At 43.3% G+C, this 72,089-nt stretch overlaps 1 protein-coding gene across 1 annotated transcript; it reads left to right on the forward strand.

Moving 5' to 3' along the window:
• The first annotated feature begins 6,989 nt into the window (after window positions 1-6,989).
• On the forward strand, window positions 6,990-51,188 carry PTBP3 (polypyrimidine tract binding protein 3). The gene is made up of 15 exons (XM_064176369.1): window positions 6,990-7,008; window positions 7,737-7,825; window positions 22,013-22,088; window positions 25,984-26,150; window positions 27,988-28,212; window positions 32,503-32,658; window positions 35,683-35,793; window positions 38,425-38,602; window positions 42,825-42,893; window positions 43,524-43,663; window positions 46,164-46,197; window positions 46,796-46,885; window positions 47,982-48,198; window positions 50,055-50,132; window positions 50,807-51,188. The coding sequence occupies exons 1-15, from the start codon at window positions 7,005-7,007 to the stop codon at window positions 50,937-50,939; spliced, it is 1,767 nt and encodes a 588-aa protein (XP_064032439.1). The 5' UTR covers window positions 6,990-7,004; the 3' UTR covers window positions 50,940-51,188.
• Window positions 51,189-72,089: the final 20,901 nt, after the last annotated feature.

The following is a 72,089-nucleotide window of genomic DNA, read 5'->3' on the forward strand; positions in this document are numbered from 1 at the left end:
GGGTATTTCAGACTTAATAGCAAAGCAGCTATAAGTAAACTCCTAAGTAACAACCTAATATATGACTACTGCCACAGCACATGTATTTTAACACCATTCCTTGCTTACCAACTACAAAGAAACCAAGTTTGTCTCGGGAAAAACAGAAACCCAAAACCAGCTACTCTTAAAGTGTGACCACAAAAGTAACTTTGGTCTGAATTCAGCTTAGCATTTTGATAAGCACAGCTTTGGTAGCCTAAAACCAACCCATATATCTCCCTTTCCTTCACTGTTGGTAAAATTCTGCTGCGATTCTGCACCCAATTTCTGCAATGCATCCAGCTCTTTCACAAAAGCCGTGCAAAGGTAAATCACAGTATCTAATTGCTTTGAATGGTTCACTCAAAGGGATTGGTTTGCTAGGGTGAAATATTGTCCAGTTCCTTTCTTGAAGCAATCAGCAAAGTCAAAGACGCAACTTGCACTGGTAGCCATGGTGCCGTGGGTAGTCTAGTGGAGAGATCACACTCTACAAGGAGCTGCCAGCAGTACCAATACATGGTTAATCAGATAAGAGTTGGCACAGGGAGGTCTATGGCTGCTTTCTCCAGGTTTCTGCTCCACCTCACTACTGGAATTTGCTATTCCTACTTTGGTCAACTGGACTGAACTCAAAACAGCAGAGGAGGAGGTTACTTTTTAAAAATGCAGTTTAAGGAAGGGCTTTACAAGTTGCTGGGTCAGAACAGCTAAAGAGCTGGCAACTTACAGTGAACTGTCAGGTTTAATTAGGACTGTTACATCTTGAGCTACAGTTGTTAGTGAAAGCCTTGTGGTGTCAAGTAGGAGCAAGGTCGAATATCCTAATCAATGACTACTCTGGTAAGAGATCTTTTGTTATTTTTTCCAGGAATCTAGACAAAGAAGTGCCTAACAGAAGTTGTGTTGTATTGTATTCTCAGAACCATAGCACACTTGACTACATACATATAACATTTTAAATAGAAGCCACAAGATTTAATAGGAGAATTATATGAAAGGCAACAATGTACCAAATTATTCAGAGTAAATAGGAACTAAATAAAATGGAGAACAGGACATTTCCTCATCAAATAAAAAGCATCTTAGAAGACCTTCTATCTGCCAACTATTAATTAATGTTGAAAACATTAATTATTTAAAAACATATCATGATAAGTTTGCTCCAATGAATCACCACTCATACAAAAACTACTTAATAGATTTGAAGGACTGAAGGACAAAAAAAAAAAAAAACCCTCAGCAGATGTAACAAAGATGTCTGAAATACTGTTTTACTATGATGACCACATAGTTTGGAAGATAGTCATAAAGCCTGAAAATTCACAGTAATTCTACACTCCAGTACCGACTGAGCCTCCCTCCTCAGGTGCCTCTGCAAAATAGATTTCCTGCTCTAGGTGAACCTGATTTCAACAAAAACAACGTTCTGCAAAGGAAACTAAACCGTGGCAGATATGATATCTTGCCTAGCTTGCATGATTTACAAAGTCTAGGATGGAGTAAGACTAAAATCAAAATATCTGCAGTTAAGAATCAAAAACAAGAAGGAGTGCAATGTTGGACCCTGTATTAATGAACAAAAAAAAAAAAAATGTGGTCACAGAAGTGAAGTTTTGGACTACAACAAGGGGACACAGTCTCAAGTTGTGCCAGGGGAAGTATAGGCTGCATGTTAGGAGCAAGTTTTTCACAGAGAGAGTGATTGGCATTGGGATGGGCTGCCCAGGCAGGTGGTGGAGTCACCATCCCTGGAGGTGTTCAAGGAAAGCCTGGATGAGGCACTTAGTGCCATGGTCTAGTTGACTGGCTAGGGCTGGGTGCTAGGTTGGACTGGATGATCTTGGAGGCCTCTTCCAACCTGGTTGATTCTATGATTCTATTCTATGATTAAGGAATATGAAAATCTCTCCTATGAAGAAAGACTGAAAGAACTGGGACTGTTTAGTCTGGAAAAGGGAAGGCTAAGAGGGGAATATATCAATATCTGCAAATATCTGAGGGGTGGGTGTCAAGAGCAAGGGGACAGGCTTTTTTTCAGTGGCACCTTGTAACAGGACAAGGAATACTGGATATAAACTGGCATACAGAAGGTTTCACCACAACATGAGGGGAAATTTCTTTTCTGTGAGTGTGATAGAGCACTGGAACAGGCTGCCCAGAGAGGTTGTGGCTGTATAATCATATTTTTATGCTGAGCAGGCTTGTTATTATGCACTCAGAACCTGTAGCTATAATTCCATCTGTGCATAGACTGCCACTCTTGCTTGAAGTTCTACTAATGAAATCACAACACTACATCTTTAAATTAAACAAGACCATTGTTCATTTAATATGTCTGTATAAAAGAAGCAGGTGAAGCACAACATCCATCCAACACAATCACTCTCATCTGGTTTATAAACAGCACAACTCCCTAAAGCTGCAAGAAACAGCAATTCGACATGTAACAGGGAGAATGTCACTTAAACTGGACTAGAAGGAAAAGCAACAAATAAAGTGAATGAGGAAAGCAAGAAGTGAAAAAAGAATGAGTAAAATAAGTGGACCACTTGAGAACGCAACCCCCACGTTAAAAGTATCACACAGAAAGCAGGACCGCAAGTTCCAAAGGCCAAGTTTGCTTCATAGAAGTGTTTTCTCCCGTGTTATCTTTATCTCTCTCTGTTTTGTTCCTTCCCTCCCAGGAAGGGGACGTTTAATTTTCCGTTCCTTGCAAGTGTTAACAACCAGCTCGTAGCTTTTATCACAAAGGATTTACCTTCCTCTTTGACTAAAACAATCTACAAAGATTTGTATTGCTTTGTGAATCGCCGTGGGAAATGAATCTAAAAGCACCATTCAAAGGCAGCACAATCTGGAATATTCACGAAATACACTTCTGCTGTAGAGCATAGAGAAGGAATTGCAGAAGAACCCTCGTAGTATTTTAAAAGTACATTGTATGTCTAACTTCTAGCAAGAAACATGTGGCAGGGGATGAAACTGAAAAGGCATTTCTCACAATCTGATCTCTAAAGAAAAGGTCTTTGAAAGGATCAAAAACTGCCCAGTGTTGTATTTACATTAATGTATATAGTTTCTAAGATATATAATGTACATACTAACATAATGAAAATATTTAATACATTCATGTATTATGCATGTTTGTGTATTCTCAAATGCACATTCCCCTCTTTTCCTCATCATAACTGATGCATGTATCATCAGCTTGGAGTCTGCTGTTACAAATAAAACTGTTTTGAATTAATACTAACCAAAGCATTTCTAATCTTGTCTCAGCTGTCAGTATGCTGGGTGATTTTTTTTGATCATGCTGATTTGTCTTGCTCCTATGTTTCATGAAGGAATACCAAAGCAAACTTTTCATGGAGTCACAGACTTGTCAGTCTTCTAAGGGACCTCAAGGATTATCTAGTTCCAACCCCCTTGCCATGGGCAGGGATGTTTCCCACTAGATCAGGTTGCCTAGAGCCACATCCAGCCTGGCCTTAAAATTTTCCAGGGATGGGGCTTCCACCACCTCCCTGGGCAACCTGTTTCAGTGTCTCACCACCCTAACCTAAATCTACCCTTCTCTGGCTTGGATCCATTCATCCTAGTCCTATCACTATTCAACACCCTAAAAAGTCCCTCCCCAGCTTTCCTGTAGGCCTCCTTCAGATACTGGAAGGCCACAATAAGGTCTCCTTGGAGCCTTCTCTTCTCCAGACTGAACAGCCTCAACTTTCTGAGCCTGTCCTCATAGGAGAGGTGCTCCAGCCCTCTGATCATCCTTCTGGCGCTTCAGAGCCAGCCAGACTCCAGCACATCCATATAACTCTTGTAATAGGGGTTCCAGAACTGGACACAGTACTCCAGGATGGGTCTCATGAGAGTTGTGTAGAAAGGGAGGATCACCTCTCTCGACCTGTTGGCCACACTTCTCTTGATGCAGCCCAGGATACAACTGGCTGTAAGTGCCCACTGGTGACTCATATTGAGTTTCTCACTCACCAGCACTCCCAAGTTCTTTTACTCAGGACTGCTTTCAAGCCAGTCACTGCTCAGCCTATGTTGGTGCTTGGGATTGCCCCAACCCAGATGCAGGACCTTGCACCTGACCTTGTTGAACCTCATGAGGTTGGCTTGGGCCCCCCTTTCCAGCCTGTCAAGGTCCCTCTGGATGGATCCCTTCCCTCTGGCATGTCAGCCACACCACACAGCTTGGTGTTGTTGGTGAACCTGCTCTGAAACACTCTAGGCTCAGAAAGGGGACCTTATAACACTCTCTGAAATGAAGCTGGAAAGAGTTACCGATCTCTTTGCCCATGTAGCACCTGATAAGACAAGAGAAAATGGCCTCGAGTTGTGCCAGGGAAACTTTATTTTGGACATTAGGAAAAATTTTGTCACCAAAAGGGTTGGTAAGCCTCGGACCAGGCTGCTCAGGGAAGCAGAACCACCATGCCTCTAAGGATTTAAACAGGTGTAGATGTGGTGCTTAGGCACATGGTTTATTGGGGGATTTGGCAGCGACAGGTTATGGCTGAGCTCATGAGCTTTCCAAGCTGTTACCAACGATTCTATGATCAGGGCTAGAGTCCTGTAACAGCCTTCCCCCTTTCTGTGGCATATGTTTCATGAACTCCAAAGCACAGATTTTTCCCGGGTGCAAACTGATGCAGGCTGGGATCGGGCCAGTGTTGCTGAACTTGCTACCCAGGAGCGTTCTCTGCAGCCGCTGCACTTGCCGCCCCTCTGGCAGGACTCGGAAGCCGTCCGGCCGCATTCAGTACAAGTTCCCTGGAGGTGACAGCCGTCATCTGTCGGAAGCGTTCGCCGTTCACCTGTAAAATACATACTCATTTCCCGGCCCATGACCAAAAGGGCGGGAGGGAGGGCACTTGGACACCTGAGGGATGGTGAGCGCTAGGTACCCGTGGAACCGCAACCAACGAGTGAAGACGGGAAAAGGGGGGGGGGGGGGGGAGGGGGGGAGAGCAAGACGGGCGTAGGCCGCCCCTGTCCGCTTCTACCCCACCCCGGAGCGGGTGCGGCAATGCGCATGTGCGGGGGTGCAGCGAGAGGAGGCGGCAGAGTCCCCCCGGCCGGGGGCTGGTAACGCCGGGCCGGGTACGCGCCCCTTAGTGCGCCTGCGCCGCGGCTGGCGGAGGGGACGGGCGGGCAGGGGACGGGCGGGGAGGGGCGGGGGCTGCGGCTTCTCCCACAACCGCGCCCTGTCACCCGCGTCCCGGTGGGACCCCTGGGCTTCGGGGTCGCGCCTGCTGCCCCCTGTTCGGGCCATGCATGAGGCAGCATCTACTGTCGGTGCTCTGCCTCTGCTATGGCATTGAGGCGCGGGGCGGCGCTTTTCCTGGGGTCCGGCGGCCACCTGAGGGTTTAACCTCCCGCCGCCTGGGGCGGGGCCTCTGAGGGCGGGATCCGGCCCGGCTCGGCTCTACTCCGTCCTCCTCGGAGCAGCCGGGCTGCTGCGCCGGGGGTGGGCAGAGGGGACCGAAGGAGGTCCTTTCCGCCCCGCCCCCGGCGAGGAGGGCGAAGCGGGGGAAAGGTGGGTTTCGGAGGGGGCCGGGCTCCGGAGGGGCTGGGCCGAGAGTGGGGATGTTACCGCCGACAGCTCTTAACAGGTACTTCTGGAAGCAGCATCCAGAAGCTATCGCTGACGCGGGAACTGAGGTACCAGAGCGGGGATCTCTGTCGTATCCGGGGAGCGCGACTTTGTCTTCTTTTTGTCTTCTTTTTGCTTTCTTTTTGCTTTCTTTTTGTTTATTTTTCCCCTTCCGTATTAGGGCTGGGGGCTTGTTCTCTCCGCGGCTGGCGTTTCTCCGGCAGCGAAGGCATTCTTCGGACGCTCGAGGTGAGGGCGGGTGGCGAGCGCTCATGCCGTCTGCGGGTGCTAACGAGCCGGGTGGTGCCCTGCCAGGCTCTGGCTGACCTCCCGCAACGCCGCGGGGTGCTGGTGCCGTTCGCCTCTCGCACGCCGTTCGTAGGCGGTATTTTAACCATCTCACGCAGTTACCCCGGTTTTAACTTGCCGAAAAGCCTTTTGAGGCTGCTTTCTTACTGGTGAATGTGTGCCCTGACGAGATTTGTGGGAGACTGAGGTTTCGTGGGGCAGCCGAAGTTCTGTCGCTCGAACCCGGCGGTTTGCTGTCTGTAACGGGGAAAAAAAACTCGTGGATGTTTCTTTTTCTGTGTTGCTGCTGCCTGACAGAAGCGCGTATGTGGAAGTGATCTGATTGACGTGTGTTCTGAAAGGTTAATCAATAATCAGGCTATCCGTGTAGTCTTAAATGCAGCTCTATAGACCGCAGTGAAAGCCTTTAGTACATGGTCCTCGGAAAGTAAAATTACTTATAGGAAGTTTGAAGTACTGTGCGCGCTTTTTGCTAGCGTAGTGTGGTGTATGCATGGGCTACTGTCACACCTCTTGGTAAAGTTTCTGACTGGAAACTAAGTAATAAGTTCACGTGTGTATTGCTAACATCCCTTACCGCTTTTTATGTGCGAACGTGCTGCTGGATTTCCACACCGCCCCCCCCCCCCCCCCCCCCCCCCCCCCCCCCCCCCCCCCCCCCAGCTTTGCCCGTTGGTATTTCAAAATCCAGAACCTGCGAAGTTTGACCAGGGTGGGAAATTCAGCTGACGAGGGAGACTAACTTTGCCGGATCTCAGTGAAGTACTTTACTCTTTTTTTCCCCTCTTTCCCTCTTTCCCTCTTTCCCTCTTTCCCTCTTTCCCTCTTTCCCTCAAGCAGAACAGTTCACATAAATGAAGATGGAAATGATCAGTAAAGTTCTGTATTCATGCCAAGACTTAGTGTTAAAGTGTATACTCTACCTTGGTGACCTGTAAAATCTTAACTGCTCTTGAAATCTAGGAATTGCGAATTTTTGTTGTTGTTGTTTTGTTTTCTTTCTGGTACTGTGGATTAATGCAGTCCAGACTTAACAGTGTTGTGGTGGAAGCAGGCTGACAAGAGCATGTGTAAGTACTGATTAATCAAGAAGCAAATAGCGTTAGGAAGTATTTATTTTTGGCAACTTAATTAGAAAATGTAGTGAGCAATTTTGTTATACCCAGCAAGTTTTTTCACTTTTACTTTGAAGCTACAATTTGGTTAAATTTCAAAACAAAATTAAAGCAGTTGTCACTGTGTGCTTGTGAGAAACATGTAATTTTATTTTTCTATTCAAGTTGTGTTTGGTTGGTTGGTTGATTTTTATTTTTTTTTTTTAAATTTTCTCCTAAATTGTGGAATTGGTATCCATTCTGGGCATGTGGTCCTTTTGGGCTTCTATTCTCTTTCAACTATTATAAATTTATTTTGAAAATAGGGAGGGAAGGAAGTGTTTGGTTTTTGTTTGCGATTTTTAAAAATTACTTTTTCATAAAAGTTTTGTTATGCTGTCAGGAGCGAAAATAGGATCATACAATAGTTCATGTACTGCCCTGAAGTACTAATTTTAAGGAGAACTTCTGTGATAATTCATCATTTTGAGTAGAAACACTATAATCAAAACCTGGGAGTTCTTAAAACAGTACCCATCTAACATCACAAACTGTGATGTTTTGTGGTCTGTTGCACAGAACTGCACTTTGCACTTGCTTTTTTCTGCTTCTGAGTGTTGGATGTCACTTGTACTTTTATTTCGTGCTGCATAATCTTTATGGAAGACTACATGTGAAACGCATCTATTTTCTTCTTATTTCAGCATATGATAATAGAGGCTATCTTTTCAGCTCTCTGATTGTGACTTTGACGCGGGGAGGAAGAGGCAGCGGTTTTGACTCCCGCAGAGCGGTAAGTGAAAGAATATTTTGGCTGTTCGCGTTGATAGCTTTGTTCCCAGCTTCCTAGCTTTTTCTGTTTACCTGATAGCTACGCTCGTTTGAACTCGGGACGACTGCCGAAAGCGTAGCACCATCCTCGGCAGCGCGTTCTGTGCCGCCCCGGGCGGTTTAGCAACTGTGTGTACACAGCGTAGTAGATTGTTCTGGTACCTGTCTTGCAGTTAGTCACTGCAGGGGGCGCTGTGAAAACACAGGAGTGGGAAAACGACTGCCTCTGCTCAGAGTAGCCTTAGGTGAGCTTAAACTGACCAGGAAACTACACTCTCCATTGTCTGCGAAAAACTAATGAAATGAATTCTTGTGATTCAATCTAATCGTTATTTTTCAATCGACTTTCTTAATCATGTTGTAATTTAAATTGTTGCTGTTCTTATTTATTAAAGCTCCTGATATATTACAGTGGCACATAAGGTGAAGACAGATCATTTTTTCCCAGTAGCAAAAGAATCAAATTAATATTTGCATAATTGCACCCTACGCAAATGTACATGCTTCACTCCTGTGCACAGGTGTATGGTGGGGTCAGCACTCTCTACGAGAATCTTGCCATTTAAACGACATATGTCTCTTGCCAAGTGGATTGCAGTAATGATAGGAGTAAGGATAATCTAAAACCAGTTCAAGTATGAGCAGAAATTAATCTTAACCATGTCTTCTGCTTTGGGATCAAAGTGCATGGAGGAATTGTGGAACTGGCAACCCTTTTCTGGATTGGTAGTATGGTTAACTACATGTGCAGTGGCACATGGGAAGGCTCTTCATTACATGCATATAATGAAGAGCAGGCCTGTGGTGCGATTCTGTTCTACTGCATCTTGCACCAGTTTCCTTGTAAGTATTGCTCCAACTTCTGATTCTTGCTTACTAGGTGACTCCTAGACTGCAGTATTTCAGAAAAGGCCATCAACACTTGTAAAGGGAGGATAAAGCACATTTTCACACTTGTCCAGAGCAGTAGCATACTTAAGTGGATGCTTTTTAGTGTGTGAACTATAGTCCAACCTTGTATGAGATACAGGTATTTCCAACCAAAATTATTCTATGTTTTTATATGTCTTCAACCTTTTCAACAGTAATGTTTTCTAGACTATAAACAGTTACAATGCTGTTTGTCAGTGAGCAAAAAAGGCATGATGCAAAAGACTGCTGCAAATTAAGTGACTGTAGCACCTGAGTGTTTTATTGACTTGTAACATTGCCAAATGATTTGACTTTAATTTGTCAATTACAGATCATCCCTGTTGGTTTTTGTTAGCTTTGTTTAGCTTGGTTAGGATTTTTCTTTCCAGTTCCATTTCTGTGGGTCTTTTTGCTGTTTGTTTTCTTACTTTACTACCCACTACAGTGCATTTGTGTTTTTTACTCCTTTTTTTATTTGTCACTTCATCTGTTTCTGTTTTCTAGCCCCTAATTTCTTTTTCCAACTCTGCATATTCAGGTAAACTAATTGTTCTCATCTTGTGTTAATGATGAAAAGTTTTAGAATGGTGATGGTGAAACACTGCACACCTTGTCCAGAAAGGTAGCAGATGCCCCATCCCTGGAGACGTGCCAGGTCAGGTTGGACAGGGCTCTGAGCAACCTCATCTAGTTGAAGATGTCCCTGCTCAGTGCAGAGGTGAATGAACCAAAGCAAAACCATTCTGTGATTCTATGAAAATTAATCTAGCTTCACATCTGTTCTTTCTTTCTTGTTTTGGTTACTTGTTCTTTCCCAAAACAAAATTAACTTCAAGTCTCTTAAGGATTTTTTTTGTAAAGTTATGCAGTGCACGTTTTAAGACCTTGCATATGGTGTCAGTGAAACCTAGGTTCTGTGGAGGAAGTTCTTAAAAGCAGGTGATCTATTAATTTTTATTTTGGTTTCTGTCAGTGCCAGCAAACTTGTTTCTAGAAGTTCAATAAAGACAGAGGTGTAGAAAAACTTGTTCTCATTTAAAAAAAATCATTTTCAGAAGAAGTGTGTGAAGTGTGACATCCACAGCCTCTTGAACTGCTTGGAGTTTTTTAATTTATACATGTATTGTGGGCTCTTTGGTGGTGGAGGTGTGTTTTTTTTTCCCTCGCTCCTTTTCCTCCAGACAATCAAATGTTGATTAGGATGGGTTAGCATAAATGCAAGGGAAGGTATAGGTGGAAAAATTACATTGTCCAGACTTTAGGTCAACTTGATACATGAGCAAAAGCTAAAGGAAAGGCTAGTGAGTATAGGCATCACTTTCTGATGAATGAAATAAATTAGTGTCTGTAACTCTATGAAGTTCTAAGCATTTTATCCCCCTAGAATAAAAGCAGTCATCTGTTGCTTCAGAAGCTGAGTTTTCTTAAGTAGTTGCCATTAGTCTGCGAGTGTTAGTCTGTCACTAAAAAGGACTGTTTATATATGATTTCCTTTTATTCTGCATAACTTTGCTTTATCCACTAATGCATGACTTTCCATTTATTGAAACAGCTTTGGTATGTACAATGGCTTTGCTTTCTAAACCAGAAACTGAATGTATAGAAGTAAAATGAAGTGCTTCAAAAATGTAAAAGTGACTTGAAAGTAACTCTTCAGGGTTCCATAACATACTTCCTGTAGGGAAATTGGTTTGCTTATGGCAGGTTTTTTGTGTTGCTGTCATGTAAAATAAGCCTCAAGTGTATGCCTGTAGATTTATATATATAATGGGACTTCCATGTAAATGCAAAGATCATGCAGTCTATGCTGTGTTCCACTCTTGCCACTGCTCCTTGTTGGTTGTTGTTCTCTGTAATGGTTGCTTTCTGTAGAGCTGAAGACTGGACAGTAACAATGTAAATGCTTTCTTTGGTGTAGAAGCATCAAGGAGTAAGATTAAAACTTTCTAGGATTTATAATTTTTTTTTGTGAACTTTATTTTGGAGCCAGAGTGTTTATCTGTTTTGGGTACAAAATGAACATATTTAGTACAGGCAAGCATAGCCTAGTGTTTTGGGAACAGTGTTCTCTTGGAGAAGCTCTTTATTATGGTATTAGTTACTGTTTCAGTGTGTACCCTAAAGGCTGAGAGAGAAACTCATAACACAGGACAGAAAAAGAGCCAAGTATCAACAGGATGAAGTTCTCAAAGTAGGCAATCCAAACATTAGATTAAAACTATGGCTTTATCTTACTGTTAGCCTGTTGTTTAGCCAAAGCAATTCAACTGAAAATCGTTGCTTTCCCAGAGGTGGCAGTTTGGTTACCAGTATTTCATAAAATACATGGACTTACTATATTAATAGAATTCAGCAGTTGCATTTGCTTCATAGGTTTTCTTCTCACAGCCATGTTTATCCACTGTTTGTATGTTTGTAAGCAGAAGGGTAAGGTTAAAACTAAATAAGTCATGCTTAACAGTAAAATAATTTTAGTGTAACTGTGTATTTGTTTCAGGGAAAAATATTCTTTTAGCAGCAAACTCGTGCATTCTGTTGAGAACCAGAAGACATAACTGATAGAAGATGTAGTATTGTACTTTTCCCGTCAGTTTTACTTGAAATTTGTTCTTACAAAGGCTTTTTTTCAGTGGGACCTGGTAGTAGGACAAGGAATAATGGATATAAGCTGGAATACAGGAGGTTCCACCTCAACACAAGGAGACACTTCTTAACAGTAAGGGTGATGGAGCATTGAAATAGGCTGCCCAGGCAAGCTGTTGAGTAACCTTCTCTGGAGACTTTCAAAACCCACTTGGATGTGTTCCTGTGCAGTCTGCCCTAGGTGATCCTCCTTTGTCAGGGAGGTTAGACTTGATGATCTCTGGAGGTCCCTTCCAACCCCTGATGTTCTATGATTCTATCATTCTGTATAGTGTTTATTTACAGTCATGTTCAGACATTCAGTTCCTTAGTGAGAATTAAGATAAAGATTTTTAGTAAGGAATGTATTGATTGTCATAGTGATTCTTAGAAAAACAAATGTATCTGGACAGAACATATTAAAGTAACTTTCTCTTGAAACAAAGCCTATATTAACTCATGAAAAACTTAAATTTTGATATTTAAGGGCTAAATAATCTAGGAAATGTAGGTGTTAATTTTTAATGCTAGAAAAGTTTGTATGAAAACTGTCAGGAAAAACACATTATAGGAAATAATAAATCAGTGGAGGTGCTACAAAGAAAAGCAGTCCTTTTTTAATGCACAGTTTCAAAGGAAGCTCTGCTTCTGTGTCATGACTGCTTGGTCTCTGGAGCATTAGAAGTTTCTTGTCCCTTAGCCTGGATTTCAAGCCTTCATAGGAAGTAAGGATTTCATACGTTAAGAAAAAGGGTAGAGAATTTGGTGTTTGTTTTGTGATACAAGCAGAAATGTGTGTTATATGGTACTACCAGCTTTACAGAGTCAAACTTTCAATTTAAGATGTCAGATTCTGACAATGAGTATCAGGAATTGAAATTCTATGTGTTGGTAGTCTGTGTAGAGCTTTCCTCATCCGAGGTCAAGCCAACATGCTCAATCTGTTTGAGCTGATACTTTAACTTACCAGGATAACTGTGCAGTTCACTCTTAGGGATCTGCTAAGTCACTTGGATCCTCACAAGTCCATGGGACCGGATGGGATCCACCCTAGGGTGCTGAGAGAGCTGGCAGCTGAGCTGGCCAAGCCACTCTCCATCATTTATCAGCAGTCCTGGCTCACTGGAGAGGTCCCTGAAGACTGGAAGCTGGCCAATGTGATTCCCATACACAAGAAGGGTCGTAAGGAGGAGCCAGAAAACTACAGACCTGTGAGCCTGACCTCAGTGCCAGGCAAGGTCATGGAACAGGTCATCTTGGGTGCCATCACAAAGCACCTACAGGATAGCCAAGGGATCAGGCCCAGCCAGCATGGGTTTAGGAAGGGCAGGTCCTGCCTCACCAACCTGATCTCCTTTTATGATCAGGTTACCCGCCTGGTGAATGTGGGGAAGGCTGTGGATGTAGTCTACTTGGACTTCAGCAAAGCCTTTGACACTGTCTGCCACAAGAAGCTCCTAGCCAAGCTGGCAGCTCATGGTTTGGACAGATTCACTCTGTGCTGGATCAAGAACTGGCTGGATGGCAGAGCTCAGAGAGTGGTGGTGAATGGTGCCACGTCCAGTTGGCAGCCAGTCACAAGTGGTGTTCCCCAAGGATCAGTGCTGGGCCCAGTCCTGTTCAATATCTTTATTGATGATCTGGACGAGGGCATTGAGTCCAGCATCAGTAAGTTTGCAGATGACACCAAGCTAGGAGCAGGTGTTGATCTGTTGGAAGGTAGGAGAGCCCTGCAGAGGGACCTGGACAGGCTGGATGGGTGGGCAGAGGCCAATGAGATGAGATTTAACAAGGCCAAGTGCAGGGTTCTGCACTTTGGCCACAATAACCCCAAGCAGCGCTATAGGCTGGGGACTGAGTGGCTGGAGAGCAGCCAGGAGGAAAGGGACCTGGGGGTACTGATAGATAGTAAGCTGAAGATGAGCCAGCAGTGTGCCCAGGTGGCCAAGAGAGCCAATGGCATCCTGGCCTGCATCAGGAACAGTGTGGCCAGCAGGACAAGGGAGGTTATTCTTCCCCTGTACTCAGCACTGGTCAGGCCACACCTTGAGTACTGTGTCCAGTTCTGGGCCCCTCAATTCAAGAAAGATGTTGAGGTACTGGAACATGTCCAGAGAAGGGCAACAAAGCTGGTGAGGGGCCTGGAACACAAATCCTATGAGGAGAGGTTGAGAGAACTGGGCCTGTTTAGCCTGGAGAAGAGGAGGCTCAGGGGTGATCTTATTACTGTCTACAACTACCTGAAGGGACATTGTAGCCAGGTGGGGGTTGGCCTCTTCTCCCAGGTAACCAGCAATAGAACAAGGGGACACAGTCTCAAGTTGTGCCAGGGTAGGTATAGGCTGGATGTTAGGAAGAAGTTTTTCACAGAGAGAGTGATTTCCCATTGGAATGGGCTGCCCAGGGAGGTGGTGGAGGCACCGTCCCTGGGGGTCTTCAAGAAAAGACTGGATGAGGCACTTAGTGCCATGGTCTAGTTGACTGGCTAGGGCTGGGTGATAGGTTGGACTGGATGATCTTTGAGGTCTCTTCCAACCTGGTTGATTCTATGATTCTATGATTCTATGATTCTATGATTCTAGTGTGGGTAAATAGAATCATAGAATCAAGCAGGTTGGAAGAGACCTCCAAGATCATCCAGTCCAACCTAGCACCCAGCCCTGTCCAATCAACTAGGCCATAGTACTAAGTGCCTCAGCCAGTCTTTGCTTGAACACCTCCAGGGACGGTGATTCCACCACCTCCCTGGGCAGCCCATTCCAATGCCAATCACTCTCTCTGGAAAGAACTTCCTCTATACCTCCCCCAGCACAACATGAGACTGTGTCCCGTTGTTCTGTTGCTGGTTGCCTGGCAGAAGAGACCAACCTTCACCTGGCTACAGCCTCTCTTCAGGTAGTTGTAGACAGCAATTAGGTCAGCCCTGAGCCTCCTCTTATCCAGGCTGCAAAACCCCAGCTCCCACAGCCTCTCCTCATAGGGTTTGTGTTCCAGGCCCCTCACCAGCTTTGTCGCCCTTCTCTGGACACGTTCCAGCACCTCAACATCTCTCTTGAATTGAGGAGCCCAGAACTGGACACAGGACTCAAGGTGTGGCCTGACCAGTGCTGAGTACAGCAGAATAACCTCCCTTGTCTTACTGGCCATACTTTCAGATGATCAATTAAATAGCCTAGGGAATGTAATTTCTTAGCTTTTTTTCATCAATTACTGCTACTTTCCCATGTTACAAAAAAGGGGGAATTTTCATAAATAAAAATGCTGCTTAATAACTTTTCTCATTAGTTCACCTGTCTAATATAAACCTATATTTGAAGCCCTTATATATTGACATTTGGATGTGAAATCCACTGAGCTTTACTCTCAACTTTGCAGAGACATTTGCAATGTAACTTCTAGGAGAGAAGGAGAAGGAGGATCAACATGGGATGACCAAGTATGCCAGTAGACTTGGGATGCCCAGCTCGATTTCTACTGCATATAAGCACTATCACAGAAGATGGAAGAGGCAGAATTTGGATTCTATATTTAGCCTTCTATCCATGTTTAAGCCCAGCATGAAGCCCCCTGGGTTGTTGTGCAGGGTGTCTTGCAGGGTGTCTTCATTGTGAGAGAAGATATGAAGTATCTTTCCTTATAATGCATCTCTGGCCTCCAGTTTGATAAACTGTCATTTTAATCAATTTAGTAATATTTGGTTGTTTGGGGTTTTTTTCCCTTATTTTTAATATTTGGCACTTTAAAAGGTCATTCATAGATGTAGAATGATAAGAATTCAACTTTCAGGAGTTCTTTTCAAGGGAGACTACTTGTTGACAATTTATAATCATAAGCTGGTTATAAACTGTTTATATTTTGTATTATGAATTGTATTTGTCGGGATCACAGTTGGCTCTTCTGAGGTGCAGGCTTGCAATCCATCCTATTTCTTATATGATCCTGAACTCCATCCTCTCATGGTTGCTGCCTCAAACCTTCACATCACCAATCAGACCTTCTCTGTTAGCACAAGGTCGAGCACACCTCTCCTTGTAGGGTTATCTACCATGTGTGTCAAGAAGATATTACTCTGTCCTCTGTGTTAGCCTTAATTCTTACGAACTCTCCACTCACTCCTCATCTGCCCCTGTGTAGAGCTCAGTGCATTCTAGTTGCTCTTCATGTAAAGAGCAACCCTGTCATCTTGCCTTGCTGCCCATTCTTTCCTAAAAAGTACCTAGACATCCAAGACAGCCTTCTGGCCACGTGAGCTGTCCCACCGTGTCTCACTAACTGCAAACAGATCACAGCCCTTCAGCTGCACACAGATCTGTCTATTCCCCACACCATGTTCATTGGAGTACAGACAGTTCAGAGAGAGAGCTGAGCATGCAATTTTCACCCTAGACAGGTGGAAGCCATTCCCATTCTCATCATGGCAGGTAGCTGAGGAACTTTTGTGACTGCTCTAGTTGGCCAGGCTTATTCTCTAGCTAGATGTAATGGCTCGAGCTATTGAGCATTGCTATTTTAGCCCCTACTCCCCACATTAATGCTGAATGAAAACTCATGGTGTTTTTACCTGGCAGATAGTTAGTTGCCTTACTGTCTGAGAAGGCAGTGAAGTACTGCACTTGGGAACCAATAACCCCATGCACCAGCGCAAGTATGGAGGTGACCTACTGGAAAGCAGCTCTGTGGAGGGGGACTTGGGAGCCGTGGTGAATGACAAACTCACTGTGAGCCAAAAATGTGCTGTCTTGGCCAAGAAGGCAAACTGTGTTCTGAGGCGTATTAAGAAGAATGCGGCCAGCAGGTTGATGGTGGTTCTCATCCCTCTCTACTCTGTCCTGGTGAGGCTGCATCTGGAATACTGTGTCTAGTTTTGGATTCCAGAGTTCCAGAGGGGCAGGAAACTACTGCAGAGCATTCAATGAAGGGCTGTGATGATAATGAGGGGACTAGAGCATCTCTCACAAGGAGAGTCTTGAGAGGCCTGGGTCTCCTTAGACTGGAAGAGAGAAGGCTGAGAGAGGATCTTATCAGTTCATACAAATATCTGAAGATCAAGAGGATAGGGCTGAGCTCTTTTCAGTAGTGGCCAGTGACACAAGGGACAATGGATATAAATTATAATACTGGAGTTTTCACTTGAGCATAAGGAAAAACTTCTTTGATGTTGCTGGAACATTGGATCAGTCTGCCCAGAAAGGTTGTGGAGTCTCCTTCTTTGGAGACCTTCAAAACCTGCCTGCACACATTCCAGTGCAGTCTGATCTAGGTGTCCCTGCTTTAGCTGCCAGGTTGTCCTCCAGCTGGTACCATTCAGTGATGCTGTAATTTTCATTCACCATTAACCCCAAGTCCTCCTCAGTGAGGCTGCCTTCAATCTCCCACTTTACCAATCCAGAGAATGCACTGGCTAGGAAGGTCCCTCTAGAGGTCACCTAGCCCAACCTCCCTCCAGTAGGCAGGGACATCTGCTTAGAAGCCCATCAAGCCTGACCAAGCCTGGTGGAGATTGTACCAATACTTGTGATTGCCATGAGCCAGGTGTAGGACTCTGCACTTGACCTTATTGAATCTCACGAAGTTCACGCATGCCCACCTTCTAGCTTGTCCAAATCTCTCTGGATGATGTGTTATCTTTCAGGTGTGCCAGTTGCACCACTTATCTTGGTGTCATCTGCAAACTTGCTTGACAGTGTGCTGAATCCTCCTGTGTCATCAATGAATTTTAGACTTAGCATGACTGCAGCAGGCCAGTTATTCTGTGATATCTGGAATTAATATTTCATTATTTGTAGTTTGTTGTGTTTTTTTTTTTTTTTCCTTTAAAAATAAGGATAAAGTACATTCATTTAAAAATCCTCCCTATATCAAAGATGTGAATAGAGTTATGCTTTGTAATGATGATGGTTCGCTGTTTAAATATACCTGTGGCTCAAAGAGTCTAGTCTTTTATTAGACCAACTAAAACAGTTGTCTAGGTGATGAGCTTGGGATTTAAGAGAGCTTTCATTGTGTTTTGGCTGCTATAGTACCAGGTTAATGGTTGCCAGTGGAAAAGGATAATCTAGGGAGCTGTCTTAGGACATGGTAATTAGATATGAGGGTAGGTACAGGCACGAGGCATGACTGAAGGCTGTGATTTCATGGTGTCATTTTTTAATCCTGTTGAAGCTGGTTTAGTCCTTCATCCGTCAGCAGTTAATTTTCTGCTGCAGCAGTCAGTATCTTCAGTTGTATGGACAAAGGGCAGCTCTACAGAGAGTTGGATTGCAGACTGCTGTAGCCATCTGAATCTTCCTGTCTGTGCTTTTTTTAACCTGCACTGCTTTACAGCACAATCCCGCAAGTAATTTGTTAGTGGGTGAAACTGTGTATGTCTTAGAAATTATTAATACTTCCTGAGAGTATGCTAGAACCTGTTCTAAAAGAAACTAACTCCCTTTCAGATTACAGTTGACCTACAGTTTATCTGTATTATCTGTGATAGTAAGTTTTGGTCTTCGTACCCCCCATCAGGGTATTCTGTTGTAAACTCTCACAGCTTCCTGCAGCATCTTCTTAAGAATTTTGCCCAGAAATCAGGGTCAAATTTATCACTTGCAGTTTCATATGCCAGATTGTATGTTTGGCACCTAATGCCAAACATACCTCTGAAAAGTTCTTGAAACTTCCACTACACTCTTCCAGAAATGCTAGTATCTAATGCTTTAGGTTACTGATCCAGACAATACAACTTAAGGTGGAAACAATACAGGTTTTGTTGTTAATTAAAAGTTTCATGAAATACATACATCTTACAGTTAACAATTTATAGATTTTTCTCATTTGTAGACTAACTCCTGGGCAGCTTATACTAATTGGTAAAACTCCTGCAATTACATGCTTTCCTAGCTTCTGCAGAAATATTACATATGTGGCTTGCCCAAGAGGTAGATTCTGCACTGAGATGCCTATTTGAGTCTTGAATCCACTGAAACCCAACTTTTAAAACCAGAAGAATTTGATAAATTTATATTTTTATTTTCTAAAAAAAATAGTGTTTTGGGGGTGTTTTGGATCAGTGCATATTTAATTAAATAGGAAACTGTGAGAATATATGTAAAGACCTTGAAATTAACTTATTTGTCAGATTAATAGATGTATTTGGGGCCGAGGTAGTTAGTGGAACCTCCAAGTAGCTACAGGTTGCTCAAAAAAAGGCACCTGCTGCCAAAATTTGTGCTAAAATACCAAACACAGACATTTCTTCTGTTGTGTCAATGATGAGATAAAAAATAACTCGAGCCTTCACAACTGAAGTTAAAATGGTAGTGTAGTCTTCTCCTTTTTTTGTCTTCTCTTCTGTAAATAACAGGTAAGATTGGCTTAAGAAAAGATCATCTTTAATACTTTCTATCATGTTCTGGGTGCCACATGCTGCTACTTTTTCGTTACCAGGATATGCATTTTACAATCAGAATATACTCTTTAAGTGTTCAATACCTGGATGGTAGCATTCTCAAGGTACTTCTAATAATTAAATAAAAAATATTCTGGATGCTAGTTGCATCCTAGTCTCCATCCAGATAGAATGTGGCATGGATCAGACATCTGCTAACCATTTCATTAACAGACTTTAATGAACTTTATTTAAAGTGTGACCATCCAGAGAAGCGTAACATGGACTGTATGATGTGTGGTATACTCTATTGCTCACCTGAACAGGCTGCTTTTTGTATTAGCCTACATTTTCATTATAAATATTTTCATGCTAATTAAAAAAATGGAATTTTAGTGTCTTTAAAATAAAAAACATATTTTAATGTTTTCTTTTTTTCTAAGTGTTGGTAGCAGTTACATGTTTCATTTAAATATACTGCTAAGATGGAGTTTCATGAACTCATGCTGCACCAGCAGAGGTTTAGATTGGATATTAGGAAACATGTCTTTACTGAAAGAGTGTTGAGGCCTTGGGAGAGACTACCCAGGGAAGCAGTGGAGTCACCATCCTTGGAAGTGTTCAAGAAACAATTAGATGTGGCAGTCTGAGGTATGCTGTAGTGTTTGGATTCGATGATCCTAGAGGTCTTTTCCAACCTGATCAATTCTGTGGTTCTGTGTTGGGTAGATGGTTAGACTTGATGATCTTAGAGGTCTTTTCCAACTCAATGATTCTATGATTAACTATACTGCCAGAGAGGAATGAACACATTCACATTTTCCTCCTAACCTGGTCACAGCCTTCTCTTGTGAATGACTGGGGAAGCAGCAGGACTTAGGGTGAATTGCAAAGGTAAAGGAGTCAAACTGACCTGTTGAGCATAGACAGCATATAAACCACTCCTCTGAGCTGTAGGCAAGGTGAGCCAACATGAGGTCATACTTCTGCCTGAAGGATGCTTTCCTAGTCCTGTCTCCCCTTGAGGTATCCCTATCCCTTTCTTTGCACTAGATCCTGACACTTTTCAACCCCTCTTTCAGCTGATTAACCTAACTCAGCATAGAGTGCTGGAGAGTGGAGTATTGAATCAACTCACAGAAAACCTCTTGGGCACTAAAGCTGGTGCAAGAGAAGCAGCTCCTGATCATGAGCAAGTGAGAATACTGGGGCAAGGGCAGTGGGAACTTCTTGTTTACAGCAGTAACTGTTTGGATTCCCTTATTCTGTTTTGTAGAAAAACTTCCTCAGTCTCAAGATTTTCAGGAAAATTACTTTCTGCAAGAGTGTGGTGGAAGTTTCAAGAACTTTTAAGAAGTGTTGTGATACTTTGTTTCCTGATGGCATTTTGAAGCTAATACTTGTCTGGTGTGCTACAGAAATCTGGTCTAGCTCATTGTTGGCTCGTGTTCACTAGAACTCCCAGATCCTTTATGCCAGAACTACTCTCCAGGAGGTCAGTCCCCAGCCTGTACAGAAAAATGGGGTTATTATTCTCCAGGTGCAGAACTTTCCACTTGCATTTGTTGAATTTCGTTATGTTTTTCAACACTATGCATCAGTACAGATTAAAGGTTGACCTGCTGGAAAGTGAGCTGCCCGGAGAAGGAGCTTCAATTGCTGGTGGACAGTAAGTTTTCTGTGTGGTGCCAATGTGCTCTTGTGGTATCCTAGGGTGCACTAAGAAGAGTATTTCCAGCAAATTGAAGGAGGTTCTTCTCCAGTTCTACCCTAGTGAGACCACATTTGGAGTATTGTGTCCAGTTATCAAGCTCTTTGTTTCGAGAGGGTCAGGGATATGCTAGAGGTCTGTGAGGATGATTAAGGAACTGGAAGATCTGCTATATGAGGAAAGGCTAAGAGACCTGTGGCTGTTTAGTCTAGTGAAGACTGAGAGAGGGGAACTTACTTTTACAAATATCTGAAGGGTGGGTGTCAAGAAGGAGCCAGACTCATTTCAGTAGTGCTGTGACAGGACATGGGACAATAGACAGAGGAAGTTCCACTTCAACATGAGGTAAAACTTCTTTACAGTGAAGGTGACAAAGCACTGGATCAGGCTGCCCAGAGATCATAGAATCATAGAATCAACCAGGTTGGAAGAGACCTCCAAGATCATCCAGTCCAACTTAGCACCCAGCCCTATCCATTCAAACAGACCATGGCACTAAGTGCCTCAGCCAGTCTTTTTTTTAACACCTCCAAGGACAGTGACTTCACCACCTTCCTGGGCAGCCCATTCCAATGGCAAATCACTCCACAGATGTTGTGGAGTCTCCTTCCCTAGGGACTTTCAAGACCCTTCTGGATGTGTTCTTGTGTGATCTCTCCTAGCTGATCTGTTTTGTCACGGAGATTGTACTCAATCTCCAGAGGTCTCTTCCAAGCCCTGTGTTTCTCCCTAGTCAACTCTCTAGGGGGCTGGCATTAGCAGTAAAGGTTGAGGCAATGAAGTAATTCAGTAGTTCTGCCTTCTCTGTGTCCTCTGTCACCAGAATGCCCACCTTATTCAGCTGTGAGCCTGCATTTCCTCTAGTCTTCAGTTTGCCTCCAGTGTACCTGAAGAAGCCTTTCTTGTAGCTCTTGACTTCCCTTGCGAAGTTTAATTCTAACAAGCCTTAGCTTCTACATACTCTGATAACATTCTTGTATACTTTCATAGTGGTTAGCCCCTTGGCCTGTGTTCTGTAAACTTCCTTATTCCATTTGTGTTTATTCAATCACATCCTGATTGGCTATGCAGGTCTCCTGGCTCCCTTACTCATTGGGATGAGTAAGATTATGTTTAAAAACAAGTGCCACGTTTAAGTATGTCTTAATTTTTTCTCAAGGTCCATTATGTCCTTCCACAAACGCCAACTCTGTCTGTGTGGCTGTGTTTATACTAATGAAATCTTGTGTTGCAGAACCATAGCCTTCAGTGAGCTCATTTCTTTTCATAATCGTTAATTGTTCTCGATCTTTTAAAATCCAAACTGTAGTAGAATAAATAATTACATAAATAGGTAGTGTAACACAACAGAATTTGGTGACATCTTGAGAGGAAGGAAAAGTTGTGCAGTTGGTATTTTTTTTTTTCTGAAAAATAAGTTCACAGCAATAGTGGATGTGTATAGGAAGGAGGTATTCTTGGGAAGAGTAAATCACAGAAGCTGTTTCTCCTCTATGCCAGTTTTTACTTGCAATCTTGTCTTCTTATTTTTTTAGACTGGACTTGACAAACTTCTTTCTTCTGCTGTGAGTAACAGGCCTTTTACCATGAGCGTTTGCACACTAGCTACAGGTATGCATATACAAAGGTTGTTATCACAGTTCTTCAACTGTATGTGTTTTCTCTGTAAATGTTTGTTGTTGTTGGTGGTTTTGTCAATCATAGAATCATAGAATCAACCAGGTTGGAAGAGACCTCCAAGATCATCCAGTCCAACCTAGCACCCAGCCCTAGCCACTCAACTAGACCATGGCACTAAGTGCCTCATCCAGTCTTTTCTTGAAGACCCCCAGGGACGGTGCCTCCACCACCTCCCTGGGCAGCCCATTCCAATGGGAAATCACTCTCTCTGTGAAGAACTTCTTCCTAATATCCAGCCTATACCTACCCTGGCACAACTTGAGACTGTGTCCCCTTGTTCTATTGCTGGTTACCTGGGAGAAGAGGCCACCCCCCACCTGGCTACAATGCCCCTTCAGGTAGTTGTAGACAATAATAAGATCACCCCTGAGCCTCCTCTTCTCCAGGCTAAACAGGCCCAGCTCCCTCAACCTCTCCTCATAGGATTTGTGCTCCAGGCCCCTCACCAGCTTCATTGCCCTTCTCTGGACATGTGTCACCATGAGCAAACTCACCAAGCCTGAACTATAATCAGACTGCAACAGTACAGCCCCCAGAGCCTTTCCAATTCAATGACAGTATTGAGGAACTCCAAAACTGATCAGTTGAAGTGAGCAAAAAGAAGGAAAAACATTGTATTTTTTATAATTACAATCAAGCAAGTAGCCTTCTGTATAGATTCTGAAGTGCCTGCTTGATTTTCCTACTTCCAGAACTTTCTCAACAGCAACACAGACAGTCTTGTGATTTGGTTTAAGGTATTTTCCTACCTGTTCTTGTCTCCAAGCAGTATTGCCATGGGTTGAGATGAATGGTAGGGTTTTTGAAAAGGAAGCAGGAGGAAAAGTATGTTTTGTTTTGATGGGTTTGATTGTGGTTTACTTTTGGTTTTCTGAGTGATTTTGTGGTTTTTTCCTTTTTTTTGTTGTGGGTTTGGTTTGGTTTTGTCTCAATCAATTGTTTTCTTGACCTCATTCACTACATGTCTGCACAGATTGTTCTTCAGGAAAAAAAAAAATTGGGGGAATGTGGTAATAGATAAACAGAAAATATTGGATAGACAGATGCAAGGTAAGGAAACTGGGTGTATCTAAACAGTGTGATTGCTTACTGTGAAACTACAGTTCCATATTTCTTCAAACTGCTAAACTAGTACCACTGTCCAAAAACATTTGTGCTCTGCCTCGTTGTTTGTGTTGAGAAAGCTGGTTAGCTGTAGTTTTAGATCAGGAAAAAAATCAAAGTGAGAAAAAGCTGGGACTGCTTCCTTTAGGAGTTACTCTCAACTTGGGTAGGGTTGAGGTATTAATGGCCCATGGCTGCTTAAGTTAACTAACTCATAGGAGAGAAAATTGCCTGCCAGCTGTGTTCTTGAAGTAGTTGAATTTATAAGGAAAGGCACAGATCAAATTACATCTTGCTAAGCATCCTAACACTTACTTGCTGTATTTCTGATAGGCAGTAAGGGGTAGGAAGATTCTGAAGAGCTGACTTGAAGATTTACTGATTTTTTTTTTTATTATTTATTTGACTTGTTCATGTCAGATTGTTCATACTTCTGCTGATCAACTGAGTGTGATGTCCAGAAGCTTCTGCTTGACTTCAAGCAATGTTAGATTACAACATAACAGCTGAAATATGTTTCAGAGCTGAGTAGATGCTATTTGTTGTGAGAAGAAACCAGCTGGCAAGGCATATGAATTTATATAGGGTTCCAGTAACTTGTATCATTTACCAGTTCAGCCACTAATCCTTCATAGTGTTGTACAGAGTGTCTAAATTATATTAAACTGTACAATAAGGTGAATGTGTTTTGTCCCCTTAGAAATTCAACGAATCTCTAGTGGATCCCATATCTAAAATACGTTTTGGGATTTCTTATCTATAGCTTCTCACCTGGGAAATATTTTTGTGTCAGTCATGAATCATGATTGCAATGAACTTTTTAAAACCAGGCCCTAAATTTCACTTTATTCATAGGGCTTCTCTTCTTTGAAAGCCTTTTTTGTGCAGAAGCCAGATCAGCTACAGCTAACATGTGCTTGCTAGTAGGTAGATAGTGAAATATAGGATGCACACAGGTTGAAACTGTTCTGGCAAGCACTGTCCTTTTTGGCTGAATGGCTGACCTGAAATCTTCTGCAACAGCCAGTGAAGATGTAGAGAGAAAATACTGTGCTTGCCACTTCGGTACATCTCATCACCACTGAGAGTGTGTCAGATCCCAAAAGGTGTTGCTTTTATGAGGGACTCTTATTTTAAAAAGGCACTGCTCCTGCCAGGTTTCATTTCCTGCTTTCTGTAGTCAGGGTGTACTTAATTTAATATAGTGAAGGACATCTCATGCGTTTTGAACCTGAAAAGTAGATTTAACAAAATTGGAGTGGTTGTTAGGCTTTAATAGTAATATATATTCTGTCATGGGTCGGTGCTGATATGTTTTCACAGTGTTTCTGCTTGTATGAAAGTCTTGTCCACGGCAAGCATGACACATGTTCACATTTTTCAGAGTGCACACAAAAGCACACGATGCCGTTTAAAAATCTGTGATGGGAAGAACAATATAATCTATGTTGCAGGTGGAGGAATTAGTTACCTTGTCTTATGGGTGTGCTATGACTGGGAATTCGATAATGTAACTTGGAGTTTTACTGGCTTTCTCCTAGGAAAAACACACTCTGTAAAGATTCCTATACAAAATTACTTGTGTGAAACTCTTGTCAGCCTTAGACTATGCTGAAAACCTACAGCAAAATCTGAGATTGCCTACTAAGATCCTACAGATACTTGTTCCTAATCTCTTTGGAAGGCTAAATGCAATACATCAGGTGTTGAGGCTATTTTTTTCTGCTAGAGTAAAGCTCTTTATAGCATTTAAGTTGGGGGGTAGGGGGGTGGGGGAATGCTGTTTTTTTTCCTTTCATTTCAGTAATATCCCATTAGACCTCAATACAATTTCCATCAAATATGCTTTCCTCTCAGTTTAGGATGTTTTTTTTTTCTTTTCAACAAGTCTCATAACATTCTGTAGCTCGTTTTAGCAGAATCCCTTATGAGGATCTATAGTTTGGCCAGTAACTTAACTTAGTAAAAAGGAAATTTATTACACCACTGTGATAGCTGCTCGAGTTAAATGCTTGTTCCAGATGTGAAGTTCTGCTTAAAAGTGCTCTCAGGGACTCTCGAGTCATCTCCTTGATGTGTAACCGTAGGTTACTTAGCTGTTACAGGATACAAAAAGGCCTATGTTAAAAAAAAACAGGCAGTTTACTGAAGTGGCAGACTTTAGGATCTCTGCAGATTTTATGTCTCATTGTTGTCTGTCCTTTTGAAGGACTCCGTGGGACAGTGGGCTTTATTGAATAAAACCTAAAATATATATTCGAGGTAGCAACTAATTAAGTAATGTACCACACAGGAAGATTAGTTAGTAATAAAGGGGAAAAGAGAAGGTATTACCTCCCAGCTACTACCTGCCTCTCTCCTCGGTAATCAGCATTTTATAAACATGTTACATGGGCATTTGGGAAGAAGGTATTGGTTTCTCTGTCTGGAAGGCTTAAAAAGAGCCCAGAAACAACCACACAGGAAAACAAACCAACCCAAACCAAAGCAAAACAAGCATTCAACACACTGCCCTTGCACTGGAGTTTTGGAACATCTGAAGTGTTCTTCATACACAACCTAAGGATAGTTTAAGAACTGACCTTTCTTAGGATTCACACAGCTATAGCTAAGCTGCTGTCAGTGCTAAGGCAGTAGTTTATGCCTTTGAGGTTTTGGTATCTGAACTGCTCAATAAGTTTGTCTTGTTTGCTGGTCCATCCCTCTCATTAAAATATTTCAGATACTGGGAATGAGAAGGAATTTAAAATGGAGAGAATGCACTGCCAGCCTTCACGTGTCCTTCATCTTTGCCGACTTCCAGATGATGTTACTACCGCAGAGGTCATTTCATTAGGCCACCCTTTTGGTGAAGTAACCAACGTTCTGCTGCTAAAAGGGAAAAATCAGGTAAGTCGTTTTCAGTGCTTCAGTTCTGAGTGCAGAGCTGAGGGTGTGGTTCATGCTGTGACCCTTCTGGTGTTGCATTTGGCTGAAGTGGTTGCAACAGTATATGAATACTTGATTTGGAGTGCAAAAGCTTAATATTTTCAACTGCGAACGGTTTTTTTATGTGCTTCTGGATTAAATGGTGGTCTGTAACTTGTTAATGATATTGCTGAACATGGTATCCACCTTTTGTAAGAACATGTAGATTATAAAGAGCAATGCTGTCACTATTGACCACAGAATCGCAGGATGCATCTAGTTGGAAGAGACCTCTAAAATCAAGTCCAACTCTTGACCCAGCACTGAAGGATCAACACTAAATAATGTCACTATGTGCTAGGTCCAGATGCTATTTAAACACCTCCAGGGATGGTGACTCCAGCACTGCCCTGGGCAGACCATCCCAGTGTTTGACAACCCTTTCAGTGAAGAAATGCTTCCTAACATCCAGCCTGAACCTCCCGTGGTGTAGCTTGTAGCCATTTCCTCTGTTGCTTGCCACCAGGGAGAGGAGTCTGCCCCACTCCTCTCTCCAACCTCCCTTAACATAGTTGTAGAGACCAATGAGATCTCCCCTCAGCCTCCTTTTCTTCAGACTGAATGACCCCATCTTCCTCAAATGCATCTTGTAGGCCTTCTCTGGATGTGCTCTAGCACTTCAATGTCCCAGATACCAACGTAGGTGTTAAAATACCTGCCCAATTAAATAATCAACATGCATGTAAATTTTTAATGGGAAACAAATCACTTAACCTTTTTTTTAATAACCTGCCTAGATGTGATAGGGTAATGTGATGGTTTGGGCTCTTACCCGCCCCCCCACACTTTTGAATTTTGCCCCAGCTAACTCAGATGGCCTCTGGGAATATAGATGAAGCAATTTATTTACAGCTAGCAGAATTTACAAGCAGCTACTTACAATATATACAGTTATATACAAAAATACACAAAGGATAAACAATACAAAAGCACAACTCCCCTCCCAGAAACCTGAGTCCCCAGGAGGGGCTCTGAAACCACCCCAACACCTCCCCCGGCCCTCTCAACCTTACCCCAGTTCTCAGGAAGAAGAGAGGTGCAGCCAAGAGGTTAGGGAGCAAGGTTAGTAGGAGCAAGGTTAATGAGATGTGACTAGGTCTGAAGGCAAAGGCAGAAGAAAAAGACAAAATGGAGAATGTTTACTTCTTCTTCCCAAAGTTCTCAGCGTGACTGTGAGAGAAGTTGACATCAATTGTTTTCATTTCACTGCCCGTTATCTAGTTCTTTTACCAAAACATTCTAGCTTGCTTCAAACTAGCACAGGTAGTTTCACATCATCAGTAAACACTGAAATCTTAAAAACAGTAGATACTCGTTAAAAAATTGTTGGGAGCACTGAGATGGCTTAACATAATGTGCAAATTGACAGGCATCTATTGTCCTGTTCCTGCTTCTTCCATCAGTGTAGGTATCTGCTGCTGAGCCAACAGGACTTGGGTTCAGGAATCCAATAAATTCATTAGCAGTGTGGTGTTTTTAACAGCATTGTTTCAAATATATCATTCTTATTCCACCTTTTTTTTTTTTTTTTTTTTTTTTGGATAACTTAAAGTTTTTACATTGTAAATGCAATAAGATCAAATATCCCCATAAACACGCATGCACAATTGCATTTTGATGCTGAGCGTATGAGCGTATCAGTCCTGTACTTCCACATGATCTTTTTTGCAGCGAGAGTGGAATTGGGAAGAAATGGTGCTTTGATGTATTCTTTCCTGTAAACAAAGTAACACTGAAAATTGCTATGTATTGGTTGCAGGCGTTTTTGGAAATGGCCACTGAAGAAGCTGCTGTTAATATGGTGAAGCACTATGTTCCTAGTAAACCTCTTATCCGCAGTCAGCCTATTGACATTCAGTATTCCAATTACAAAGAACTCCAGACTGGACACCTCTCTGTAAGTATATTATTTCCATTTTGTAAGATAGAGTTGCACGTGAGTTGTGTGCTAGTTTTGGCTGGGATAGAGTTAATTGTCTTCACAGTAGCGTTCGACACTTAAGTAACATCAAGTCCTTTTCTGCTTTGTATAGTGCCCTCCATGTGTGAATCCCAGCTAGGAGAGGGGGTATGCCATGCTATATGATGTGCTCAACAGCTGTATGATGTGCTCAACAGTGAAAGCTGGGGGAGGAAGGGGGGGTGGGACATTCAGAGTTAAGACATTTTTCTCCCCAAGTAACTGTTACATGTGATGAAGCCCTACTTTCCTGGAAATGGTTGAAAACCTGCCTGCTGATGGGAAATAGTAAAGGAGGTTTTATATCTCTTCCCCTGCACGCGTAGCTTTGGCTGTACTTGTCAAGCTGTCTATGTCTCTGACTCTTCTCACTGTTACACTTTTGATTCTTCTCCCCATGTGTTCTGGGAGAAGTGGCTGAGCAATTCACTGCTTATGAGGAGTAAACCACAACATGACTCAATGAATGGGCTGTTTTCCCCTACACAAATAATCAAATTCTGATAGATGTTGTTCCTGTTTGTTATTTAAGTAGTAATTTTTTTTCAGATGGGGACTTTTCAATACCTATAAAATTAGTGTGGAGGAGCTCAAGCTTGAGAATGGTTCACCCTGATAAGCTGCAAACCAAGTGAAGACAGCAGGGAAGAGTGCTTGGATGAGCTCCTGACTGAACTCAAAAAGAAGCGTAAAAAGGATAGAATTCCAGACAGACAACTGGGGAGGAATATGAAGTATTATCTGGGCGTGTGAGGATGTAGTTAAGAAAGTCAGGGACCATGTGGAGTTGGCTCTGGTGAGAGGTGTGAACAACACAAATCATGACTTCTCAAAATATATCAGCAGCAGAAGAAAGATTTAGGGAAATAGAAGGCCTGCTGTTGAATGGGGCAGAGGCCCTACCAACAAAGCATATAGAACAGTCTGAAGTACTGGATGCCTTCTGCTCTGTTGCTAGACTAGCTCTTGGGAATACCAAAGAGGTGAGAACAGTGGGAAAGTCTTGATGAAAGAAGCACAGAATCTTGTTGGGGAGCATTTGATAAACTGGAGAAACAAAACTCTGTGGCCCTAATGAAATGCTTTTAAGTGCTGAGTGAGCTGGCTGATGTCATTGCAAGGCCACTGTTGCAGTCTTGGAAAGGTTATGGCAATTGGAGGAGGTTCCTGAGGACTAGAAGAAAGTAAATCTCTCTCCTACTTTGAAGATGGACAAGAAGGAGGAAACATTAGCCTTACCTTAGTGCCTAGGGAGGTAATGAAGCAACTAATCCTGGAAACCTTTTCCAAACATTCCAAGGACAGGTGGTTGGGAAAAGTCAGCATGTTTTTTTTTAAAAAGGATGTAATGCTTGACCAATACAATATCCTTCTAAGATCAGAGGAGAACATCCAGGCTGTCTATCTTGACTTTGAAAAGACTTTCAACATTGTTTTCCTTAACTGTCCAAAAAACAAACATTCAGTACAGTCTAGGTAGGTAGATTGATCTGAAAGGCTAAAATTGTGATGCCAATTCCATCTGGTGGCCAGTTGCTAGTGGATTAACTTAGGGGCCGATGCTGTGTCCAATACTGTTTAACATTGTCATCAATGTCCTGAATGATGTGATCTGGGAATGTTCTCAGCAGGTTTGCTGACAACATAGAACTAGGAGGAGTAGTTGACAGCCTAGATAGATGGTCGCTGTTGTTACCCTCAATATCATTAAATAACTCTTTGTCATACAGGGACACACTACCATTTCACTTTCATTGCCTGTCTCTTCTGAAGAGTTTATAGCTATCATGTTTCTGTGGTGGCCACTATGTCATGGCTTCCAGCTCCATCTGTTTGTTTCACATGCAGTGTCTATTAGTGTAAATATGCTCCCATTGCTCTAAAGGTCTTGCCACATATTTGCAGGGACAAATCCTAATTTCTATCTGGCTGTTCTCAGGTGCTCCTGTGATTGCTAATTCATCAGTAACTGTAGCATCTTTGGTGCCACACAGGTCTTTGTTCTCTTCCTCTACTGGTATGGAGAGACTGACAAACCTCACCAGAAGATCATCTCTCTGTGCTGTTATTGTTCTTATTTGTATCAACCCTGGTTTTGTCTGCTGCCCCCTTACAATCTGGTATAAAACTCATTCACTGAGCCCTGATAGCTCCTGTGCTAGGATTCTTTCTCTTTGCTACAGATGTGTCATAGAACTGACCAAGTTGGAAGAGACCTCCAAGATCATCCAGTCCAACCTAGCACCCAGCCCTATCCAGTCAAGTAGACCATGGCCCTAAGTGCCTTATCCAGTCTTTACTTGAACACTTCCAGGGATGGTGACTCCACCACCAACCTGGGCAGCCTTTTCCAATGGCAAATCACTCTCTGCGTGTAGGACACATATCCTACCGTGCCTGCCACTTCCCTGCCCCCTTCTGGGCTTCTCCAATCAGCAAAGCCCCAAAGTAAACAAAAGAGCTTTGATAAAAAGTGTGTTCCAGTGGAGCTAGCCTCAGTACTGCTCTCTTCCCGAATCAGGGAAGAACGGCAATCCCGTCCATTGCTACCAGGCCTAGTCTCCTGTAAACTGATCCATGATTAAAGAACCCAAAGTCTTATTGAAAATGCCAGACTTGGAGCCAGTCGTTGATCTGCTGGCTCCTCCTGTTTATTCTCTCACTACTTCCTGCAACTAGGGGAGCAGAGGAGAACACTGCCTGTGCTCCCAGTCTCTAAACTAGTTGTTTGGAGGCCCTGAAGTCTCTCTTCATTGCTCTTGGACTTCTTGTTATTATTTCATCCCTGCCTACCTAAAAGATCATCAGTGGATAGTGGCCTGAAGGCTGCAACTAAGGAAGGAAGCATCATCTTCATATCACTAATCCAGACCCCTAGCAGGCAGCAGACTTCCCGAAGATATGGGTCTGATTTGCCTACTGGGCCTTCTGCTCCCCTCAGAAGAAAGTCACCTATGACAATGACTCATCTTTTCTTCTTTATTGAAGAGGTTTCAGTATGGTGTGTAGACTGACTAAACCTCTGCAACTCCTCCAGTCTAGATGAACCATCATCCTTGTCATCATCTGCTTCCCCTTGCAGATCATTCTACCCTGCAAAGCCACTTGAGAAGGTGGGGTGGTTACTGGGGAGACTTCTCCATCATTGGCTGTTGGACTGGGCAGAAACTTGCTGCCATTGCCTGCTATTCTGCTTGGGTCTTTCCTGTATCCAAGCTTGCTGGATTTAAAAGCTTTTTTTAATATTTTCTTTAATCTGCAAAACCAAATAAAATAAGAAAAGGGTTTTTTTAAGGATACTGTATATGCAACAACCTCAGGAATACTATACTCATACTTACAAATAATACCTCCTGCCTCCATTTCTCAGAATATTCTCAATGCAGTGCATTATACTTTTGTTTCCTATAAAAACAACATTGTATATTTAACAGTTTTTTTTTCACATAAGACTCTTATATTTCTGCTATATCTGCATTTTAGAGACCTTAGCAGAGCAGCATTCTGGACTTGGAGTCTAGGCTCAGGCCTGAACTACAGATTATTGTGCAGGGTTATCTGTTTCTGAAAGAGAAAAATGTCACAGTATCATAGTATCACCAAGGTTGGAAGAGACTTTACTGTGTGCCATGTTTAGTCCACTTTTCAAGGGCAGAATGTTACTGAAAGATGACTTTGAGTCACAGCACTACATTTGGAAGAGATCAACTCTCCATAGTGCTCTCAGAGGCAGCCTGAACCTTTTTGAGGAAAGCCCATCAAAAATAGGTGTACAATCTTCCAAATTCCCAATGAGGCAGTTTGAGGAATGAGACTTAATGTGTTGTTTGTGGGTGCTAGCTTAGCTTACTAGAAAGGTGCAGGGTATGCACCTTTAAGCTTATCCCCAGCAAAACTTACTTCCTGAGGAGAACTAAATCCTAATAAAGCAGGCAAAACAGCTTTTGGTACACTGACTGGTTGTCATCATGTTGGCTTGCTGAAAAATCTCTAGAATGGCTGAAATGTAGTGAATTAAAGCAAATTTGTGTCTGTGAGGCATTACAAAATGATAATACTTTAAAAAAATAGAGTATTTCTATGAAAGTATGAGCTGACTTCTTTAAGGGGAGGGTCAAAGGAAGGAAAAGACGTGGTTTACCTTTTAACTAACATGGTAATTGTTTTAATAATCAAATAAAAGGAATATTCCTTATTTTCTTTGAGTTGCATTTCAAATGTATTTTACATCCATTTGTTTATAAGAGAACTTTAGGTGTGAGTAGATTGTATGTATGTAAGTTAATTGTGATCTCTGCTGCATCATGGTTTTAGAAAGGACAAGGTGCAGTGCGAGCTGCGAGGTATGGACACTTGGCTGCTGCAGGTGCTCATGTTGCTGAAGGTGGGCTCAATCCAAGTCAAGGCGCTGTCCTTCGAATCGTTTTGGAAAATCCTTTCTACCCAATTACTTTAGAAATGCTGCATCAGGTAATAAAGATTGGAATAGTTAAAATCTGTTCAAACATTGCTGCTTTTTAAAAAGTACCTATTGATCTTTAAACCATTTGAATGAGGACTATCACTTTAAAGTTATTTGTTGTTATTTAAGTAACTAGTCTTAAATCAGTTTTGGGGAAAAAAAAAAACCCAGAGTAGACAGCACATCTGCCCTCAGCTTTTCATGCTGTCTTTCATTTGTCCCTGTGGAAGCTTGAGGTGTTACTTCTAATTTATGCCCACATAATGAACTAGTGAAATCTTGGTTGTTAATGAATTTGTGGACTGCTGGTTTAGAAGTCTTTGTACCTTTTGTGGTTTGAAGTGTGTCTTAGGATTTTGTATTCACTTCTGTAATTTGATGCAAGAGATGTAATATACAACTGGGGTTGCTTGGACATTTAAATGTTTTTGATTGTTCATCAACTCTTACAATGCTGTTTACTTTAACCATCTCTGAAGGCGTGGAGTAGTGGTTGGCTGTAGCTATGAGAGACATGACCGTAACTCCTGCTAAGAGTTACACTACACTGGTGAGAAGTATAAGTTTAAAGACAAGAAATTTACAAGACTGTTTCTTTGTGCCTGAAGGATTTGTTAGTATTTTTTCAGATATTGCAAAAGGTTTCACACCTGAAGCTTTCATAATTAGTAGTAAATTTGTGCAATAAAAGCCATACTCCAAACAGAATGTTCTTAAGTTCATGTGTTACGAGACAATTTGAATGTTTTCACAAGAGCATGTAGTCCTCAAAGAAGATTTTTTTTTTTTTGCTGCTCTCTAGCATCTCAAACAATAGTTGTTAATAATACTGTATTTTTCCTCTTAACTCATAATATTTCCCCTTTTTCTGTATCTCCCCTCACTGTATAACTGGTATACTGTCTGCCACTGATCTAACTATTTGCCTCATCTAAACTTTTGCTTGTGTCTGTGAGTTCTGTTCACTCATTGAGCTCAGGCAATGTACTATGTCAACTGTTTAAGATTGTTAGTGTACTTGGAATAGTCTGAGAACAGACCTTCTGTGGCCTGCTAGTTTAGTAGTGCAACAGCAGTTCCTGGATCTGTTTTTGTGTGGAAGAGGAGACACATGGTAATTTACATTGTTTGGGTTAATGTTTCCTTCAGTGCAGCAGAATTGTACTTGCAGCCTTTGCGTTGCCCGGTGACTCTCACTTGACTGCTTTTGCAATAGATCTGTGAAATGCAGCAATATTTGAGAAAGGAGCTTATTTGGATTTCTTAAAAGGGAATGGTTGTTTCTAATCAGAGCAGCACTTTGTTCCTGGTAGCTACAAAACAACATCACTTTATAAGTGTGATAAGGGTAGCAGAAATGAAATATTCACTGGTAAGTTTAGTATCCTGTGGAAACCTAGTATGCAGGCTGTCATCTAAAACTTCATGGAATCCTAGAAAGGTTTGGGTTTGATGGTACCTCCAAAGGTCACCTATTCCAACCCCCATGCAGTGAGCAGGGACATCCTCCATGGGATAATGTTGCCCAGAGCCTTGTTGAGCCTGACCTTGAATGTCTCCAAGGATGAGGCCCCAACTACATCCCTGGGCAACATGTACCAGTGTTCCACCACTCTCATGGTGTGAAGAACTTGCTCCCAATGTCCAAACAAAAACTACTCTTCTCTAATTTAAAACTATTACCTCTCATCCTATCACTGTAGGCCTTTCTAAACAGTCCCTGTCTTCTCAAGAAACTAAGATTTTGGTTTTTTTTTTTTTACCTTAAAAGTATTTATTACAAGAAACAGAATACTCAATGCTATCTTCGCAGAGACAAAATTTATATATATATATACAGTGGGGTTTAGGTTTAAAACCAAATTGGACTACTTCAATTTCATTCTCTTAAAAAGGTCCTATTTAGTCTCCTGACTGAACATGGGAAAGTATTTGTTCAGAAGCTGTATTTAGGCTTTTGTTAAGGGGAAGTACTTTATGAACAGGAACTCAGAGACTATTTTAAAATGCTGTGAAAAAAGGTTTCTGTTCTGTCTTCTACCACCAAATGATGACTGCAACCTAAAAATCTTGTTATTAAGAGAATGAAAAGCTAGATACAAAGTGTTAGGACAGTATGTCTTGTATCCATGGTTCTGTACCTTACAGGCTGACAAGAGATGCTTATTGTTTTCTCTGCCTTTCTTTCTGTCCTAGGCTTAATGCTTGTCTAGGGGATTCTGCTTTCCTGACTTTGCATGGATTCTAGCAATGCTGTCAACACTTCCCCTAATCATCTTTCCTCTTCCACTGTTAATTTAGACATATTTTTATCTGAACTTCCATGATTGTCCTAGCTGTAATTTTGTCTTTATGCTCTTTATGGCTTTGCTTTTGTGTAGACGGTTTCATGTAGTGCACACTCTCCCTTCTGGGTATATGTATGTATTTCACTTAATCCTTTAATTTTTTTTTAAACCAATGCCTTGCATTTACAGTAAATCAAATATCATTCAATGGTAAATCAGTGGAGTAGGTCCTAAACTTGGTCTTTGTCTCATTTTCTTCTTTCTTTGTCTTCTGGTTTGGGCACTGGGTCTGCATAGTTAATTCATAGGCACATCAACTGTTTATATTTTTCATTGTATTTTTAATCATTGTTTGCAGAATTTATTCTAAGGTTAGAATGCAGAGCTGGACACCTTGAAAGGTAGTTGGCAACCCTTCTTTCAACTGAGTTGTAAAAGTCCATGTCTGAAATCTCAGCTTTAATTATCCACAGTTTCTCTGCAGATACTGGACTAACATCTGGCCTAGCCTTTTCTGCTCTCAGTTGAACATTCTTTGCTGAATCTTTAAGCAAAATTTCCCCCATATTTTGTACCTCTTTCAAAAAAAAATTCTTTATTTGAGAGAAAATTCTGAGTTCACTCACTTTTCCATTCATCTCTTACAAAAGAAACAATATTCAGAAATTTATGTGGAGTTCTAAATGCTAGTTTTTAATGTGCACAAATTAATGTTTCTGAAAGTCTTTGTTTTTCCTTTCTTAGTTTTTTTCTAAATTTGGATCTGTTTTGAAGATTATCACCTTCAGTAAGAACAATAAATTCCAAGTTTTGCTCGAGTATGCTAGCCCAGTGAATGCCTGTTGTGCCAAAATGGTAAGTGCAGAGTATTCAGCTTGTTGTATTTTTTGTGTTCCCTTCACCTTCAGCCACCTTTCTGAGCATACCTGCTTTTTAAAAAGAGATTGTAAAATATTATAGTATCATTTAAATCAGGAAAAAAGGTTAAGATCATCGAGTCCAACCATTAACCCAGCACTCTCAAATCCACCACTAAACCATGTCCCTCAATGCTGTGTCTACACATCGTTACTTTCAGAGACGGTGACTCCACCACTTCCCAGGGCAGCCTGTTCCAGGACTTGACAACTCTCTCTGTAACAAAATTTTCCTAATGTCAAAACTAAACTTCCCCTAGCACAGCATGGAGCTGTTTCCTCTTGTCTTAGCAGTTGTTACTTGGAGAAAAAAGACTAACACCTCTCTGCAACCTCCTTTCAGGTAGTTGCAGACTGTTATAAAATCTACCTCAGCCTCTTTTTCTCCAGACTAATTGTGATGGTTTCAGTGTTCCCCGTTCCCCCCCCCCCACCCCCCCCCCACTTAAGAAAATACCCAGACTAGTCTCAGTCGGCTCTGGGAATATAAATGAAGCTATTTATTTACAGCTAGCACAATATACAAGCAGATATTTACAGTATATACAGTTATATACAGAAATACACAAGGTAAAAAGGTAATACAGAAACACAACAGCCCTCCCAGAAATCTGAGTCCCCAGCAGGGGCTCTCAACCCCCCCTGCACCTTTCCCCTGCCCTTCTCAACCTCACCCCAGCCCTAAGGAAGAATAGAGTTTGGCCAAGAGGTTGAGAAGCAAAGATGGGTTAGGCCAAATGGAAGGTGAGATTAGGGAGATGCAGCCCAAGGCAGAGTGAGTGAAAAAATGGAAAGAGTGTTATCTAATGTTTTCATTTCTTCTTCCCAAACTCCTCAGCAAGACTTCTGAGTGAAGTGGACATCACCATTGTTTCCTTTTCACAGCCTATGATCTAGTTCTTCTCACCAAAACATTCTATCTAGCTTCAAACTAGCACACTAATCAACCCCAGTTCCCTCAGCCACTTCTTCTAATACTTATGCTCTAGACCCTGCCCCAGGGAAAGTCTCCAAATTAATACCACTACTCTGATTTTTGTATGTTGAGTGGGAGACAAGTAAGATTAGAAGCACAGATGAAAACACAAATCATACTTAGAACTACGTTTTTTTTTTTTTTCTGTTGACACAAGGTGGCATACTGCTACTAATTAATGGACTTACACTAGTGCTCTACGGAGGATGCTTAGGGGCAGTAAGGATAATGGCAGTATAATTATCTGCTTAGTGTTTGAAAGTAGCACCTTACAATCAGAAGCTGAGGTGGGAGCAGTCAACAGCTTTTTGCCAAGGGGAAGTCATGTTTGACCAACCTGATAGCCTTTTATAAGGACATAACCAGGAGGACAGAAGATGGTAGAGCAGTGGATGTGCTTTATCTTGATTTCAGTAAAGCATTTGACACCGACTCCTACAGCATTCTTCTGGCTAAACTGAGGCAATGTGATCTGCATGATCAGGTAGTGAGGTGGACTGCAAACTGGTTGAAGTCAGAGAGTTGTGGTCAGTGGGATGACGTCTAGTTGAAGGACTCTGTCTAGCAGAGTCTCTGAGTCAAGGGATCACTATTAAGTAGATTCATCAATGGCCTGGATGCTAGAGTGCAGCATCATCAAGTTTGCTGATTACACAAAACTGGGTGTAGTGGCTAACACACCTTAAGTCTGCACCACCACTCAGTGGGACCTAAACAGGCTCGAGAGTTGGGTGGGGAAAAATTGAATGAAATTCAACACAGACAAGTGTAGAGTCTTGTGTCTGGGAAAGAGCAACCCCATGGATACTGTAGGCTGGGGACTGACCTGTTGGAGAGCAGCTCTGGAGAAAGACCTGGGGGTCCTAGTGGACAACAGGATGACCATGGACCACCAATGTGTCCTTGTGGCCAAGAAAGCCAGTGGTATCCTGGGGTGTATTAGAAGAGTGCAGCTAGGATGTTGAGAGAGGTTCTTCTCCCCCTCACTGCTTTGCCCTGATGAGGCATCTGGAATATTGTGTCCAGATCTGGGCCCCTCAGTTCAAGAAGGACAGGGAACTACTGGAAAGAGTGCAGCAGAGAGACACAAAAATAATTAAGGGAGAGTGGAACATCTCCATTATGAGGAAATGCAGAGAGAACTGGGTGTCTTTAGCTGGGAGAAAAGAAAACTGAGAGGTGACCTCCTTACTGTTTATAAATATGTGAAGAGTGTCAGGAGGACAGAGCCAGGCTCTTCTCAGTGATGTACAATGAAAGGACAAGGGGCAGTGCGTGCAAGCTGTAGCATAGGAGGTTCCATGTAAATACAAGGCAAAACTTTTGAGGGTGACAAAGCTCTGGAACAGGTTGCCCAGAGAGGTTGTGGAGTTTCCTTCACTGGAGATATTCAAACCTTGTTTGGATGTGTTCCTGTGACCTACTGCTCTGGCAGGGAGGCTGGACTTGATCTTCTGAAGTCCCTTCTAACCCCTGATGTTCTGTGATTCTCTGGTTTCTGTTTGGATAGAAGTGTGGAGTGAAAATAAAGCAAACTCAAATTACTGTCAGCCATTGTGTTTTGTCTTTGAAAATGTAATTATTTTCCTTCAGGCTCTGGATGGCCAGAATATCTACAATACACGCTGCATTCTGCATGTTGAATTCTCCAGGTTACCCAACCTTAAGATAAAGTACAACAATGATAAAAGCAGAGATTTCACCCGCTTTGACCTTCCTCCTGGTGATGTCCAGTCATACATGGAGGCACTGCCGATGGCCCCTACCTTTGGTAAGACACCTTCACTTCTAGGGGTAAACAATAAGATCATTATGCACTTATGCTGTGGCATCATTGCAGGTTTATAGAAAGGTAAAGTTTACTTACGTTTCTGTTTGTTTGTCCAGGAAAATTTGTTTGGAAAGCAGAAAGTCTGAGTCAAGGTGAAAGAGTATCTGAAAGTATAAGATGAGAAATGCTCTTGGGCAGATTTATCCAAAGGCTGCATTTGTAAAATGCTGTGAAATATCATTGGTACAGGTAGCATAATTAATACTGTGTATCAGAACAGTCGCTGGCAGTCACCCATGACTGACCTTGGTTGCCTAAACCTGCTTGAGAACAAGTGGTTCAAGGCAGTTAGCTCTTGCTAATATTTTAGCCTCAGTGCTTGCTGTTACAAACACAGCTATCAGAGACGTAGAAATGCTGTGCTTATTTACATATGTTTCATAGCCAACTTCTCAAAGATAAAATTTTGGAACTTTTCTTGAATTTTGGAGGTCCTTTTCATGGCATAGAGGAGACAGTGTCTGCTTGAAGCCACACTGAACAGAAACAGCTCAGGCATGCTCATTTAATCAATTTTGCTAATAATACGAATCACCAAACAGAGTAATCTGATAAGTTGGCTGAAGGACTCACAATGCAGTTTGAGCAATTTTAGCTATTTTCCTAATTAGATTCACAAGATATATCTGGTTGGAAGAGACCTGCAAGATCATCCAGTCCAACCTTCAATCCAGCACTGAAGGGTCAACACTGAACCACATCCCTACATGCCAGGTCCACACACCACTTGAACACCTCCAGGGATGGTGACTCCACCACTGCCCTAAGCAGACTATTCCAGTGTTTGAGAACTCTTTCACTGAAGAAATATTTCCTAATATCTAGCCTAAACCTTCCCTGGTGTAGCTTGTAACCACTTCCTCTAGTTCTGTCTGGTCCTTGACATCAAGGAGAAGAGTCTGTCCCCTTCCTCACTCCAGCCTCCCTTCATGTAGTTGTAGAGAGTGGTCCTTCCCCTCAACATTCTTTTCTCCAGACTGAACAACCCCAGCTCACCCAGATGCTCCTCACAGGCCATGTGCTCCAGGCTTTTCATGAGCCTCATTGCTGTTCTCTGGACATGCTCCAGTATCTCAGTATCTTTTCTGAAGAGAGAGGCCCAGAACTGAACACATCCCCAGTGCTGAGTACAGGGAGATGATCACCTCCCTTTTCCTACTGGTCACAGTGTTTCTAATACAAGCCAGGATGCCATTTGTTTCTTGGCCACCTGGGAACACTGCTGATTTACATTGTCAACTATTAATACCCCCAGGTCCCCCTCCAGAGTTTCAGTTTTCCAACCACACATCTGCAAGTCTGTAGCTTACCATGGGGTTGTTGTGACTTGGGTGCAGGACCTGGTGCTTGGACTTGTTGAATTTCATACAGTTAGTCTTGGCCCATTGGTCTAACCTGTCCAGATCCCACTGCAAAGCCTCCCTACCCTCTAGCAGATCGACACAGCCACCTAGCTTAGTGTCATCTGTGAACATGCTGAGGGTGCACTCCATCTCCTCGAGATCATTGATAAGGATATTAAAGAAGACAGGCCCCACTACTGATCCCTGATAAGCATTACCTGTCTTCAGCTGTTGAATAAACATGTAAGTGCCATTCAGTTGGTTGGAAGAGTAGTAAGGGCTGGGAAAGGAGACAGAGAATCATAGAACTATTAAGATTGAAACAGACCTCTAAGATCACCAAGTCCAGTCTTCTACCTCACACCTCCATTACCACTAGACCATCTGCTTGTTTTTTTGATCATCCTTAGGGATGGTGAGTCCAGCACTTCCCTGGGCAGCCTATTCCAGTGCAAGTCCCCATTTTTCCTTGTTTTCTGTGCTAACTGTGGCATACTGGGTTGGTTTGATTTTTTTTTTTTTTTTTAAGATAGCTTGCTTTGGTAGCTTAGATTGGAGAGTGAAAGTGACTTGTACTCAGTACCTTCCTGATTGTTTTTGCTGGTCCACTTAAAGGCAGGCCCTAGATCTTTACATAATGTACAACTATCTTTATAATTTTGTTGAGGGCTACTACTTCATCATAGAAATGTGCCATTATAAACCTGATACATTCCAATTAATTAAACAACTTGAAGTGTCAACAAAAGGGGAAAGTACAATTAAGAGTAGATTAAGAGTAGACTGGCTGCAGGACAGAGGTTGCAATGTATGCATGCTTTTGGAGGATAACTTATGCATGTCTCTCATTTTCCTTCCCTCTCTTCCAAGCTTGTAATTGCTAGCAATCCTGTTTTCAGTCCAAACATTTACTGTAATAGCAAGAGTAGCAGAGATGCTGCTGCAAAGAAGAGTCAGATGTCTCTATAAAAATGTGTTTGTACCATAGTGACATTGAAGGAGCTGCGTTGATGTTTTTCAAATAGATGTAGATTGGGAGGAGCATGCTCCTAGCCTCTCTGACACTAGTAACAACATGCATGTGTTGCCAGAGGCACATTCTGATAGCCCTCAGATGCATGACATGAGGAAAAGATGTTGAGAGCATGTCAGCACTTACACTTCCTACGTTTTTACTAATGGGCATAGTTTGGATGGAGGATTGTAAGATAGAGCAGGTAATTATCAGAGTTTTTTTCTGTAGACTTGAAGTTACCTTGAAGTTATCTTAACAGCAAAACTGAACAGCACTTGAAACTTACTTTCTCCCATTTTTTTTGTTGTTTTGTTTTGCTTTGTTTTTGTTGTAAAAGACACTGCATTATAAACAAGCAGATTTTGTGAATGTTTTGCACTTAGAGTTCTGTCACTCAGTGAGCATAAACAGAGAAACACAAATCAGCTTGCTTCAAAAGCTGGTTGCTAGCCATGAAGCAAGTCATTTGACACATGGGGGGAAAAAAAACGCCAAGCGACAAAGAGTTCTAGATCTTTCTGCATTATCTTTGACAATTTTTACATGCCTGATCTTGGTATCAGTATGCAACATGCAGGTTTTATTTGGCAGAATAAAAGAACTTTATTTCTTCATTAATGTTTCCATTAGCATTCTTGGATTGTGAATAAGTGATTAATACCTGTATTGCTATAACCTGACAGTATAAAGCACTGGTGGGTGCATTTCAAGAACATAATGACTTAGCTTTGCTGTGATAGATGTATTTTTTTTGTATCAAAGACACTTTGTTGCTACAGATAAGAGGAGGTGTAATGTGATGCAGTATTCATGAGTACTTGGTCTGTGGTGTCTGTTGCATTCATTGGTTTTGTAATTCAAGTGGATATTTTATGGTATTGTCCCAACCCTGTCAATAACCATCTGTTAGTGGATGTAGCTATTTTTTTCAGTGGTGGAGTTTAAAGTAGTAAAACAGACAAATTGCCAGGCTTTCAGGGTGTGTTTGACAGCTGTACTTGCCCCATTTGAAAAAGGCTCATTTGTATTAACATACAGAAAAAATCCACAACTCAAGCTCCAGTAAAGTTTACGTTCTATGAGGGGTAGCACTTAACTCCACGTACTAATGGGAAAATGACTGAGCTAGCTTTGAGGCTGGGATTCTACATATGCTGATATTCCAAATATGTTTAATGCTTGTGATTGCCAGAAGAGCCATAAATAACACAGGTTATTTATGAACTATTGCAATCTGGGAAAGTGCATCTCCATATACCCCAAAATATGTATAATTTATGTATCTTAATAGATAGTAAAATTCAGAACCTCAGATTCATTGTAGTTGTTTGTATTATTTAGCCCATGATGCTTTTTAGGAATATTTAGGAAAGAGTTGTAGCTCACCACTGTGAAATATCTTTGAATGTATTTGCTTCCAAGAAATGTCTAGAATGCATTTCTGTTGTGTGAGTAAGGACTGTGGAATACTGCACCACAGGTGCCTTAAGTTTAACAGATACTAATCTGTGCTGTGCTTTCCTATTCAAGCTTGTCTGAATTGTGTTTTGCTCTGACTTCACTTTAGAGGAGCACATTGAGACTGATTGGAATGTTTGCATTTGCCCCTAAAAGAGGCTGAAAATGGTTAGACACAGAATGCTGGATTTCCATTAGACTTTTTTAACCCAGATGTTTTGTAAAAGATGTAATCATGGATCCAAGTCAGAAATAGCAGCACTGGAAGCTGATTCTCACTGATGAAGTCTCTCTTATTTTCTAGAAGATTTAAAATCAGTTTCAATTAGATGTCTTCTCTCTCCAGCCGCTCAAAATACCATCCTCCCACCATATGCAGGGGCTGCTGGATTTATGGGCTTTACTCAGGGTTCTGGTAAGTTTCTGGTTTTGGGGCTAGAGGTCTGTCTTGTGTTCAAAGCAAAATATTTTCTGAAATATTAGTCTGAAAACAATGTTAATTTGAGTCATTCTGATTCTCTTTCTCATATTACTGAGTGAAATTATTTTCTATAACACAAAACTTATATTGGTGTAGTTTATCAGTTAATAAGTGAAGAAGTTAAATGCCATGCTAAAACTCTTCAGAGACAGAAGAAATTAAGCATCTTTTTTTCCTATGAGTTGTAAGACTTCAAAAAAAGACTCAAAATTAAAGTAGTATGTATCCCCCTTTTGGCTATCAAATAATAAATAGATCAACTTCTAGACTTAGCTATCTTTTGCTTTCTAGCACAGGATAAACTTTAGTGCTAAATTACTTTTCTTCTTTCTTGGGCTACAATTTATGTCCCTTTTTATTTGGGTCTGTAAGTACAGCTGATATTTATTCATCTCTGGGAGGAAAGTGCCTCCTGCTTTAGTGATTGGACACTAGGAGTAATTAAATTCCTGAAAAGCATTTTTTATTGAATGTTGATGCTTTCGCCAAGCATAGCTTGCCTTTGTCTTCTGAGATGCCTTTTCCACTTTGAGATGTTAAGTGATGTTGTTAATACCCTTCCAGGTATTCCAGTTCCAGTACTTTCTGGAGTAATTGGCTCTGTACCAGTCACCACACCAGCAGTGCCTGGGCTGAGGGCTGTTCACAATGTTACCGGTATTCCTGGAAGTTCTGTTTTACTGGTGAGAAACTTCAACTCTGAAGTAAGTTTGGGTAATGGAACTGATGCAAGTATGATCTTGTGCCAGCTGCCAAAATTCCTTCTTGGAAAGCTGAAGGTAAAAGAGAGGAAGTCTCTATGCTGGATAATATAAAACCCAGGACAACTCTATTTTTGTTTGAGTTACAGTTTGCAATCATGGTGAGATTTAAAAACTCCAGTCAGCAGTGATAAGATTCATAACACAATTTATTTCAGAAAACCTATGGTAGCAATGTGGTTAGTAATTAGAGACAAGCATAGGGTCATACACAAGAAACCTTGAAAAATGCAAACAACACATGTTAGGACTAAACTTTCTGGTATCTCTGTTAGTATGACCCCTCTGTGCGTGACTTTAGAGAAGCCAAAGACTCTTTCATTTGTTATGAAATATGAGAAGTTATAAAAACAGGAGGGAAGAGAAAAAGAGGTAAAAGCATGCCAAGTCAAGTACCTTTCAAAGCACTGATAGGATCTTCCTAGTTTTGTAGCTTCTCCCAGGTTGGAGAAGAGTGACATAGGTGCACATCCCTATTGACATCATTGTAGATCTGTTTTCAAATGTTAATAAATACACATGTTCATTTTTCATAGTATCACACAGATCTTTTTTGTATGTTGGAAGTAGAATTGCCAAGTACAACTTGAGTAGTTGATTTTATTGTGGAAATTACATTGACTGTTGTGTAGGCTTACTCCTATTACTCAAATACTACACATTGCTCTGTGCTTAATTAAAAGCAATGCACATCTCATAAAAATAAATAAATCATGCTTTACCAAGACCATTATTTAAACAACAATTCTACTTGACTGTTGATAAGCAGTTCTATTACAGCAATGTGAAAATCTGTATTTGTGTGGTTTACACACTCATTAGATTCTCTTAAGCATAAAACTAAGAAAATTAGGAGTTATTGACTAGATTGAAGTTTATAACTCTGTTGACCACTTCATTTAATCTGTAAGTAACTGCTGTGTTTCCATTCTTGTACTGATAGCTGAATTCCACAGCTGCAGGTTAGGACTGCAAAACGAGTCAGGTTTTTCCCCCCCTGATTTGTTAATATATCTTATAAATTAATTTCTGGTGATTGCTGTGGATGTGCTTTCTGCAGCTGCTTATTCCAGATGATTCTCTGAGTGTTAGAAGAGTGTATTTTTTTCAGAACTAAGTATGTGTAAAACGCAAGTCAAAACTATTTTTAGGGCATAGTTTCTTAATTGTAGTATTTGTCATGTAGAGTTTTGTGCTGCAGTGTGTTATACAACAAATATTAAATACTGCTTGATTTTTTTTTTCTCTTAATAGGGTAAAAAATAAGAACATACAATATTAATTGTTGTAAATTCATATCATGGCAACTGTGTAACACTAGTTCTTCAGTGGTGGTTGTCTGAGCATTGTCACATTTTTTTTCGTGTGTAGAAAATCTGGCTGGATGTATTTCAACTTATATTTCTCCTCTGTTGCAGGTTTTCAGTGTGCATTTGAACATTACAAAAGCTTTTAAATTATCTGGGTTTATTTTAAAATAACCCTTTTTTTTTTTCAGAAATATTGCAGTCTGATTTGGTTAAGAAATGTCTTTAAATAAACTCGTGCTGAAGTTAAGCATTAGGGCCAGAAGAGTAAACTGTAGAAGCATTCAACTTCTACCTTTATAGGATTTGTTCCTTATTACCAGATGCTGATGATAAAAGGTCACGATGGGCTTACACTTAGGCTGCAGTTTCTTCTGTTTTAAAGTATCTTCGGTACACATTTCAGATTTTGTGACTTGAGAAGGAAGAGGTCTAGAGAGTATTTTTAGTACTCATTGGCTGGCAAAACTTTTATCTCATTTGAATAAAATTTGGCTGGATTAGGGTGTAAACTATCTCCTTTGGTGCTTGAGGAGATGATCGGTACACCAGGATTTAGTTAAAAAATAAAAGAAGAAGGTTATTTCTTTCAATGTTTAGCTTTCTGTTTACAGCTCCTAATTTAACACGAATCAAATGTCTCTGTATAGAATATGTTTCATATATAAACAATTAAATGGTGTATGTATTACTTCAGCATGTCACGGTCACATACACAGTTGGGAACACAAGCGCATTTTGAACCAACTGTTTTTGGTTTTGAAGGTCTTGTCTACTGTTTGGAAAATGTAGAGAAGCTCTTGATTGATTATTTTTCCATTTCTAGTATATCAAGTGTCTTTTATTTTTCAGGGAGTGGATTGCCATCTTGGAAAGAAAAAGTTCATGTAATCAATCCACTTAAAATATTAGTAACTTCTTCAGCTTGACAGACTAAGTCTTGAGTGCTGAAAATACATGAGCTGAAGTGTTAGCTTTTAAAAATATGTTATATGTGCACAGCAAATAGATATTGGCAGGAATGGTAGACACTGTAGTTATTTCGTAGTGGCAAGTTTCAATGAGTGTGCTTATGGAATAGATGTCTTTATTTCCACAAATTTAAAAGTAATATACTCATTTTATCATTTAAACAGGCCATCACAATACATGGACTTTTCATCCTGTTTGGTAAGATACACTAAATACACCTTCAGAAACTGGTGGGCTGGTTAATGCAAGTTCCATTGTTCTGTCTTGGTCCAGAAAATACACAAAATTACATGCAGTTTTTAAAATGAAGGTCACTTGAATCAATAGTTTTAAGTCACAGGTACCAAAAAGGCAAAACAGTTGCAGTGTCAGAAAAAATTTAGTGTGCTGAGATATATACCACAAAGTATGAGAAAGCAAAGTAAGAAGAAAACCCAAAGTTTGCATCAGAGGAAATGCAGTACAGAATCAGCATGCACATCAGTTGCAGAGGACAGTGTTGTCACAGTAGTATTTTATTATGCCTCTAATAAGAGGGCTTTATGGCTCTGTTGCACTGTTTAAAAGCTGAACCATAAGTACACAGAATTCTACCAGGATCCTTGGCTGTTTACACCATTTCTGGCCCTCAGAATGTAATACATGAACTGGAAAGCTCTCCTCTGCAATAATATTCTAACCAACCTCTAGTGAGATGATTATTCTTTGTAACTTTAATGTTAGTCAAAAGAAGCAGACTTGCCCTTGTGCTGTTTGTAGAAATGCACTGGACACATTTCCTTTCTGGATTTCCTAGGTGTGTATGGTAATGTGCTTCGTGTGAAGATCATGTTGAAGAATAAAACTGCTCTGGTTCAGATGATGGACTCAGTCCAGGCTCAATTAGGTACTGATCTTTAAGCACCATTATACTTCAAACTAGCATTAGTGTCACATCTATGAGTAATTTGCCATCTGTCAGTGATAATCATGAGCAAATTACAAAGAATCACAGAATGTTAGGGAATGGAAGGAACCTGTAAAGATTATCTAGTCCAACCCACCTGCCAGAGCAGGATCACACAGAATAGGTCACAGAGGAATGTGTCAAGATGGGTTTTGAATGTCTCCAGAGAAGACTCCACAACCTCTCTGGGCAGCTTATTCCAGTGCTCTGTCACTCTCAGAATGAAAGTTTTTCCTTGTGTTCCTTATGGAACCTCCTGTACTCTAGTTTACACCCACTGCCCCTTGTCCTTCCATGGGACATCACTGAGAAGAGCCTGTCTCTGTGCTCTTGACATTCACCTTTCACATATTTATAAACATGAATGAGGTCACCCCTCAGACTCCTACTCTCCAAGCTAAAGAGACCAAGTTCCCTCAGTCTTTCTTCGTAAGGCAGATGTTCCAAGTCCATCATTGTGATACTTTGCTACACTCAGAGCTGTCTTTGTATATGGTAATCATAGAATTAGCCAGGTTGGAAGACACCTCCAAGATCATCCAGTCCAACCTATCACCCAGCCCTATCCAATCAACTAGACCTTGGCACTAGGTGCCTCATCCAGTCTTTTCTTCAACACTTCCAGGGACTGCAACTCCACCACCTACCTGGGCAACCCTTCCATGAAGTTCTTTTCCTATAGTGGTTTAAAAACTTAATCCTTTGAATCTCAGTCTAGTAAATCTTAGGATTAAAACCTCATACAATTTTCCCATAGTTCATGCTACATCTAACTGGTTTTAAGGATAGTCAACTGCTTGTTACTGAACTACTGTTTTCTGTTTTCACTTTATTTAGACTGGGTATCATATTACATCCTTATACTTGTAGCATTGTATTCAATGCTATTGCATAGCCCACCTGGTAGACATGGAAGGTGCAGTTTAAATTCAGGATGTGAAATCTGACAGTAATTAGGATACAGTATTAATATTTAAAGAATTCTTTTTTCCCTACTCTCCCATTGTTCCTGTTCAATTTTATTTCCACTCTTTAGCTGTCAGCCACTTAAATGGGCAGCGGATTTATGGACAGGTCCTCCAGGTTTGCCATTCAGAGTATCAGACAATTCAATATCCTCAATGGGGAGAAGGGGACCACGAGCTGGCAAAGGACTATAGCAATAGCCCTTTACATCGTTTTAAGATGCCTGGCTCTAAGAACTCCCGAAATATCTCTCCTCCTTCTGACACCTTGCATCTCTCCAGCATTCCGTGAGTATCTACATCTGTGATCTTCTTGGAAAGATGTTTCTTAAGTTACAAAGTCTGACATAACCTTTAAATTTCTGTGGCCTTTTACAGTTTCCTGATAATTCAGGTCATTCCACTGTGTAATTAACAATAACTGAATACTGTAACTGTCACTTTTCTTGATTTTAGCAAAGAGAATAGCTGATGCAGTGCTCTTCTTTATGATTTTTAATATAATTTCCCTTTTATTGAGAATGGTCTTCTTTATGAGTGGTAATACAGTTTACATTTTATTGAGAATATGCATTTGTTTTTTATATATAAAGTCCTGTGCAGTACATTTTTTCAAAGATTAAAGACATGGTTTTTGAGATGATGTACTGGGGTTACTTTACAATGAAGTCATCACTGGCATTTTGTTATTTATTATAGGTAAAGTTTTAATTTCTACAGAATTTATCCTTCTTACATAGAGGGAAAGTTAATTGTTTGGGTTTTTTTTTTTATGAAGAAGCATGTTCTTTGAAACAGCCATTTTTCTTATCTAGAATCACAGAATCATTAAGGCTGGAAAAGATCTCTGATATCATCAGTTCCAGCCTATAACCTAACACCAAGACATCAGCTAAACCATGCCACCAGGTGCTACATCCAGCCATTTCTTAAAGACCTCTAGGGGTGGTGACTGCACCACCTCCCTGGGCAGTCCATTCAAGTGCCTAATCACCCTTTCTGTGAAGAAATGCTTCCTAATATCCAACCTAAACCTTGCCTGGTGCAGCCTCAGTCCATGCCCTCTTGTCCTTTCACTAGTTGCTGGGAGAAGAGCTCAACCCCCACCTGAATACAGCTTCCTTTTAGGCAGTTGTAGAGAGTGATAAGGTTGTTCCTTCTAAGTCTCCTCTTCTTCAGATCCCTCAGCCTCTCCTCATAAGACTTTCCTTCCAGCTCCCTTAGCAGTCTCATCACTCTCCTCTGGACCTGCTCTCGCACCTCAATATCCTTCTTGAAGTGAGGGGCCTGGAGTGGCACACAGTCTCACTTGAGGTGAGACCTCACCAGTGCCAAGCACAGGGGCAAAATTAAATCCCTAGTCCTGCTGACCACACTATGCCTGATACAGGCTGAGATGCCATTGGCCTTTCATGCCACATGGGCACACTGCTGGCTCATGTTCAGCTGTCAGCCAGCAGTCCCAGGTTCCTCTCTCCCAGGCTGCTCTCCAGCCACTTATCCCCCAGTCCATAGCGCTGCACAGACTTATTGTAGCCAAAGTATACAAGCCTGCACTTGGTCCTGTTGAATCTCATACCGTTGGCCTCAGCCTATTGACCCAGCCTGTCCAAGTCCCTCTACAGCATCTTCCTACACTTCAGGAGACTGACACTTCCTCCCAACTTGGTGTCATCTGCAGTGATGTCAGAAATGTGTGAACGACATCCAAACCTAAATTTTTGTCTGTTTTTTGAGTAAAGCAGAACATTTTCCAGGTTGGTATGAAGCATACTTGAAGTAGCTACAATATGAAAGGTCATTCTGAATGTATTGGTTTAATATCTTAAGTGATTTTTATGCAATCTGAATTTAACTGAGAGAAGAGTTAAGGAGGATTAAAAGCAGTACAACATACCTGAAATGTTATTGTGGCACACCGTAGTGATAAATTGTAATGTCAAGCCCCAGATCTTTGGACTGAATCCAAGATGGTGGAGATGGCTTTTACTGTTCAATTTTAATTTAGAAGCCAGAACTGAGATTTTGATAGTATCAAAGAACTCTGTAAGTTGAAATTTTGCTATGATTTTGATTTTTTTTTTTTTTTTTTTGGTGGTGGTGGTGGTGGTTTGTTGTGTTGCTTTTTTTTTTTTAATAAATAGGTGTTCTGCTACTGCTGATGATATGAAGGAACTTTTTGCAAGAACAGGATCTACTGTGAAAGCCTTCAAATTCTTTGAGTAAGTTCTCTTGGAAAAATATTGAGCAAACTTTCATCCAGAAAGATGGGTTAACTACTTTTGTTTGGGAAGTTCCACTTGTGTATAACTACAGGCAGAATTCCATATGTGTATAGCTGTAGGCAAAAGATGTACAGCTATACAAGCTTTTATGATCACTCTAATCTTAACATTTTCAAGTGGGATGGTATGTTAGCATAATTAAATGACAAATTCAGCATGTGTTCAGAGGTTAAGGACAGTAGGTATTTACCTCCTTAAAAAAGAAGTGCAGGCTGTATATATGTAAAATGTCATGTAAAGTATTACAATGAATCTGCTTAAGTATTCGCTGGGATTACTTGGTAATATTGTATTAGCATGGCCATAACTGTTAGAATAATCCCATACATATGGACTGTATGAGTGTTTTGTAGAGGTCTTCAAGCCTTATTTCAACTCTGTTTTTTGAAGTGCCTTGCAGTGGCAGGAGTGTATGGCTGTAGGCCATCCACCTGCAAAATTTCTATAGCTTTCCTATTTCCTTATTTTAGAAGGTGCATAACTAACTCCAGTTCTGTACAAATGTCCACTGTTTGTGATGTGGCTGCAGAATACTTGCAAGAAAACTTTTCTGTATTGGCTGGCACAATGAAAATGTGGTTAGGATTAATAATGGTTTTTATTGTACTTAGGAGAGATTGCAGAATGGCTCTTATCCAGATGGGCTCTGTGGAAGAAGCAATTCAAGCTCTCATTGAGCTTCACAATCATGACTTTGGAGAAAAACATCATCTCCGAATTTCCTTCTCAAAAATGAAAATCTGACATTTCTGTGAAGTTTCCTTTCAAAACTACAGTATAGCTTTAGTAAAACCTTTAGAGGCTGAAATACCTGTGACAATCTCTATCTCTTTAAAGAAAAAGCTCATTCATGCACGGAATAATTTTTTCTGATTTTAGCTGCCAATATGTGATCAAAGTTCAATATTCATACAGTGAAAGGATTCTTCTATGAAATTGTATTAGCAACAATATCTGTCACCAAACTGCCTACTTAAAATTATGAGAACATTCTTTTGGCTTTTGTGTGAATTCAGCCTTATTAAATACTTTAAGAGTACTTTCACAATATACCAAACAGAATAATTCTTACAACACAGTAGGTTTACTTAACTCTACACAGGTTAAACACTGATTTTAATGTGAAATATTGCTTGAGTTTCTTGAAGAAAAGCAAGCCAAGCATTGACTGTGAGCATCCTTTAAAGAGTATTTATGTTACCAGGGTGTGTACATTGATACTTTGGCAGTGCCTTCTTTGTGGAGTGAAAGATATTTTACAAGTGTCTTCATAGAACCATAGATTTGTCAGGGCTGCAAGGGACCTCAAGGATCATACTTTTCAAACTCCCCTGCCATGGACATTAGTAAGCACTAGACCAGGTTGCTCAGAGCCCCATACAGCCTGGCCTTAAAAACTTCCAGAGATGGGGCTTCTACCACCTCCCTGGGCAACCTGTTCCAGTCTCTCACCACCCTCATGGTGAAGAACTTCTTTCTAACATCCAATCTGGATCTACCCACTTCTAGTTCTTCTCCATTCCCCCTAGTCCTATCACTACCCAACATCCTAGAAAGTCCCTCACCAGCTCTCTTGTCAGCCCTCTTAAAATACTAGAAGGTCACCTTCTCTTCTCCAGACTAAATATTCCCAGCTCTTTCAGTCTGCCTCCACAGGATGTCTTCAAGATGTGGCACCAGAGACTTAGTTTGATTTAACCCTGGGATGGAAGCTTTATGTCTTATTTTTAATGTGAAGTGACTGGAATAGCATTTTTGAGAAAATAAGACAGAAAATAGACTGATTTAAAGAATTGCTAGCATTTTCTAGAGAAAAGAATTATTTATAAGAAGTTTTTTTTTTCTTTAGGTCATCTTTAGGGACAGAAAAACGAAACCTCAAGAGTATTTTCTACCACTATAACATCTAAAACACAAAGAACTGTGTATTTACTTGATTTCTTGTTATGTGCCTTAATATGTACCTATGATCCAATAGCTTAAGAGTTTTATCTGAAATATCCTGGGACAGATAGAGTAGGCTTTGTGAATTCTTTTTTCCTTGGTCTTTTAAAACATTTTTTTCTTGATACTATAAAATAGATTTTTTTTTCATTAAGTAATACTCAGAATTGTAGTCTTCTGTGGTTTGGGGTAGTAATTGGACAGTTTTCTGCTGTAATGTTTTGCCACTTGTTTATTCTGCCTTTTTTTTTTTTCAGTAATTTTATTATTTTCTAGTAGGAAAGGATGTGCTTCTTCCAGGCTCTGAGTATTCTGGAATAAGCTTTTCCAGATTCTCTCTGAATTATTCTTGCAAAGACAGCAAGTTTGCCTTCTTTTAAATGCATGTAAATTAATTAGAGTTGCAGCAGCCAATCATAGTAGCAATGGTGCCAGGCTGCAGTAGAAGCGTGGTACTTAGCAATAAAGTGCTGACTAAAATAAGTATGTAGGTACAAGTACTGCACAACACAATAAACATTCAAAATCTACTATATTCTGAGAAGTTAAATAAGCCTTGGAGTAATAGATAGTGTTATTTTGCAACTTTGAGATAGTCTTTCTGACATAATTCAGTTTGAAAACTTTTTTTTTTTTTAATCATGAAAACAAGTAATTTTGTGATGCCAGAGCACCATATCAAAGTGCTACATGTTTATGGTTTTAACAAAGTGGTGTCGTAAGCAAGCTTGTTTGCTTGCGTAAGCCCTTTCTTCACCAAGATACACAATTCAAATTCAGATCCATGTTTTACCTTGATAGCAGCCACATTTATATTAAAGAGAATCTTAGTGGACTGGGAATGTGCCTTGTTTACTGCACATACAGTGGTTTAGTAATACCAGGCTGTTATCCAGAAAACAGGCATTGTCACTTCTTCACTTAATTACAGCTACAGAGGAGGAAAATCGTGTTAGATCTGAACATAACTCTAAAGCAGGGGAAAAGGAGCCTTGAATTTGAGAGTCAGTATTGGCACATATAATATCAGGAGCAGTATATGTGTACTGTCTGTGTAATCTGTTATGTATGTATGCAGACATGTGAATCATGTGCATTTTAATGTATTGACTCTGACAATAGGAGAAGGAAGAGCCTGATCAAGCATAAAGGTGTGAGGACCTCTGGCATCATCTCAGAAAGCTAAAGGAATAATTTACTATTTTTAATGCAGTATTAGAGTAATAGCTAATGTCAGCCCTGGACTGTTGCAGTGTGAACACAGAAGCCCACAGTTGAAGTCAGCCTTTTGTTAGCCTGTTAGCTGTGCAACTCACAAGAAGATTGTGGCTCATAGAATGGCTTAGGTTGAAAGAGACCTTAGAGATCATCTACTCCAGCCTCCCTGTCATGGGCAGGGATGCCTGTAAACTGGACTTGGTTGCTCAAAGCCTCATCCAGTCTGGCCTTGAACACCTTTAGGGAGGGGGCATCCACAAACTCTCTGAGCAACCTATTCCAGAGTCTCACCACCCTCATACTGAAGAACTTCTTTGTCAGATCCAGCCTAAACCTGCTCTCCCTCAGCTTCAAACCATTCTTTCTTCTTCAGTTCTTCTACAGTTGCTATTCCAAAGGTCCACTTAAAACCCTTGGGATCTTTAAAACGCCCTTCTCTCAGAAAGTCAATTCCCAAGATGCAAGGTGCATTTGGACCTGTTACAATGACATGCCTTCGCCAATCACTTCCAGTCAAACTCATCTCTGCCTCTAACCTTGTCAATTCTTGAGAGCCTCCTGTAATTCCAGAAATTGCAATAGACTCCATTCCTTTACAGTTTGAAGGCATCAATGTGCATTGTGCACCCGTGTCCACTAGAGCCCTGTATTTCTGAATTTTCAAGGTACCAGGCCATTTAACATATACATTCCAGTATATTCTGTTGTCTTCCTGGTCCCTGGCTTCCGCCTGGTAAGAGGCAGGGCCCCCCTCATGTTGGCCATTACAATTGCAATTGGCACAGTGTTTAGTGGTGTTAGTTGAATCATCACCAGAACCATCTGAGTCATGTGGTGAAACTGAGGCAACTACTCTTTTAGGCTTCTCACTCTGTAACTCTCTCACTCTTTTTAGGAGAAGAGAGGTAGGTTTTCCATCCCATTTATCCATGTTTTCACCAAACTGGTCACGTAGGATTAACCAAAGAGACCCACGTGACTGTTGTCTATTTTTCAGTGAGTTAGGTTGAATTGGTCTTCTAGGAAGACGCCTATCCCTGATGGCCGAGACATATACCCACTCTGAGGGTGAAGAAGAAAGTTCACTGTCCTTTGCCAACTGGGATAGGGAGGTTTTAAATTCCTCCTTGAGTTGTTTCATGCTATCTTTAATCTCTTCAGTCATAGTATTTATGGCTGACACCATAGCATTAACCGTAAGGCTATCCTCCATTTGCCTCATTTGATCAGCGAATTCACCCACAGTCATAGAAGTTGTTGCATCATCTTTCCCCACCATCTTGCTTGCCAATGTATGGGCATAACTAGAGGGGGCAAGCTGGATAAGTTTCTTTAGGAGAGCTCGGCTCATTGGTATCTCCTCAGGGTTCTCTGTTGTATAATCTCCATAGATTAGCTCTCTTATGGCCATCTCTCGCAAGCACTGAACCCCCTGTTCAATTGTATTCCAGTGTAAGGGTCTCCAGGGTAAATCATCCCTGTTAGGGTACCGCAGTACCACAGCTGTCAATACACATGACCAGAGGTTAGAGTTGCCACCGAGATGTCCTAAGTGTTTATCTATGCCATTGTCTCTCGAGAAAACTCCCAACTGCCTTACGGTCGGAGGGTTTATTTTTATGGTGTCCATGCCTCCATGCCAGCATCTGTTCAGCCAACTCATCAGCAGTTCTCGCTCTTTCCGGGAATAGTCTTGCCTAATATGCCTGAGCTCCTTCCTTGGCAACGGGGCTCCCTCCTCATCATCACTATCGTCACTATCATCCGTCTCCTGAATATGTTTTTCCTTTGCTTTTGCCTTTCCACTCCTTGTGCCCACAAGGGTACTGGCCTTCACACCAGCCGATGTACCTTCTCCTGGATCCTCTTCCTTTTGCTCACCCTGCTCTGGTTTATCCCCATTGTCATCTGAGCTATCTCGACCCCCAAGGCTAGCTGCCATTTTTCTCCTCGTTTTAACCGGGGCAAGGGAGACCTTATCTAAGGTAAACTGTGTCTTACTCTGGGAGGTGCCTTTCACTGAATCATCTGAGTTTTGTTTGTCTGCCTGGCTCTGTTCCTCACGCGGTAGTGGGGCTGAGGCTGAGGCAGAAGGACCCTTCCCCACAGCAGCAACAGCAGCAGCCGGCTCAGCAGAGGCAAACGGGGCTAAGGCAGGAGCAGTGGCGTTAGCAGGCTCGATGGCGTTAGTGGGTTCGCCTTCCGAGGACCTCGCCGCCTCCCCCGGGACCACTTCCAGTCCCCTGGTTGCAGGCGAAAGAATCTTTGCCTCAGCAGCCTCTCTGCTGGCAGAGGCTCTGGTGTCAGCGACCCTCCTACAGATCAAAACGTTCGAGCCGCATTTTCCACAAACCAGTTCCTCAACTTTATCTGTCCGAGGAACTTTGCCATAGCCCACACCGTCTGCAGCCAGATCTGCCGCCGCCGCAGCAGCCCTTTGTGACTGCACTTCTGCAGGGGTTCCATCGCTCTACCTTTACTTTCCTCCGTTCTATTAGGTACGAATGGGAACCAGATTGTTTCCTGCCTCCATGCTTCAGGGTCAGTGGGGTACGGGCCATGTCCAACAATCTTTTCTCCTCTCAAAGGCTCCGAGGCAGGACGTTTCACTGCTCTGCGAGCAGTCCATCTGCTCGGTGCCGTGGCCCTCCCTCCCCCGCTTCGGTTGCAGACTGTTTCTTTAACCCTTAGCTCCCTGCTATTGCCTCCGGAGAAGGTAAAAACCTCACTTACAGCCTGTTTGTTCCTGCATTTCTCTCGTCTCCACACTATAACCAGACCTACAATAGCAGCCAAAAACATCAAGTTCACACATATTGGGCATGCTACTGGGTGGCTCATCTCTTCCAAATAACTCCTAGTCTCTGACACCAATGTCACATACGGCACACCCTCAACGACATTCCTAAACCCTAAAATATTCCTAACAACATCTCCAACCTTCCTTAGCACAGCTTTTACCGAGTCCCAGACCATCTTAGCAAAGAATGAACACACCTGGTAGTGCACCATAGCTGTAAAACACTGCTGAACCGACAGAGTCAGAATTGAGGCAATAATAGGCCAGAATATATCAAACAACTTCATTTTTCCCTGATGTTCTTATTCTGATTATCAATCAACAGGGGGAAAGGGAAAAAAAAACAAAACACAACAAGCCAAGATCGTGCCCCATGTTAAGGTGCCAAAAAAAAAGAATCCTGTCCTGGGTTTGGGCTGATCCCTCCCCCAGGAAGAAAATTCACAACACAAACCCCCCTACTTTTTGAAAGTCAGGGAAAGATGAAATTGTATTTTCTTATAATATAAGTATAACAATGTAAAGAGAAATAATAACTAGAGAAGGAAGGAAGGAAAAAAAAACAATACAATAACCTTAAGGGAGATGGGGAAGGGGTCAAGCGGCGGCGAAGCAGCAGAAGCAACAGTAGCCAAAACAGCAGCTGGGGGATGATAGGCGAAGCTGCAGCAGCAGAAGCCAGCGGGAGAAGGGGGAGAACAAACTGTGCTTCTAGACATTAAGTTCTTGATGCTCCAATGAAATTATATTAATTTATCTATTGTTGCCATTTATGTGGCCTATCCCTGGAATGTTCATCTCTCCCCTATGTCTGAGCTAGAGGATCAGCTCAAACGGCCACACCCTGTCATGGGCAGGGATGCCTGTAAACTGGGCTTGGTTGCTCAAAGCCTCATCCAGTCTGGCCTTGAACACCTTTAGGGAGGGGGCATCCACAAACTCTCTGAGCAACCTATTCCAGAGTCTCACCACCCTCATACTGAAGAACTTCTTTGTCAGATCCAGCCTAAACCTGCTCTCCCTCAGCTTCAAACCATTCTTTCTTGTCTTGTCTCTAGACACTCTTATGAAAAATCTCTCTTCAGCCTTCCTGTAGGTTCCCTTGAGGTACTGGAAGGCAGCTCTAAGGTCTTTCTGGAGTCCTCTCCTCTCTGGGCTGAACAGCTCCATTCCCTCAGCCTGTACTCATAGCAGATGTGTTCTAGCCCTGGGATCATCTTTGTGGCCCTTCTCTGGAGTCACTCCAATAGTTCCATGCCCTTCTTATGATGGAAACACCAGAACTGGATGCAGTATTTGAGGTGGGATCTCGTAAGAGCAGAGTAAAGGGGAAGAGTCGTCTCTCTTGTCCTGCTGTCCACATTCACAGTATCACAGTATCATCAGGGTTGGAAGAGACCTCAGAGATCATCAAGTCCAACCCTTTACCACAGAGCTCAAGGCTAGACCATGGCACCAAGTGCCACGTCCAATCCTGCCTTGAACAGCCCCAGGGATGGCGACTCCACCACCTCCCCAGGCAGCCCATTCCAGTATCCAATGAATCCCTCAGTGAAGAACTTTCTCCTCACCTCGAGCCTAAATTTCCCCTGGCGCAGCCTGAGGCTGTGTCCTCTCGTTCTGGTGCTGGCCACCTGAGAGAAGACAGCAACCTCCCCCTGGCCACAACCACCCCTCAGGTAGTTGTAGATAGCAGTAAGGTCACCCCTGAGCCTCCTCTTCTCCAGGCTAAACAATCCCAGCTCCCTCAGCCTCTCCTTGTAGGGCTGTGCTCAAGGCCTCTCACCAGCCTCGTCGCCCTTCTTTGGACACGCTCAAGCATCTCAATGTCCCTCCTAAACTGGGGGGCCCAGGATTGAACACAGTACTCAAGGTGTGGTCTAACCAGTGCAGAGTACAGGGGCAGAATGACCTCCCTGCTCCTGCTGACCACACCACTCCTGATGCAGGCCAGGATGCCACTGGCTCTCTTGGCCACCTGGGCACACTGCTGGCTCTCATTCAGGTGGGTATCAATCAGCACCCCCAGATCCCTCTCTGTCTGGCTGCTCTCCAGCCACTCCGACCCCAGCCTGTATCTCTGCATGGGGTTGTTGTGGCCAAAGTGCAGCACCCAGCACTTGCAGCTGTTGAACGCCATCCCGCTGAACTCTGCCCATCTGTCCAGGCAGTCAAGGTCCCGCTGCAGAGCCCTTCTGCCCTCCAACCCAGCCACATCTGTCCCCAGCTTAGTGTCATCTGCAAACTTGCTGATGACTGACTCCATGTCCTCATCCAGATCATCTATGAAGATGTTAAAGAGGATGGGGCCCAGCACTGATCCCTGAGGGACACCACTAGTGACAGCTGCCAGCAGATGTGGCACCATTCACCACCACTCTCTGGGTCCGTCCCTCCAGCCAGTTCCTAACCCAGCACAGAGTGTTGCCATCCAAGCCATGGGCTGACAGCTTAGTCAGCAGTTTGCTGTGGGGGACAGTGTCAAAGGCCTTGCTGAAGTCCAGATAGACCACATCCACAGGCCTCCCCACATCCACCAAGTGGGTCACCTGATCATAGAAGGAGATCAGGTTGGAGAGGCAGGATCTGCCCTTCCTAAACCCATGCTGGCTGGACCTGAGCCCTTTGCCATCCCTCAGGTGCGCTCTTATCACCCCCAAGATAACCTGCTCCATCAGTTTCCCTGGCACTGAGGTCAGGCTGACAGGTCTATAGTTCCCAGGTTCCTCCATCTGACCCTTCTTGTGGATGAGGATCACGTTGGCTATTTTCCAGTCTCCTGGGACCTCTCTGGTGAGCCAGGACTGCTGGAAAACGATGGAGAGCAGCTTGGCCAGCTCAGCTGCCAGCTCTCTCAGCACCCTGGGATGGATCCCATCTGGTCCCATGGACTTGTGGGTATCCAGGTGGCTCAGCAGGTCCTGAACTAATTCCTCATGAATTTCCAGGGCAACACACTGCTCCCCAACCCCATCCCCCAGTTCAAGAGGCCACTTGCCTCCTCCTCCCTCCTTACTGTTAAATACTGAGGAGAAGAAGGCATTCAGGACCTCAGCCTTTTCTTCATCATCAGTTATAGTGTTCCCCTCCTGGTCCAGTAAGGAGTGGAGGCTCTTCTGGCCCTTCTTTTTAGCATTGATAAGTTTATAAAAGTGCTTTTTATTATCCTTCACAGAGGTGGCAGCCTAAGTTCTAGCTGGGCCTTAGCCTCTCTAATTTTTCTCCTGCATAATCTGGTTACATCCTTAAACACGTCAGGAGAAGCCTTCCCCTCCTTCCAGAGGTGATACACCCTCTTTTTTTCCCCCAACTCCTTCAGGAGCTGTTTGCTCATCCAGGCTGGTCGCCTTCCCCGCCAGCTCATCTTTCGGCACATGGGAACTGCCAGCTCCTGTGCCTTCAAGAGCTCCTGTTTAAAGTAGGTCCAACCATCCTGGACCCCTTTGTTCTCAAGGACTGCTGCCCTGGGGACTTTGCAAATAAGTTTCTTGAGCAAATTGAAGTTTGCCCTCCGAAAGTCCAAGGTGTGGGTTTTGTTGTAGTGCCTCCCTACCTCCCTGCATATTGAAAACTGCACTAACTCGTGATCACTACACCCCAGGCAGCCTCTCACTGTCACATCTCCTACCAGCCCTTCTCTGTTGCAGAGCAGCAGGTCAAGCTGAGCTTGACCCCTAGTAGGCTCACTTAACAGCTGGGTCATGAAGCTGTTCTCCATGCACTCTAGAAATCTCCTGGACTGCCTCTTCTCTGCTGAATTAAGTTCCCAGCAGATATCTGGCAGGTTAAAGTCACCCACAAGGACAAGATCTGATGATCTTGAGACAGCCTCCAGCTGTTTGTAAAATATCTCATCTGTTTCCTCATCCTGGTTGGGTGGTCTATAACAGACTCCAACCAGGATGTCAGATTTGTTAGTCCTCCCTCTGATTTTAACCCACAAGCTCTCAACCCCTTCGTCCCTCACCTGGAGCTCAGTGGCAAGGAGTGACTCCCTAATATACAGGGCCACCCCTCCTCCTCTTCTCCCTTGCCTATCTCTCCTGAAGAGGTTATATCCCCCCAGTACAGCACTCCAGTCATGCCTGTCATCCCACCAAGTTTCTGAAATGGCAACTATATCATTGTCACCCTGGTGGACCAGGACTTCCAATTCCTCCTGCTTGTTATCAAAGCTGCATGCATTGGTGTAGATGCACTTCAGCTGGGCTCTGGGTTCCCCAATTGTCCCTAGTTTCCTTCCCACTCTCTCCTTCTCAGAGAGAGTAATTGCCTCATCACCCACCCCCTTCAGACCTAGTTTAAAGCCTGCCTAATGAGCCCTGCCAACTCCAGTGCCAGGACTCTCCTGCCCCTCCTAGACAATTGCACCCCATCACAATCAAGCAGGTCTGGCGCAGTAAAAGTTCCCCCGTGGTCAAAGAACCCAAAGTGCTGCCGCTGGCACCATCCCTTGAGCCAGTTGTTGATGTCATAGGTTCTGCTGTTCCTCTCTGTGAACTCCCTTGCCACAGGGGGAACTGAGTGGAACACCACCTGTGCTCCTGCCCCATCTATCAATTTCCCCAGGGCCTTAAATTCCTTTTTAATTGCCCTGGTCCCCCTCTTTTCAATTTCATCCCTGCCAGCCTGTATTACCAGCAAGGGGTAATAATCAGAGGGCTGGATTAGGTTAGGGATTCTCCTGGTTATGTCCCTAACCCGGGCACCAGGAAGGGAGCAGACCTCCCTGTGAGATGGATTGGGATGACAAATGGGTCCCTCTGTCCCCCTCAAGACAATCTCCAACAACTATAACCCTTCTCTTTTTCTTGTTTTTTGTGGAGCTAGTCACCACAGTTGGTGGGGACTGCTCCACCCTAGGCATCATCACAGTTGGATGCTCCTCAGCCCTCTCATCCTCTGTGCCCTCTGCACGCAGGGCCTCCTACTTGTTGTGCAAGGGCAGAGGAAGAGGAGGAGAGGGCCGGGGTGGATTTCCCTTACTACCCCTGACAGGGATCTGTACCCATCCCTCACTGTTTCCAGGGGCAGTTTCCTTAGCAGGGGCGATCTGCAGAGCCTGCTCCCACAGATCCAGCTCCCTTTCGTTCTCCCTTATTGACCTGAGCCTGGACACTTCGTCCTTCAGCTCGGCCACTTCATCTTTCAATTCTGCCACCAAGGTGAGAAGGAAGTTCACCTGCTCACACCTGGTGCAATTGTTCTCCCCTTCCCCTTCTACAGCAAGTGAGAGGCTCCAGCACTCCCTGCAGCCAGTAGCCTGAACTCCTGTGTGTTCCAGGGTCGAGTCAGTCTGCGTGCACACGCTTTTCCTGCCCTTCATAGTGCAAGTGACAGGCTTAGTGCACAGTGGTATTGACAGTCAGGAACAGGAAGGAAAAACAAAACAAACCTCCCAGCCGCAGGAGGCTCTGCAGCCAAAATGTCAGCGTGCGGCACCCGGCGGGGATTTAAACCTCCCGCGGCTGACGTCATGAGCCCCTGTCACAGCCTCGCTCTCTCTTGATGCAGCCCAGGATATGATTTACCTGACACTGCTGGCTCATGTTGAGCTTCTCATCAGTCAATACACCCCTAAGTCTCTTCAGAGCTACTGTCAAGCCAGTCTGCACTCATCCTGTGTTTGTGGCTGGGAATGGCCCAACCCAGATGCAGGATCTTGCATTTGGACTTGTTGAACCTCATGCAATTGGTACTGGCCTATTTCTTAAGCCTGACAGGATGCTTCTGGATGACATCCCTGCCCTCAAGTGAGTCCTGTGTATCACACAGCTTGGTGTCATCATCAGACTTGCTGAGGGTGCACTCAATGCCACTGCTCACATTGGTGACAATGATGTTAAACAGCACTGGAAACAGAACAGAGCCCCAAGGAACTCCACTTGTCACCTGGACATGAAGTCATTAAGCTGTTAAAGATAGGTTTGTAATTTCCTGTATAGGGTTAACACTCCAATACAACTCGAGTTGTGTGACGGTGGCTTTGTCTACCCTGTATCTGCCACATGGTATGCTGGTATGCAGGCAGAGGTGTGTAGAGTGAGGTGTATGGTGTTGAGAGAGAGAGAGAGAAAGAGGAATAGGAAGCCCCCCCTCCTCTATAGGACAGGAAGTGGGGGGGGGGAGTGGGCTAACCATCACCTGGAGTGTGACCCACCCCTGGGGAGGGGTCAAGATCCCTAGGGTCAGGTTCAGGGTTACTCCCCCAGGAGTGTTAACCCTATACATTCCACCCCTTGGTTAGACCACTTCCACCTTCCTACAAACAGTCTTCTCCTCCAAAGATAGGAAAAAGTGTCCATGGATTAAGAGTTCTTAAAGTCCTTCTTGATCCCCGGCTGTATCCCAAGGTGGTCTGCTTCTCTGGTCTGGTGCAGGTTGGTGAGGTGTGAGCAGGACAGGAACATGGAAGAAGAGTCAGTGAAACAGGAACAGTTCTTGTTGGAACTCAGGAAGGAGTTTTTTCCCTCTGTGAAGAAAACATCAGGAACAGTCTCTTGGTGTATGGCATCAGGGGAACAGGTGTAGATGAGATGGTTGTAGACATCTGCTGGAGGGAAATCAGGAATGGTCTCTCAATGCAGGGCATCAGTGAAGAATCAGGTGCAGGGTTCTGGTTGGACGCCTCGTTGTGATGTGATGCTGTAGGATTCCTCTGGATAGCTGCTGGTGTGATGTAGGTTCTGGTTGGACGCCTCGTTGTGATGTGATGCTGTAGGATTCCTCTGGATAGCTGCTGGTGTGATGTAGGTTCTGTCAGACGCCTCGTTGTGATGCGATGCTGTAGGACTTTCTCTGGATAGCTGCTGGTGTGGTGTGGATTCTGTTGCAGGTGCTGTGGTGAGGGTGTAATTAGGAAAAACAACTTATAACCCCTTATGAACTATAATGCAAGTATTACACAACTATGACACAAATATTATACAACTACAATACAAGATAGCATGGAATACCTGGAATACATGGAATCAACTCTGAGCTTTTAAACCTTTTCAGCTAAAGTGAGATTTCTCCAGGGGACACACTTGATAGTACCAGTTTCAAGCATTACCCAGTATGTGTGACCAGGACCCTCTGCAGATACCACCCCTTTGATAGGTTTCCCCCCCACCAGGGGCAGGTGCAACCCACACAGTTTTTCCCAGTAGATTCCTTTCACAGACTACAGGAACTCCATCTCCCTCAACTATGGGCAGTAGGGCAGACTGAGCAGGACCAGCTCTGTTAACTGATCCCCTGCTGTTCACCAGCCAAGTGGCTTCTGCAAGGTGCTTCTCCCAGTTTCTGAGAGTTCCACCTCCCATAGCCTTCAGGGTGGTTTTCAGCAGGCCATTGTGTCGCTCAATCTTTCCTGCAGCTTGTGGGTAGTATGGGATGTGGTAAACCCATTCTATCCCATGCTCTTTTGCCCAGTTGCTTACAAGGTGGTTCTTGAAATGGGCCCCATTGTCTGACTCAATCCTCTCTGGGGTTCCGTGTCTCCACAGGATGTGGCTCTGCAGACCCAGAATGGTGTTACGGGCAGTAGCATGAGGTACTGGGTAGGTTTCCAGCCACCCCGTGCTTCCCTCCACCATGGTTAACACATACTGCTTGCCACTGCGAGACCGAGGCAGAGTGATGTAATCGATCTGCCAGGCCTCCCCATACCTGTACTTTGACCACCATCCCCCGTACCACAAAGGCTTCATGTGCTTAGCTTGCTTTATGGTGGCACAGATGTCACATTCATGGATAACCTGGGCCATGGCATCCATGGGTATGTCCACAGACCTGTCTCAGGCCCATTGGTATGTGGAATCTCTTCCTTGGTGGCCAGAAGAGTCATGTGCCCACCAAGCTAAGAACAGTTCACCTTTGTGTTTCCAGTCCAGGTCTATCTGGGAGATGTGGGCAGCCAAGACAGCTTGGTGGTTGTGGTGTTGTTCTTCAGTGGCTCTGCTCTTGGGGATGTGAGCACTAATGTGTCTGGTTTTAACTGTCAGTTTGTCCAGACATGCAGAAATGTCTTGCCTGAGGTCAGCAGCCCAAATAGGCTTCCCTTTTCTCTGCCAATCATTTCTCTTCCACTCCTTCAGCCACCCCCATAAGGCATTTGCTACCATCCATGAGTCGGTGTAGATGTATAGCATTGGCCACTGCTCTCGTTCTGCAATGTACAGGGCCAGCTGGATGGCTTTCACCTCAGCATACTGGCTGGATTCACCTTCTCCATCTCTTGCCTCTGCAACCCTGCGTGTAGGGTTCCAGACGGCAGCCTTCCATCTCCGCTTGCTGCCTACCAGGCGGCAGGATCCATCTGTGAACAGAGCATATGCCTTTTCCTCATCAAGAAGGCCACTGTATGGGGGGGCTTCCTCAGCACGGGTCACTGCTTACTTTTCTGCTGGTTTTCCAAAGTCAGTGCCCTCTGGCCAGTTGGTGATGACCTCCACAATGCCAGGGCACTCGAGGGTCCCCATCCTAGCTCTCTGAGTTATCAGAGCCATCCACTTACTCCAAGTGGCATCTGTGGCATGGTGCGGATTTGAACCCTTCCCTTTAAACATCCAAGTAGGACTGGAAGCCTTGGAGCTAAAAGGAGTGGTGACTCTGTCCCAGTCACCTCAGAGGCAGCTCTAACGCCCTCACAGGCAGCTAGGATTTCTTTCTCTGTGGGGGTATAGTTGGCCTCTGAGCCTTTGTACGCCTTGCTCCAGAACCCAAGTGGGCAGCCTCGTGTCTCATCAGGAGCTTTCTGCCATAGGCTCCAGCTGGGACCATTCTCACTGGCTGCTGTGTAGAGAATGTTCTTAATCTCTGGGCTGGTTCAAACTGGTTCCAAGGCCATGGCATTTCCTTAATACAGGTTCTAGCTTTCTGCTTAAATAATTTGTGAGCACAGAGCATGACTCAGAACTTGTATCCTAAACACTAGTGGTTATAGCCCAACTACAGGTACTGGAAGTGGTCAAGGGCAGAGTTCTCTACCTGTGTGTCAAGTCCACAAATCCCACACAGCCATTCTTTCGGTGGATGCATGCTTAGGTCAAAGTTTAGCAAGGCCTTTTTAACAATAAAGGAGCAGCTTAGTGCCTTTTCAGGTGGCCTGTGGTTTGTCACATAACTTTTGCTTCCTTGAACTTACTATCTTCACACATCTTGCCTTGTCTGCTGATCCTGCCAGTTGCTCTTTATATGCCTAAAGTATTTCACATATCTGAGGAAGAGACTTGCCTGTCTATGATACTTTATGGTTACAGATGCCAAACCTGTCTTTGTATGCCAAGGACACTATTCACCTTTGTTGATAACACTGCCAGTGTGGTTTGTGATAGAATGCCTTGCTCTCCTCTGACTTGTGTCAGTAGGGAAGTGATTATTTCTTCTTTTAAGGAATGTAGACCTACTACTTGTCATTATATACTGTTAGCTTCTATTGCTGTTTTTCAAATGAGAGGTCAACTGCTTACAAAAAGCACTGTTTTGCCTCTACCTTTTGCCCAGGTACCACAATCAAGGTGCACCCTAAACCGTATCCTTAAGTACTATATCTAAGTGACTTTTAAACACATCCAGGATTGGTGACTCAACCACATCCCTGGGCACCCCACTGCAATGCCTGACCGTTCTCTCTGTGAAAAAATGTCTCCTAATGTCCAGTCTAAACCTACTCATTCACATCTTGAGGCCATTCCCTCTTGTTATATCACCCTTTACCTGTGAGAAGAGAGCAAAAGCAGCCTCTCCACAATGTGCACCTTGTAGAGTAGGGTTATTGGTTGGACTCTGTGATCTTCAGTGTCTTTTCCAACCTGAATGTTTCTGTGATTGGCAGGAGCCTCTGGGAGTGTTCTTTCCCTGCTGTATTGTTATTTCCAGCAAACACCTGGGAGGTTGAAGTCTCCCATGAAAGCAAGGACTAGCAATTGTGAGACCTCTTTCAACTGCTTTGTAAAAGATTTCATCTACCTCTTCATTCTGGTTGGGTGGTCTATAACAGATTCTCACCACAATATCACTCTTGATGTCCTTACTCCTGATTCTTACCTATAAGGACTCAACCCTATCATCACCTTCATTAATTTGTAAGGTTTCATATGTGTTTCTAACACAGAGGGCCACTCTGCCACCTCTTCTTCCTTGCCTGTTCCTTCTGAAAAGTTGGTACTTGTCCATTGCAGCACTCCAGCTGTTGGAGTCATCCCACCACGTTTCGGTGATGGCTGCTACCTCGAAGTTTCCTTGTAGCACAGTGGCGTCTAGCTCCTCCTGTTCATTGCCCAGGCTGCATGCATTTACAGATGGAGTTGAGTACATGTTTTTCAGTCTTAAAGAGGGGTAGATCCTCTGGTTAACCATGATGCCAACACACTGCTCCACATGTGTGTTGTGAACTGTAGCAGAATGTCCTGCGTTAGGATGGATCCCTCCCCCAGGAGAATAAACTCACCACAACACAGATTTTTTTTTTTAAAGTCAGAGAAATTGTATTTCTTATACTGTAAGTATAACAGTATAAAGAGAGATAAACTGGTAGAGAAGAAAAATAAAGTATAAAAACCTTAAAGGAGATGGGGGAGGGGTCAAGCGGTGTCAAAGCAGCAAAAGCAGCAGCAGGCAAAACAGCAGCCAGCGAAGATAGCAGGCAGGCACCGCTCAAGCAGCAGAAGCCAGCAAAGGGGGAGAACAAGCTGTGCTTCTAGGCATAAAGCTCCTCATGCTCCAACAAAATTACATTATCTATTGTTGCTATTCTCTGGTCTATCCCTGGAGTGTTCACCTCTCCCCTATGTCTGAGCTAAAAAATCAGCTCAAATGGCCACAGTCCACTCCTTTAATATAATTCCCATTGCAGCATCAAGTCATTCCATCTAACTAGAGATAACATCAGTGTCGTGGACGATTGTTGTCCAGGCTTCAAGTATTTTTCCCCAATTTCCGGTCATTCATCTCCTCATTTCTGTCTGTCTCAGGCGTTGGCTAGCTCAAAGGTTTTCAAGAAACAGTCAGATGTTTTCTTCAGTGAATGGAATGGAGCAGGACTCGTGGCACTCACAGGGTTAATGCTTATGGATAGTGGACTCTTCATGGGTTTTATGGGCACCACAATCATCTGCAAAAGAACTCATAATGACACATCTACATTCTTTCTGCCAATGTCAAGTTCTTTTGTGGAACACACTGTATTTCACCATTCTTTTGCCTAACCCAGTATGTATGACCATGTCCTTCATCAGAAACCACCCCTCAGGCAGACATAGTCTCCCCTGAAGGGGAGAATACCCAAACGGACTTCCCCAACAAATTCCCCTCATGAATGACATCTCACCTTCTACCCCTCACCTTCTACCCCTCACCTTCTACCTTTTGTAACACATCTGAATGAGCTGGAGCTGCTAGGTTGGTAGAACCTCTACTATTCACTACTCAAGTAGCTTGAGCTAGATGTTTCTCCCAATTCTTTAAGGTTCCTCCCCCCCATCACCTTTAAAGTTGCTTTTAGCAAGCCATTGTAACATTCAATTTTGCCTGAGGTGGGTGCATAATAGAGGATGTGATAGAGCCACTCAATGACGTGCTCTTTGGCCCAAGGTTTTATGAGTTTATTTTTAAAATGGGTGCCATTATCTGATTCAATTCTCTCTGGAACATCCACGTCGCCAGAGGATTTGTCTTTCCAAGCCCAAAATGGTGTTACGTGCAGTAGCATGGGAAACTGGATAGGTTTCCAGCCATCTGGTGCTTGCTTCTACCATGGTCAGCACATACTGCTTTCCAGTCCGAGAATGAGGTACAGTGATGTGATCAATCTGCCACACTTCACCGTATTTGCACTTTGCTTATTGCACACCATACCACAAGGGCTTCAGACGCTTGGCCTGTTTAATAGCAACACAGATATCACAGGCATGTATAACTTGTGTTATAGCGTCCATGGATATGTTGATTGCTCTATCCTGTGCCCATTGATAGGTAGCATCTCTACCTGAATCGACGGCAGACCTTTTTCAGGTGCCTCATGCGACCAGTACCAGTGGTGTTGCGTCTTTTAGCCTTTGCACTCCAGTTATACTTTCTCTTACACTTAGCAGGATAACCACATTTCCCGCAGGTAGACTCACCATACCACAAGGGCTTCAGACTCTTGGCCTGTTTAATAGCAGCACAGATATCACAGTCATGTATACCTTAGAATCATAGAATCGACCAGGTTGGAAGAGACCTCCAAGATCATCCAGTCCAACCTAGCACCCAGCCCTATCCAGTCAACTAGACCATGGCCCTAAGTACCTCATCCAGGCTTTTCTTCAAGACCTCCAGGGACAGTGCCTCCACCACCTCCCTGAGCAGCCCAATCCAATGCCATTCACTCTCTCTAGCAAGAACTTCCTCCTAACATGCAGCCTATACCTACCCTGGCACAACTTGAGACTGTGTCCTCTTGTTCTGTTGCTGCTTGCCTGGGAGAAGAAGCCACCCCCCACCTGGCTACAATGTCCCTTCAGGTAGTTGTAGACAGTAATAAGATCACCCCTGAGCCTCCTCTTCTCCAGGATAAACAACCCCAGCTCCCTCAGCCTCTCCTTACAGGGTTTGTGTTCCAGGCCCTTCACAGGTTTGTTGCCCTTCTCTGGACACGTTCCAGCACCTCAACATCTTTCTTGAATTGAGGGGCCCAGAACTGGACACAGCACTCAAGGTGTGGCCTGACCAGTGCTGAGTACAGGGGAAGAATAACCTCCCTTGTCCTACTGGCCACACTGTTCCTGATGCAGGCCAAGATGCCATTGGCTCTCTTGGCCACCTGGGCACACTGATGGCTCATCTTCAGCCTACTATCTAACAGTACCCCCAGGTCCCTTTCCTCCTGGCTGCTCTCCAGCCACTCTGTCCCCAGCCTGTAGTGCTGCTTGGGGTTGTTGTGGCCAAAGTGCAGAACCCTGCACTTGGCCTTGTTCAATCTCATCCCATTGGCCTCTGCCCACCCATGCAGCCTGTCCAGGTCCCTCTGCAGGGCTCTCCTACCTTCCAACAGATCCACACCTGCTCCTAGCTTGGTGTCATCTGCAAACTTGCCGGTGCTGCATGCAACCCCCTCGTCCAGGTCATCAGTAAAGATGTTGAATAGGACTGGGCCCAGCACTGCTCCCTGGGGAACACCACTAGTGACAGCTGCCAACTGGATGTGGCACCATTCACCACCACTCTCTGGGCTCTGCCATCCAGCCAGTTCTTGATCCAGCACAGAGTGAATCTGTCCAAACCATGAGCTACCAGCTTGGCTAGGAGCTTCTTGTGTCAGACAGTGTCAAAGGCTTTGCTGAAGTCCAGGTAGACTACATCCACAGCCTTCCCCACATTCACCAGGCAGGTAACCTGATCATAAAAGGAGATCAGGTTGGTAAGGCAGGACCTGCCCTTCCTAAACCCATGCTGGCTTGGCCTGATCCCTTGGCCATCCTGTAGGTGCTTTGTGATGGCACCCAAGATTACCTGTTCCATGACCTTGCCTGGCACTGAGGTCAGGCTCACAGGTCTGTAGTTTTCTGTCTCCTCCTTACGACCCTTCTTGTGAATGGGTATCACACTGGCCAGCTTCCAGTCTTCAGGGACCTCTCCAGTGAGCCAGGACTGCTGATAAATGATGGAGAGTGGCTTGGCCAGCTCAGCTGCCAGCTCTCTCAGCACCCTAGGGTGGATCCCATCCAGTCCCATGGACTTGTGAGGATCCAAATGACGCAGCAGGTCCCTTACTGCTTCCTCATGGATTAGAGAGGGACTATACTGGTCCCTGACTCCATCCACCACTTCAGGAGTCCAGCTGTCCTGGAGACAACCTGTCCCACTAGTGAAGATTGAGGCAAAGAAGGTGTTAAGCACCTCTGCCTTTTCCTCATCCTTTGTCACTATATTCCCCTCTCTATCTAACAAGGACTGGAGGTTGTCCTTGGCCCTTCTCTTGCCATTCAGATATTTAAAGAAACACTTTTTATTTTCCTTGACAGCTGTGGCCAGCCTGAGCTCCCAGTGGGCTTTTGCCTCTCTAATTTTTCCTCTACAAGACCTAGCAACTTCCTTGAACTTTTCCTGGGACACCTCCCCTCTTTTCCAAAGGTGATACACTCTCTTTTTAATCTTTAATTCCTTCAGCAGCTCCCTGCCCATCCAGCCTGGCTGCCTCCCTCGTCGGCTCATCTTCCGGCTCAGTGGCACTGCCTGCTCCTGTGCCTTCAGGAGTTCTTTCTTGAAGCAGGTCCAACCTTCCTGGACCCCTTTGTTTCTAAGGGCTTTTTCCCAAGGAACTTTCTGAATTAGTTCCTTAAATAGGCTGAAGTCTGCCCTTCGGAAGTCCAGCGTGGAGGTTCTGTTGATGCCCCTCCTGGTTTCTCCATGTATTGAAGACTCTATAATTTCATGGTCATTTGACCCCAGGCAGCCTCCAACCACCACGTCCCCTACCAGGCCCTCTCTGTTTGTGAGCAGCAGGTCAAGCAGGGCTGCCCCCCTGGTAGGCTCACGTAACAGCTGGGATAGGAAGTTGTCTTCCACACATTCCAGAAACCTTCTAGACTGCTTCTTCTCTGCAGTGTTTAAGTCCCAGCAGATGTCTGGTAGGTTAAAGTCGCCCACCAGAACAAGGGCAGGTGATCTTGAGGCAGCCCCCAGTTGTTTAAAGAGTAATAAATCAACCTCTTCTTCCTGGTTGGGTGGTCTATAACAGACTCCAACCAGGATATTGGTCTTGTTGGCCTTCGCCTTAAGTCTCACCCATAATGACTCAACTTGATCATCCTTGATTTCTACCTCCATGACATCCAGAGCATCCCTAATATACAGAGCCACTCCCCCGCCCTTTCTCCCTTGCCTGTCTCTCCTGAAGAGTCTGTAGCCATTGATTACAGCACACCAATCATGTGAGCCATCCCACCACGTTTCAGTGATAGCGACAATATCATAGTTTTCCTCCAGCACCAGGGCTTCCAGCTCCTCTTGTTTGTTACCCATACTGCGTGCATTAGTGTACATGCACTTCAGCTGGGCTGCTGCTTTTACCCCTAGCTCTAGCCTACCATCCTCAATTCCCTTTGATTTATCTCTGGTGCTGTCATGTTTAACCCCCTCCCCCTTCCATTCTAGTTTAAAGCCCTCTCAACAACCCAGCCAGCTTACGTGCCAGGGTTCTTCTCCCCTTCTGTATCAGTTGTATCCCATCTGTTGCTTGCACACCTGTGGCAAGACGAAGTTCCCCAAGATCAAAGAATCCAAAGTTATGCTGGAGGCACCAACCTCTGAGCCACTTGTTCATCAAATACGCTTTCCTATTCCTCTCTGTATTCTGACCTGTAACTAAGGGTATAGAAGAAAAGACTACCTGTGCCCCTGCTCCCTCAACTGCTTTCCCCAGTGTCTTAAAGTCCCTTTTGATAGCTTTTAGCCCTCTGTTATTAATCTCATAATTCCCTGCCTGTATAACTAATAAGGGATAGTAATCAGAGGGCTGCACTACAGTAGGCAGCCTCCTGGTAACATCCCTGACCCGGGCCCCAGGGAGGCAGCAGAGCTCCCTGTGGAAGGGGTCTGGCCAGCATATGGGGCCCTCTGTTCCCTGCAGAAAGGAGTCACCAATAACAATTACCCTCCTCTTTTTCTTCTGGGTACTTGTTCTGATGTGAGGGGGCAACTGATTTGTCTCAGTTGCCCTCCCAGCCGGTGATGCTTCTGCCTGCTCCAGGATCACCTCATCCTCAACCTCTAGTGCCCTATATCTGTTATGTAAGGGCAGCTTGGGATGTGAAGATGGCTGGAAGAGTTTACCCTTGCCCCTTCTGGCAGGCACCTGCATCCATTCTCCTTGGTTGCTTGGTTTGTCTCCCTCTGGCAAGGGGGACTGCAGAGCATGGTACTCTCTTTTACAATCCCTTTCAGCCTTCAGGCGTTCCATCTCT

This window comes from Pogoniulus pusillus, chromosome Z (assembly GCF_015220805.1).
Source record: "Pogoniulus pusillus isolate bPogPus1 chromosome Z, bPogPus1.pri, whole genome shotgun sequence".
Lineage (NCBI taxonomy): Eukaryota > Metazoa > Chordata > Aves > Piciformes > Lybiidae > Pogoniulus > Pogoniulus pusillus.

Coding starts and splice junctions, on each gene's coding strand:
- PTBP3 (XM_064176369.1), top strand. Junction 26,151..27,987: donor TGCTAAAAGGGAAAAATCAG/GTAAGTCGTTTT, acceptor TATTGGTTGCAG/GCGTTTTTGGAAATGGCCAC. Junction 43,664..46,163: donor TGAGAAACTTCAACTCTGAA/GTAAGTTTGGGT, acceptor TCATTTAAACAG/GCCATCACAATACATGGACT.